This window comes from Coregonus clupeaformis, chromosome 24, assembly GCF_020615455.1.
Source record: "Coregonus clupeaformis isolate EN_2021a chromosome 24, ASM2061545v1, whole genome shotgun sequence".
NCBI lineage: Eukaryota > Metazoa > Chordata > Actinopteri > Salmoniformes > Salmonidae > Coregonus > Coregonus clupeaformis.
Genome location: NC_059215.1, coordinates 9579295 through 9650524, shown reverse-complemented (window position 1 = coordinate 9650524; position 71230 = coordinate 9579295). Strand labels below are relative to the sequence as shown.

The window sequence follows — 71230 nt, the reverse complement described above, 5'->3', positions numbered from 1 at the left end:
AGGATTTTGCCTGTGCTTAGCTCCATCCCGTTTATTTTTATCCTGAAAAAACTCCCCAGTCTTTGCTGATGTCAAACGGCCACCACCATGTTTGAAAATAAGGAGGCAGTTACTCAGTGATGTGTTGTGTTGGATTTGACCCAAACATAAGGTTTTGCATTTAGGCCAAAGAAAGTATTCCTTTGTCGTGTTTTTTTTGCAGTATTACTTTAGTGCCTTGTTCCATACAGGGTGCATGTTTTGGAATATTTTTATTCTGTATATTTATTATTCTTTTAACTCTAGGTCATTTTTGTGGAGTAACCACAATGTTGTTAATCCATCCTCAGTTTTCTCCCTTCACAGCCATTGAACTCTGTAGCTGTTTTAAAATAATATCACCAATGGCCTCATGGTGACATCCCTGAGCAATTTCCTTCCTGTCCTGCAGCTCAGTTCAGAAGGACGACTGTATATTTGTTGTGTCTGGGTGGTTTAATACATCATCCACAGCATAATTATTAACTTGACCATGCTTAAACTGATATTCAATATCTGATTTGTTATTGTTACCCATCTACCAATCACTGCCCTTCTTTGAGGCTTTCAAAAAGCTCCATGGTCTTTGTAGTTGAATCTGTGCTTGAAATTCAATACTTGACTGAGGGACCTTACAGATGTTGTATGTATGGGGGACAGAGGAAGGGGTAGTCATTCAAACATCATGTTAAGCCCAATTATTTCACACAGAGTGAGTCCATGTAACTTATTATGTGATTTGTTGAGCCAAATGTTATTCCTGATCTCATTTAGGCTTGCCTAAACAAAAGGGGTAAATACTTTTGCAACAATTACATTTTTATTAATTGGTTAAAATGTGTATAATTTTATTTTCACTTTGACATTATGGAGTATCTTGTGTCGATCAATGACAAAAAATTCACAATTGAATCTATTTCAATCCCACTTTGTCACGAAACAAGATGTGAAATAATCCAAGGGGGGGTAATACTTATGATACCCATTGCATGTTAGTCATAATGTCTTGTGTTTCTCTCTGATGTCCTGATCCTATCCCTGTCCTTGTATCTACCGCCCTGTCCCTGTATTCATATGTACTTATTCAGCCTTGTCCCCTCCCCCCTCAGCAGCAGCCACAGCGGTAGGGAGTGTTTACCTGGCACACAGAAGAACCCTGACAATGACCACGCCTCTCAGGACCCCAAGTCTGAGAACTCATCCAATCAGAGCTCACCAGAAGTGCTCACTACAAAGAACACGTGAGTAGATTACATTTCAACACAGACATATAAGCCAATATGATCATTCACATTAAAATGTAAGCATCATATCAACATGAATAATGCGCTAGCAAGTTCAACGTCACTAGGACAATGTGATTTAGGTACCCACCCAAGTACCCTAAAATATGTACGTCTTCTACTCCAGACAGTGTATGTGTAACACAGTTTGTAGTTCTATTGGTGGACTATTAATTCAGGCATGGTCCTGTCACATTGTGGATGGCTGACTGACTCAGGATGTAGTTTTGCTCTTTGTAACAACAGGGCTCAGTCTATCCCTGAGGGTCATGACCTTTCCCGCTCCTCCTCCAACGCCAGCAGCTTCGCCAGTGTGGTGGAGGAAAACGAGACAGAGGCCACGGAGGACTACGACACTGGCATGGTGAGTGTGTGTGTGTGCTTGTGTGCGTGCTTGCGTGTGTGTGTGTGTACGTGCATGCCTGCGTTGTGTGTGTGTGCTTGTGTGTGTGCGTGTTTTGTCCATGCTTTTAACTTCTTGCCCATGTGTGTTCCCCAGGAGAGCCTGTCATCAGCGGGGACGCCACAAAAGCAGGACTCGTTAACCTACAGCACATGGCTGGAGGACAGTATGAGCAGCACTAGCCGAGGCAGCTCGCCAGGTGAGAAGAAGGGCCTGGGAGGCTAGGAGGCTAGGAGGCTAGGAAGCTAGGAGGCTAGGAGGCTAGGAAGCTAGGAGGCTAGGAGGCTAGGAGGCTAGGAGGCTAGGAGGCTAGGAGGCTAGGAGGCTAGGAGGCTAGGAGGCTAGGAAGCTAGGAGGCTAGGAGGCTAGGAAGCTAGGAAGCTAGGAGGCTAGGAGGCTAGGAGGCTAGAAAGCTAGGAGGCTAGGAGTCTAGGAAGCTAGGAGGCTAGGAGGCTAGGAGGCTAGGGGGAGATTGTAGATGTACACAAAAGAGGGCATAAGGTACATATGAGTCTAGAAGTCAATAACTGTTGCTTGCCAGGTTGTTATTGTAAAAGAGGGTTTCTCAATGACCTACCTGGTTAAATAAAGGTCATACCAAAATAAATACAACATTTGGCAGTTTGATGATGTAGATACAGTGGGGAGAACAAGTATTTGATACACTGCCGATTTTGCAGGTTTTCCTACTTACAAAGCATGTAGAGGTCTGTAATTTTTATCATAGGTACACTTCAACTGTGAGAGACGGAATCTAAAACAAAAATCCAGAAAATCACATTGTATGATTTTTAAGTAATTAATTTGCATTTTATTGCATGACATAAGTATTTGATACATCAGAAAAGCAGAACTTAATATTTGGTACAGAAACCTTTGTTTGCAATTACAGAGATCATACGTTTCCTGTAGGTCTTGACCAGGTATGCACACACTGCAGCAGGGATTTTGGCCAACTCCTCCATACAGACCTTCTCCAGATCCTTCAGGTTTCAGGGCTGTCGCTGGGCAATACGGATTTTCAGCTCCCTCCAAAGATTTTATATTGGGTTCAGGTCTGGAGACTGGCTAGGCCACTCCAGGACCTTGAGATGCTTCTTACGGAGCCACTCCTTAATTGCCCTGGCTGTGTGTTTCGGATCATTGTCATGCTGGAAGACCCAGCCACGACCCATCTTCAATGCTCTTACTGAGGGAAGGAGGTTGTTGGCCAAGATCTCGCGATACATGGCCCCATCCATCCTCCCCTCAATACGGTGCAGTCGTCCTGTCCCCTTTGCAGAAAAGAATCCCCAAAGAATGATGTTTCCACCTCCATGCTTCACGGTTGGGATGGTGTTCTTGGGGTTGTACTCATCCTTCTTCTTCCTCCAAACACGGCGAGTGGAGTTTAGACCAAAAGCTCTATTTTTGTCTCATCAGACCACATGACCTTCTCCCATTCCTCCTCTGGATCATCCAGATGGTCATTGGCAAACTTCAGACGGGCCTGGACATGCGCTGGCTTGAGCAGGGGGACCTTGCGTGCGCTGCAGGATTTTAATCCATGACGGCGTAGTGTGTTACTAATGGTTTTCTTTGAGACTGTGGTCCCAGCTCTCTTCAGGTCATTGACCAGGTCCTGCCGTGTAGTTCTGGGCTGATCCCTCACCTTCCTCATGATCATTGATGCCCCACGAGGTGAGATCTTGCATGGAGCCCCAGACCGAGGGTGATTGACCGTCATCTTGAACTTCTTCCATTTTCTAATAATTGCGCCAACAGTTGTTGCCTTCTCACCAAGCTGCTTGCCTATTGTCCTGTAGCCCATCTCAGCCTTGTGCATGTCTACAATTTTATCCCTGATGTCCTTACACAGCTCTCTGGTCTTGGCCATTGTGGAGAGGTTGGAGTCTGTTTGATTGAGTGTGTGGACAGGTGTCTTTTATACAGGTAACGAGTTCAAACAGGTGCAGTTAATACAGGTAATGAGTAGAAAACAGGAGGGCTTCTTAAAGAAAAACTAACAGTTCTGTGAGAGCCGGAATTCTTACTGGTTGGTAGGTGATCAAATATTTATGTCATGCAATAAAATGCAAATTAATTACTTAAAAATCATACAACGTGATTTTCTGGATTTTTGTTTTAGATTTTGTCTCTCACAGTTGAAGTGTACCTATGATAAAAATTACAGACCTCTACATGCTTTGTAAGTAGGAAAACCTGCAAAATCGGCAGTGTATCAAATACTTGTTCTCCCCACTGTATGTCTGATTTGTAGCCGTATTGAGTCAGAGAAGGCTGTATACTGTATGTTTCTCCCAGTACAACTTGGTCCAGGATCATAACTGTTGAGGTCATGTGTTTTATTATCCAGGTCCTGGTAAACTTGATGGGGGTAAAGGGTCAGATATCCGCATTAAACTGGACCGGCCACAAGATAGTCAGTCCTCATCGGTGAGACATCATCCATACTGGGCCTCAAAGGGCTAGGGGTCTACAGCTGTTCCTCTGTCTAATTCCTTGCTCACTGTAAATAGATGTGTGCTCCCTGCCTTTGCATGAATTCTTCTTTTATTCTGTTAAGTGAACATTGGTATTGTAACTTCAGATGTTGTACTTCTGTTACTACTGCTGTTGTTGTATTCTCATTACTGTGGTCATGTGGTAACTGTTGTAGTTGTTGTGTAAATTCTTCTTGCTCACTATGCATCTCTGTCTGTGTATCCTTCCTGTCCAGAACTGTTAGCCTGGTTATTTCCTGGGTGTCCATCTGCAGGTTAGTCTGACTGTCTCTCTCCGAATGGGGTTCTATCATGGATGAATGATTTAGAAAGCGGTGGACTCCATTAAACAGTATATACTGTAACTACATGTATTTACTCATAAGTACACATGTCAAGTGTTTAAGAACTCCTCTAAAGGACACACAAATCCTGCACTGCCTCATTTGCATTTTATTTTGTCATGTCAACTTTAAGTAAGAGTCTTGTCTTATGCCTCCTGTCCCTAAAGCATTCCCATAAGACACAATCCTTCCGGGAGATGAGACGAGCACAGGCTTTCGCCATAACCAATGACGACGATGGGGATGAGGAAGTGGACCCTGGATAGTCTGCTGGTCAGTGAGGCCAGACCACCCCTTCCCAGAAGCCCCGGCGGTGGCGTGGGTGGTGGCGTGCCGTGCCATGAGAGGAAGTCATACACAGAGGGGCAAACTTTTGCACAGTGTCATTTCGTTCTGCTCACTCCCTCGCCTCTCTGTCTCTACACACATCTTCTGCCTGGTTTTGTGTAAATAGGTTTGTCCCAGTGAACAAATGGTACCTTTGGTTCAGTTTTGTTGAGGCCTACTGTATGTAGACACGTGGATCACACTGTAGCTACAGCGATATTGAACTCTGCCAGAGACTTTTGGAGGGGCATGTTGGTATAGTCATATGGATTGTACATTATAGTGACAGTAGCACTGCCTGAAAAAATCTATTAATTGAACCGATTTAATTTAAAATACCAATACCAAATATCCAACAACAAATATGTGTGCTTTTTAATTAAATGTCCATTGGTTATGTTGAATACAGTTGAATGTGTTAGTGATTTTACAGGTAAAGTGATTGTAATTCGTCTATTAGCCATAGCTTTAACTGTACAGCCAAAAACAGTTGCTCTGACAGAGTGAATATTTTATTCTCAATATACAATAGCTGGGATATTGTCATCACAATATACAATGTACGTCAAGCCTCACCTGCTCATACTGTAAATTAAAATCAAGATAGATATGTAACAAGAAAGAATGGACATAGCCTTATACCTTGCAAGTACAGTTTTTCTATACCTTCATTATTCATTTCTACCCTTATCAACATGGCCAGAAGCAGACAGTAATTGGACAATGCATGGTTTCAGATGACATGAATATGGGGAAGTTCTGTTTTATGTTCCACATTGTTTTTGAACACAGAATGCTCATTGCTAACTGGTACCTATTTATTCTTGTGTACCATAATTATAAGCTAACAGGCAATTTTAGCTTTGTTCTTTCTGTCCACAGAAACAGCTCTCTGTTCTGTTGTGTATCAAGCAGGTTACTGAGGTCAGGTATGTAGAGATGTGTTGATGACTACACGGGTAATTCATAACTGTATTGGATAATCTACTGTATTAGTCCATCCAATCAGCTTGTCTGCCGATCTACAGTATTGCCATCGGAACCAGCAAAGGAAAATATGTTTTTATTTATTTATTTGGTGTTATTTGGGGGTGAGATGGGGCACCACCTATTATTCTACAGTATATTTCACTGTTTTATTAAAATGATTAGGCTGTTGATAGATTGATAATGTACAGAGATGAATACTACAGTTTGTGCCTGTTATATAGAGTATAGTCCTATCCACTATGGAACCTCAGTTGACACTCCACGCCGGATCTACTGGAGCCCAACAATGACATTTCTTTAAGTGAAAATCATGATTGTGTCATACAGTTAGATATACATTATACATACAACCCTGTTTATTCTGTTGAGTACTGCCAAATTAACACATTGTGTGCCATGTTTTTATCACTGGTGACCTTAGCGTTCAAGTACAATTTGAAAGTAAGTTTGAAAATAAACAAAAACTAGCCCACAATGTCTGCTCAATAAAAGGTAAAAACTATAAAGTGACTTGTGGTTGCCTTATGTGTGAGGAAAGGCAACATAGAACAACAAAGGTTGAATGTAGAACAGACATTGATTGAACAGATACTGTATATGTCTATCTAACTAAAATTGCCCTGATAGCTTTTATATTAAATTGCCTTTTGGATATTATTTCATTCTTATATCTTTACTTTGTGAATAAAGCTACACGTTCACCTCTTGCCCTAGATCCCTGTTTAGAGATGACTTAAAGAAAGATGCCATTCATCCTTTGGTATTTCCTCCCAGGGTTTATCCCAGCTACAACATCATAACACTTGTGGCAGTTAAACAATAAAACGTGTGTAGCCTACTGTATACCTCTGTCATTTTCTCTGTACTGAATGAAACCATTGAAGGAATGTTCTATAAATAAGTTATTTGATGTGGCTAACCACCACCAGTCTCTAAAAGTGGAGCACTCTAGAAGTGGAGGCTACTCTACTCCTCTGCTCTTACATGCTGTAACTGTGCCACATGGACCAGAGCAGCATAATAATTAATGTTCGTTCAAATCGCCACAGGGTTTTTTATTTCAGCTGTTCAGAAAGATAGGATTCATCATCATGGTTCAGAAGAGGGTGAGTAGAGAGGAACGTAAATGGAGGTGGAGTGTGAACAAAATAACATGCGCAGAACGTGATTCGGATCCTTAGCTTTGAGAAAAAGGTTTCCATAGAGGCAGTGGGTGTACGGAAACTCCGTATTCGTAGCCATATTATTGAGTCAGTATCTCATCACTATCAAGTGGGCGAGAAATGGTATCAATGTGTGAAAATTACTTAGACAGATGCATTTGTTTATTTTATCAACGATATACTGGTACTACTCACAACATCTAACGTTCCCTATGTCTTTATGTTAGGCTATACTCTTTAGTCTTTACATTAGTCCAGTGTGGACGAAAAGCTACATTTCCAATATCACAAAAGAGAGCTGGTGCCCTCTAGTGGTGTACACTTACATGTGCATATTATTGTTTTATTTCAGTTGCTGTGCGTATGTGATAGTCACATTGGAGATTGGGATCTAGTAAAGCACTTTGCCGCACTGCCGAATCAGGAAACTGGAATTTAAATTATACATTATTTAGAAAATGTGTGAAAACTGCTTCAGTGTGATCTATTCAAATGATTGTATTTGTGTTATGTTTTAATAGTGCATTCTTGTAAGAAATTATCTTGTAAATATGTTTTCCCCCTCATTTGTAAATATAGCCAAAATATGAAATAAAGAGCCTGGATTCGTTCCGATGTCTTGCTGAGTTTTGAATTTTGTAGAGAAAGTTGTATTATTTTTAACTCGCTACAGTACTGTTTTGTTTGTTATAAAGGTTTCGTGGCTTAATGGGGAAGCATAGTTTGATGTAGTGAGTGAGTACATCATACTTACCATTGCCTGTACAGCATAGCCACGGACATTTACATAAATAAATAAAAACTGGGCACAAACTGGTTGAATCAACATTGTTTTAATGTAATTTGTCAACGTATTGTGAGGTGGAATCTATGAAATTTCAACCCCAGGATTATGACATGATGGTAACCAATTTTCAACATAGACAAACCTTGTATAAAATATGTTGAATTTGTACCTTTGAAACAACGTCACATCTTCAACGTTATAACCACTATCAGGTTGATCTATCAACAGTTACACTTCTGGTCTCTCAACCAGGGTTTTAACTGATCCCCAGCCCTGCTTGGCTTTGACATTTGCCACTGACTACTACCAATGTGCTATCGTGAGAATGATTATTGAGAATCCTCCACTTTAAAATGTTATAGATTGACTATTGCTACCGAAGTCATTTCAAAGAGTATGTTTAACAGAGCAAATCAAATGTTACCATACTTTATTAATCATACTGTATATCATCAATAATACTTTTTAGGTATATATACAGTGGGGAGAACAAGTATTTGATACACTGCCGATTTTGCAGGTTTTCCTACTTACAAAGCATGTAGAGGTCTGTAATTTTTATCATAGGTACACTTCAACTGTGAGAGATGGAATCTAAAACAAAAATCCAGAAAATCACATTGTATTATTTTTAAGGAATTAATTTGCATTTTATTGCATGACATAAGTATTTGATACATCAGAAAAGCAGAACTTAATATTTGGTACAGAAACCTTTGTTTGCAATTACAGAGATCATACGTTTCCTGTAGGTCTTGACCAGGTATGCACACACTGCAGCAGGGATTTTGGCCCACTCCTCCATACAGACCTTCTCCAGATCCTTCAGGTTTCGGGGCTGTTGCTGGGCAATACGGACTTTCAGCTCCCTCCAAAGATTGTCTATTGGGTTCAGGTCTGGAGACTGGCTAGGCCACTCCAGGACCTTGAGATGCTTCTTACGGAGCCACTCCTTAGTTGCCCTGGCTGTGTGTTTCGGGTCGTTGTCATGCTGGAAGACCCAGCTACGACCCATCTTCAATGCTCTTACTGAGGGAAGGAGGTTGTTGGCCAAGATCTCGCGATACATGGCCCCATCCATCCTCCCCTCAATACGGTGCAGTCGTCCTGTCCCCTTTGCAGAAAAGCATCCCCAAGAATGATGTTTCCACCTCCATGCTTCACGGTTGGGATGGTGTTCTTGGGGTTGTACTCATCCTTCTTCTTCCTCCAAACACGGCGAGTGGAGTTTAGACCAAAAAGCTCAATTTCTGTCTCATCAGACCACATGACCTTCTCCCATTCCTCCTCTGGATCATCCAGATGGTCATTGGCAAACTTCAGACGGGCCTGGACATGCGCTGGCTTGAGCAGGGGGACCTTGCGTGCGCTGCAGGATTTTAATCCATGACGGCGTAGTGTGTTACTAAGGGTTTTCTTTGAGACTGTGGTCCCAGCTCTCTTCAGGTCATTGACCAGGTCCTGCCGTGTAGTTCTGGGCTGATCCCTCACCTTCCTCATGATCATTGATGCCCCACGAGGTGAGATCTTGCATGGAGCCCCAGACCGAGGGGTGATTGACCGTCATCTTGAACTTCTTCCATTTTCTAATAATTGCGGCAACAGTTGTTGCCTTCTCACCAAGCTGCTTGCCTATTGTCCTGTAGCCCATCCCAGCCTTGTGCAGGTCTACAATTTTATCCCTGATGTCCTTACACAGCTCTCTGGTCTTGGCCATTGTGGAGAGGTTGGAGTCTGTTTGATTGAGTGTGTGGACAGGTGTCTTTTATACAGGTAACGAGTTCAAACAGGTGCAGTTAATACAGGTAATGAGTGGAGAACAGGAGGGCTTCTTAAAGAAAAACTAACAGGTCTGTGAGAGCCGGAATTCTTACTGGTTGGTAGGTGATCAAATACTTATGTCATGCAATAAAATGCAAATTAATTACTTAAAAATCATACAATGTGATTTTCTGGATTTTTGTTTTAGATTCCGTCTCTCACAGTTGAAGTGTACCTATGATAAACATTACAGACCTCTACATGCTTTGTAAGTAGGAAAACCTGCAAAATCGGCAGTGTATCAAATACTTGTTCTCCCCACTGTAGCTTATGAGATGTCATTAACAGCTATTGTTTCAATTCAACCCAGGATTCACCTAAAAATAGACAAAACATATAGGCCTAGGGTTTTAAGCTTTGGTTGATTTCAAATTGAGTCTACGTTAATAATGAATGCTGGATTCACATCTCAACCAAAAATACAAGTTAAAGAATAGGACTAAATCAAATAAAACTTCATTTAAAGTGCATTTAAAGTTTGATTTGATTCAGTCGTATTCTTGAACTAACATTTTTGGTTGAGATGGAGACTTGAATCCAACATATAAATTATTAATTTGTAGACAAACTGGAATTAAAGCCAGACTAAGTCAGTGGCACAGATGGAACTTTCCAACCAGAATATGCATCTCCTTCAAATGTTGATGTTTGATTTTCGAGATCACTGAATTGCTCTGTAGTTTTTTTCAATGTATAAACAAGTTTATTAGTCAACATATGTTTTCATATTTGTGCTTTTAATATATACACTGAGTGTACAAAACATTAGGAACTTTCCTAATATTGAGTTGCGCCCCCTTTCCCCCTTTAGAACAGCCTCAATTCGTCGGGGCATGGACTCTACAAGGTGTCGAAAGCGTTCTACAGGGATTCTGGCCCATGTTGACTCCAATGCTTTCCACAGTTGTGTCAAGTTGGCTGGATGTCCTTTGGGTGGTGGACCATTCTTTATACACATGGGAGCGTGTTGATACACAACTGTTGAGCGTGAAAAACCAAGCAGCGTTGGTTGCAGTTCTTGACACAAACTGGTGCGTCTGGCACCCACTACCATACCCCGTTCAAAGGCACTTACATCTTTTGTCTTGCCCATTCACCCTCTGAATGGCACACATACACAATCCATGACTCAATTGTCTCAAGGCTTAAAAATCCTTCTTTAACCTGTCTCCTACCCTTCATCTACACTGATTGAAGTGGATTTAACAAGTGACATCAATAAGGGATTATAGCTTTCACCTGGATTCATCTGGTCCGTCTATGTCCTGGAAAGAGCAGGTGTTCATAATGTTTTGTGCACTCAGTGTAAGTCCCCCAATGCAATTCTAAGTCTAAAACATTCACAGCGCGATTTCAACAGATTTTTACTTTTTTTGTGTCAAATTAACTAATTATTGTCTTTCGTTGAATTTATATAACAACATTCTGAACTTGTTTAGCATTATCTAGTCCAAATATGGCATGATTCCACTATTTGTATCCGGTTTAATGACTTTTAATGGGGGACTTTTATTTTGAAGGCAAACCCCAAATGCCACTACTGTGGCTAATCCTTATTGTGGCTAGTTTGCACCTATGTATATTTTTTCTATAGTTTCCTCCCATACAGTATGTGGCGGGATGCACCTCAGCCCCTTGTTTGCGGAACGCAATAATACCATATAAGAAGAAGAAGAAGAAGAAGAAGAAAGCAGCAGCAGCAGCAGCAGCAGAAGATGAAGATGATGACTTGGTTGTCACTAGTTACCACAGCCACAAAGTCATAAACCTATTTCTACAATTTCTCTTCCTAAAATGTGATTTTAAACCTGACCCTAACCTTAAATTAAGACCCAATTTGGACTTGGTGGTGGAGGTAGCTAGCGGAAATCATGTGGCTCGGGTTGACCGGAAGTCTTTTTCTGGAGTCACATAAAAAAACGAAAATCGATGCTAATGTTAGCCACCCTTGTAGCTACTGCCAAGTAAGTCATTGGGAAACTATTAGTTTAATTGTCGATTCAATCATGTGTGTTAGTAAACGTCATACCAGCAATACTACGAAACGTGTCCAAACTGTTAGGGGATTATTTCATCATAATCGGAGTGTTCAGAGTAGCGTTTGCTAGCTAGCTAGCAAAGCAGCTAGCAGTCAAAGAAATCAACAGGATCTCTATGGTAGCTGTCAGCTAAGATAGTGTTAGATAGCAGCTGGCTAGTTACCAGGCAACTGCCTGAAGTGTAAACTATGGGCCAGCAATACAGTTAGTTAAAGGGACAAGTATAATGTTCACTCAGCATTCAACAGATTATGAACAGACCTGTTTACTGTATTATTACAGCCATTATGAGATCTCTAATAGTGACTGTGTTTTGCCCTTGTATCCAGAAACGCTTTGAGAAGAATCTTCAGAGGATCTGGATGCGAGCTGGACTGAAGAAAGCCCCAGAGGAATGGAATACACCGAAGATCTTCAACAAACAATACAAGTCTTGGAGAGATTGAAGAGTACACAGTGAAAGTTTATGGCACACTGCTGACTGACAGCCTGCTCTTCTCTCTGCTCCTTGAAATAAGACATCAGTGATGTGGACATTTTCTAGTTGTGTTCTGCCCTCTCCTGTTAAGTGTGATGGTCGTTGCAAGTAGGTGAAAAAAAACAATAAAGATTTGTTTCACATCCTAATTATTGTCTCTACTTATCTTATTTAATATATCATGCCAGTATGTTCATACCTGCTTAGCATAGGCTGTTATTTTATACAATCTACTATGCAATTTCCTAAGTCAAACAGTTGGTGGCATTATTGTACAAATTCTGTTTAATTGAACATTGTGAACTTGGCAGTCTCAAAGATGTTCGGCTGATATAGTCTATTGTTGTAAAGTCAGTGACCAAGTTATAAAACTATATTCTGGTAAGGTATGATATTAGGTCAGAAGAAGTGGTCACTTTCAAAGATGTTCTCACTCAGTAGCAGTGCCAGGAAAGTGTAGGGTTTCACAGGCAAGCGGAGGAGGGACATACATAGCTGATCTAGACTCTGGAGACGTCTGCAGTTTTGTTGCTGGTTTATGAACTTTCTTCAGGTGTTGCTGTCCTCTATCCATTGATGCGCAAAACACTGTGTTGTAACCTACCTACTTTTATCAATTTTTTTGAGTAAGAGTTGTAGAAGAGAGACTGGAAGACATGTTGCTGTTGTTTCTAAGTAAGTTCCAACTATGTTTTTACTAAAGCAAGAACAGAAGCTTTGAGAAGAAGGCTATTGCACCAAATTGACAGTTCTTCCTGCATCAATGCATACCTTTTTAAAGAGTCAATGCAAGGGAAGATGGTAAAGCTTTTATAAATTCATTTCTAAGATTTTATACCCAGTTAAGGGGGTGTTTCTTGTATTGTGGTTAGTAGTACATTTGTTCTCCATTGGTATTTTGTTTATTCTGTTGACAATTAAAAGTTTGTTGTACAATGTGAAAGAAGTAGCTATGATAATCTCCATCTCTGTACTTTTATGGTGTAAGCAGACAACAATCATAATATAACAATCTTGACCCACTTGTTATTTATTTATTTTTTGACCTACTTATGAAGTGTATGTCTACCATTTTGAAAGATCAGTTATAGAGTAGTGTATAAAAATCTAATAGACTGAATTGAACAAATGTTAATTTACCCTTACAGGCATTGTGTAAATGAGGTTAAAAAACATGGGCATCATGTCTGCCTCAGTTATCTGGTGGTGTGTGGGTGCTTTTCTTATGGGTTCACTCCAATGTGTTTTGAGTTAACTGCGGTCAGAGTGGGAGAGTCAGCACAATCCCTGCAGCCTGTCATTATATGTGTCAGTAATGAGTGTCTCACCATAAAGGAGCAGAAGTTACTCAAAAGATACAGGGGATTACCACTCAAACTCACATTTTAGGGCCCTAGACTCCTATAGTGAATAACATTGTCTTACATGAACTGTGAGTATTTGTTTTTTAAATAGTCAATTCTTCATGAATTCTTGCAACAAATTTTTTTTTTGCATGAGAACATGTTCAATGATTTACCAATATTGTGGTCATTGCAGAAATTCGTAGGAGAGGAAACCATGTGCATCATTTTTGCCTGTGGCCTCGTGAATGAATAAATTAATTTTCAAACTGAACATTGAATATAAAACACAGTAGGGATTCGCCTTGATATTTAAGTTATTGAGAAAGTGGCAGTCATTAAACATGGCAATTCAGTAGCATGTAGTTAAATCTTTAAGTGTTCATTTGGCTGCCTGAGTCAGTCAGCTACTGTATACCTGCAGCAGAGACCAAGGAGAAAATTGCAGGGTTTGAGACTCTGTTTTCTCTCTGTCTACAGAATACTTTATACCCTTCAGTGCTGCTCACACCACACTTTTCCAGGAGGCTCTCACATGCCAGTATGGTGGTACACTCTAATATGAGCTCATTGTACAAAACCCTCCGACTGCAGTCACTCAAACTCTGATACACTTTTTCACTCATGGACATGCATAAAATGTTGATCATATAGATGAGACATCTTGCCTCTTCTAGATATCGTCTAGTTATAAAAACATCAGCATTAAAGTGTCGGAAGTGGACGATAGTAATTTTAATCCTGGGCGATCCTTTGAAATAAATAATGTTATTTCAATGCCCCTAGAGACAAGCAACTAATCACATAGGGAGTATGTTTACTGATAGTTTCCAGTATACCATAAGTAAAAACAGTAGTCAATGTGAAACCGTGACAAGGCTGTACTGGAATGTAAAAGAGGAGATGAGTCTCTTCCTGAGCCGTAGATATCACTTTTACTCATGTGAGGGGCTTCTGTCATGTCTCTACATGATGAACAAAACACCTGGTCTCTACTGTCTCTCATAAACCCCACAACTACCACTTCAAAACATCATACTGTAGGCCTACTCAAAACCATTAGGATCCATTTTGATGGTGTTAATTTAAACAAAACATAATCCTGCCTGCTGAACCTATGTGATTTGACAAGAATAGCTAACCTAACACTGGTATTAGAATAGGCATCTATGGCCTGTGTAATAGGAAGCCAACTGTAGTGCTGGGCAGTGGCGGTGGTCACTTTGTCTGGTGAGGGCTGGCCAGCTGTGTTTCCCCCCAGGACCTTGGCCTTGAGAGAGGTTATCAGGGGAATGAATTGCCTCTGTGTGCTGCCTGGGCTGTATACATCTCTCTGTAATGTAATAGCACTTGTTGAAAATCTGGGTTAGAAATAGAAGATTTGCAACAGGGAATCCTTCAGTCCCAAATGTAGACAAGTATATACACTACCATTCAAAAGTTTGGGGTCACTTAGAAATGTCCTTGTTTTCCATGAAAACATACATTAAATGAGTTTGAATAGGAAATATAGCAAAATGCATAGGAAATGTAGTCATTGACAAGGTTAGAAATAATGATTATTAATTGAAATAATAATTGTGTCCTTCAAACTTTGCTTTCGTTAAAGAATCCTCCATTTGCAGCAATTACAGCCTTGCAGACCTTTGGCATTCTAGTTGTCAATTTGTTGAGGTAATCTGAAGAGATTTCACCCCATGCTTCTTGAAGCACCTCCCACAAATTGGATTGGCTTGATGGGCACTTCATACGTACCATACGGTCAAGCTGCTCCCACAACAGCTCAATAGGGTTGAGATTCGGTGACTGTGCTGGCCACTCCATTATAGACAGAATACCAGCTGACTGCTTCTTCCCTAAATAGTTCTTGCATAGTTTGGAGCTGTGCTTTGGGTCATTGTCCTGTTGTAGGAGGAAATTGGCTCCAATCAAGCGGCGTCCACAGGGTTTGGCATGGCGTTGCAAAATGGAGTGATAGCCTTCCTTCTTCAAGATCCCTTTTACCCTGTACAGATCTCCCACTTTACCACCACCAAAGCACCCCCAGACCATCACATTGCCTCCACCATGCTTGACAGATGGCATCAAGTACTCCTCCAGCATATTTTCATTTGGTCTGCGTCTCACAAATGTTCTTCTTTGTGATCCGAACACCTCAAACTTCGATTCGTCTGTCCATAACACTTTTTTCCAATCTTCCTCTGTCCAGTGTCTGTGTTTTGCCCATCTTAATCTTTTCTTTTTATTGACCAGTCTGAGATATGGCTTTTTCTTTGCAACTGCCTAGAAGGTCAGCATCCCGGAGTCGCCTCTTCACTGTTGACGTTGAGACTGGTGTTTTACGGGTACTCTTTAATGAAGCTGCCAGTTGAGGACCTGTGAGCCGTCTGTTTCTCAAACTAGACATTCTAATGCATTTGTCCTCTTGCTCAGTTGTGCACTGGGGCCTCCCACTCCTTTTTCTATTCTGGTTAGAGCCAGTTTGCGCTGTTCTGTGAAGGGAGTACTACACAGCGTTGTACGAGATCTTCAGTTTCTTGGCAATTTCTTGCATGGAATATCCTTCATTTCTCAGAACAAGAATAGACTGACGAGTTTCAGAAGAAAGTTATTTGTTTCTGGCCATTTTGATCCTGTAATCGAACCCACAATTGCTGATGCTCCAGATACTCAACTAGTCTCAAGAAGGGCAGTTTTATTGCTTCTTTAATCAGCACAACAGTTTTCAGCTGTGCTAACATAATTGCAAAAGGGTTTTCTAATGATCAATTAGCCTTTTAAAATGATAAACCTGGATTAGCAAACACAACGTGCCATTGGAACACAGGACTGATGGTTGCTGATAATGGGCCTCTGTACGCCTATGTAGATATTCCATTAAAAATCAGCCGTTTCCAGCTACAATAGCCATTTACAACATTAACAATGTCTACACTGGAATTACAGCTGGGTCACTGAGACAACTGGGTGGAGAAAAATAGGCCAAAAGAAAAAAGAGAAAAACAAGAAGAATGTGTAAGAATGAAGCAGGGAGGAGGAATTTAAATTTAAATAACAGGGAGTGTCAGCACCAAATGAGTAATAAAGACCATCATTGTTTTCATCAAAATACTGATCAATTTGATGTTATTTTAATGGACAAAAAAATTGCTTTTCTTTCGAAAACAAGGAAATGTCTAAGTGACCCCAAACTTTTGAACGGTAGTGTACAGCTCACACATTTATTTCACTCACCTCAGGCATATAAAGTATTTTAATGAAAACAATAATGGTTTTATTACTTCTTTGGTGCTGACACTCCCTGCTTCATTCTTACACATTCTTCTTGTTTTTCTCTTTTTTCTTTTGGCCTATTTTTCTCTGTTCCTCCACCCAGTTGTCTCAGTGACCCAGCTGTAATAGCAGTCAGTCCTGGCTACTGTATGAGCTATCCGTTCACAACAGCATCATGACCAGAACTCAGGGGTCAGCTCAGGTCAAACCCTGCCAGACAGATAATTATGGTTCCTATGATGACTCTGTTGCATTTTCTATTATTTGTTTCAGTTTCTTCTGTCTTCTTCCTGCCCAGTGGTAAGTCCTCATAAAATAGAACTTAATTGTATTGCATTTACATTTACATTTTAGTCATTTAGCAGACGCTCTTATCCAGAGCGACTTACAGTTAGTGAGTGCATACATTTTTTTTGATTTTTATGGTTATTATTATTTACTCATTTTATTGCATCCAAAACATTTATGCATGTGTTTGCGGCTTTGATTTTAATTGTGTGATTTATGGGGTTTTAGGTGTTTGCCAAGTTTACTAATATGTCCCATGTGTGTGTATTGCATTAGCATGGGGCCAGAGCAGCAGCAGGTTAGGTGTGGTGGTGGAGGCCCGTAACATCACCCTCCCAGCCGGGACCCAGGCCGTGCTGCCCTGCCACAGCCCCCACATGATATGGACCCGGGACCGGCTGAAGGACCGCCAGAGGGTGGTCCACTGGGACCTGTTCCGGAGCACACCAGAGTACTCTGTGGAAAGGATACTGGACATGTCCACCGGCGTCAAAGAGAGAGTCTACAATGGGTTCAACAAGGGCCGAGTAACCATCCCCAAAACCGCCTTCACTGACGGGAACTTCTCCCTCGTCATCAACAGTGAGTTGGGCCTGTGGTCTATTGTATGCTAATGACTGTAAATGCTCCATAAAATAATATGGCATTTCATGCTGGACCAGATTAATAGTACACAAATTCTTGGAAATCTAGAAATGTACTTGTAATGTATGTTATTCTTCCAGATGTAGGAACAGCTGATCGAGGTGTTTATAGTTGTAATCTGCATCACCACTACTGCCAGCTGCACCAGTCCATCAAGATACAGCTCAACACCACCAAGTCAGGTGACTACCCTCAATACATTTCTGAATAGTAATAATCTAAGTAATCTTTTGCGTATTGACACTATTTGTTTTGCTTAATATAATAACACATTTCAACCTGTCCTGTCATGTCTCAGCCCGTAACGAGAAGCGCTACTGGGACGGGGACAAGACAGTGTTTGTGGTGTTGCTGGGGAGCTCTGTGGTGTTGCCTTGTGTGAACAGGCGGCCCCTGTGGATGGAGGGGCAGCAGGAGGACCAGCAGCAGGTAGCCCACTGGGACTGGCAGCCCCCTGGGGTGAGACCTGATGGAGCTGACCGCCTGGTGGACCTGTACGCCTCTGGAGAGCGCCGGCAGTACGGACCGCTTTTCCCCGTGGACAAGATGAGTGTCTCTGAGGATGCCTTCTCTGTAGGGGATTTCTCTCTGACCATCTCTAATCTCCAGCCTGTCGACAAGGGCCTGTACTCCTGTCACCTGCACCACCACTACTGCGGCCTGCACGAGAGACGCATCTTCAGGCTCATGGTGAAGCCTTCACTGCCCCCACCTCCTCCGGTCCTCACCGCTGCCCCTGTTGCCCCTGCTGTCCCGACTGTCCCTGCTATCCCCCACGCACTCCCCAATGATGACCCAAGTAAGAGACTCAGCATTACCCTTTCTCTTAGGAATTGCTTCTCTGATGGGAAATTAGAACCTATTGAAATCTTCATTAGAACATGCCATTCCTTCATTCCCCTTCCTGTCGTGTGAACAGGGAAAAGGTTTGAGGAGAGATCTGCCACAAAGATGCACTGACTTAACCAACCAAAAATGTCTATATGTAAATATGACCCATAAATACATCCCAGGAACAGTGTTCTCAGACTACAAAAGCTGCTGAAAAGACAGACAGACACACACCAATCAGATTAGGGAAAACGAAACTCAAAGTAAGAATGAAGCTGCTGTTCTGTTCTTTGAAAGCACTTTCTCTTTTCTCTTTCTCTTTCCAACTATAAATCAATCATTCTATCTTCTCTCTATTATCTATTTTTCACATCTTCCCTGAGTTTCGTTTTCCCTAATCTGATTGGTGTGTGTCTGTCTGTCTTTTCAGCAGCTTTTGTAGTCTGAGAACACTGTTCCTGGGATGTATTTATGGGTCATATTTACGTATAGGCATTTTTGGTTGGTTAAGTCAGTGCATCTTTGTGGCAGATCTCTCCTCAAACCTTTTCCCTGTCCGCTCGAGAGGAAGGGGGAGAGAAAGAGGGAATGAAGGAATGGGTGAAAGAGGCAACAAAATAAACAGACTGAGAGAGAACTGAGAGTTTTGGAGTGTGGAGAAAGGGAAATCTGACTGTGATGTTGGACTGCAGGCAGCCTGTCTGAAAGAGTCTGTCTGAAACACCACTAATTGGCCATAACGGAAGTGCTCTCATTTTCATTGGAGACCTTTTTCATTTTTCCGCAGTTGAGCAATGGCTTAGTTTACAGGAGGAGTCATTTTAGCTCCACAGAGTCAGACAGGAGCAGTAAAGCCAGACTCCAGGGGAAAGAGAGAGCGTGGTTAGGTTAGTATGAAAAATGTATGTACTCACTAACTGTAAGTCGCTCTGGATAAGAGCGTCTGCTAAATTAGTAAAATGTAAAATGTTAGGCTTTGCATCTGGTGTATTGGGATTTCTCTGTTAGTCTCTTTTAGTTTCATTAGGGAGTGAACGTTATTTATAATAATGGTTACATGGAGAAAATCGGACCTATCTGAAATGAAAATGGATGGCCCTCCCTTCAGCAAAATATATTTTACCTAAACCCTCCCTGAGCGCATTACATTTTTTTAAACATAAAGTGGATAGCAGAAAACATGGCTACCGTTTACCCTCACTTTTTGGACAGACCAGAGCCTTAGATATGCCGTTTTAGAAACTGTTCTTCGTTCTGTAAGCATTACATGGCAACGTAGGAATTTTGATAGCACACAGGGCTGCGGGGCAGAAGGTTGTTCTTTCATCATATTTAAGAAAAAAATGGCCTTTTATAAACATTTCATGCAATTCTATGTAATTTTACATATTAGCAGAATCTTTTTTAATACCACACAAATTACCGAAATTACAGGCTAAGAATGTACAGAGAGATAGGCCTGTGTGTTCATCTTATCATATTTATCCAATGCCAAATTAGTGTGTCTTGTTTGCAACGAAACTGTCCCTGTTTGCAAATAATTATAAATCTGAGCATGGTACTTTCAAAAGTTAGGCCTACCTTTCCACCCCAGACAGAGGAGGCCTACCGATGCAGAAAAATGTAAGCTTTAACTGCTAGCTACTTTTCTTCTGTGGCTTAACCCAATGAGAGAAGGTCACTAGTGTTTCCCTAAAAGGTGTCTGGGTTTAAACATCTTCTATTGTACAGAAAGTGAATAGCTTAATCAATTGATAGTGACAGAATTAGACTACTTCCCAGGCAAAGTACAAATGTTGTCTCCTCGGCTGTAGAAGGTTGTAGATCAGCCTCTGAATGTCAAATAAACAAAACAATGATATCAAATCAAATCAAATTTTATATGCCACATGCGCCAAATACAACAGGTGTAGAAATTACAGTGAAATGCTTACTTACAAGCCCTTAACCAACAATGCATTTTTATTTTTTATTTTTATTTTTTTGTGTTAAGTAAAAAAAAATAAAAGCAAATAACTAAAGAGCAGCAGTAGAATAAAAGAACAGTAGGGAGGCTATATACAGGGGGGTACCGGTGCAGAGTCAATGTGCGGGGGCACCGGCTAGTCGAGGTAATTGAGGTCATATGTACATGTGGGTAGAGTTAAAGTGACTATGAATAAATAATAGAGAGAGTAGCAGCAGCGTAAAAGAGGGGGGTGGGGGTGGGGGGGCAGTGCAAATAGTCTGGGTAGCAATGATTAGCTGTTCAGGAGTCTTATGGCTTGGGGGTAGAAGCTGTTGAGAAGCCTTTTGGACCTAGACTTGGCGCTCCGGTACCGCTTGCCATGCGGTAGCAGAGAGAACAGTCTATGACTAGGGTGGCTGGAGTCTTTGACAATTTTGAGGGCCTTCCTCTGACACCGCCTGGTATAGAGTTCCTGGATGGCAGGAAGCTTGGCCACAGTGATGTACTGGGCCGTACGCACTACTATCTGTAGTGCCTTGCGGTCGGAGGCCGAGCAGTTGTCATACTAGGTGGTGATGCAACCAGTCAGGATGCTCTCGATGGTGCAGCTGTATAACTTTTTGAGGATCTGAGGACCCATGCCAAATCTTTTCAGTCTCCTGGGGGGGAATAGGCTTTGTCATGCCCTCTTCACGACTGTCTTGGTGTGTTTGGACCATGATAGTTTGTTGGTGATGTGGACACCAAGGAACTTGAAGCTCTCAACCTGTTCCACTACAGCCCCGTCGATGAGAATGGGGGCATGCTGCTCAGTCCTCTTTTTTTCCTGTCGTCCACAATCATCTCCTTTGTCTTAATCACGTTGAGGGAGAGGTTGTTATCCTGGCACCACACGGCCAGATCTCGGACCTCCTCCCTATAGGCTGTCTCATCGTTGTCGGTGATCAGGCCTACCATTGTTGTGTCGTCAGCAAACATAATGATGGTGTTGGAGTCGTGCCTGGCCATGCAGTCATGGGTGAACAGGGAGTACAGGAGGGGACTGAGCACACACCCCTGAGGGGCCCCCGTCTTGAGGATCGGCGTGGCAGATGTGTTGTTACCTACCCTTACCACCTGGGGTGGCCCGTCAGGAAGTCCAGGATCCAGTTGCAGAGTGAGCTGTTTAGTCCCAGGATCCTTAGCTTAGTGATGAGCTTTGAGGGCACTATGGTGTTGAACGCTGAGCTGTAGTCAATGAACAGCATTCTCACGTAGGTGTTCCTCTTGTCCAGATGGGAAAGGGCAGTGTGGAGTGCAATAGAGATTGCATCATCTGTGGATCTGTTGGGGCGGTATGCAAATTGGAGTGGGTCTAGGGTTTCTGGGATAATGGGATAATGGTATTGATGTGAGCCATGACCAGCCATTCAAAGCACTTCATGGCTACAGACGTGAGTGCTACAGGTCAGTAGTCATTTAGGCAGGTTATCTTAGTGTCCTTGGGCACAGGGACTATGGTGGTCTGCTTGAAACATGTTGGTATTACAGACTCAGTCAGGGACATGTTGAAAATGTCAGTGAAGACACTTGCCAGTTGGTCAGCACATGCTCGGAGTACACGTCCTGGTAATCCGTCTGGCCCTGCGGCCTTGTGAATGTTGACCTGCTTAAAAGTCTTATTCACATCGGCTACGGAGAGTGTGATCACATAGTCATCTGGAACAGCTGGTGCTCTCATGCATGCTTCAGTTTTGCTTGCCTCGAAGCGAGCATTGAAGTGATTTAGCTCGTCTGGTAGGCTTGTGTCACTGGGCAGCTCGCGGCTGTGCTTCCTTTTGTAGTCTGTAATAGTTTTCGAGCCCTGCCACATCCGACGAGTGTCAGAGCCGGTGTAGTACGATTCAATCTTAGTCTGGTATTGAGTCTTTGCCTGTTTGATGGTTCGTCGGAGGGCATAGCAGGATTTCTTATAAGCGTCCGGGTTAGAGTCCCGCTCCTTGAAAGCGGCAGCTCTACCCTTTAGCTCAGTGCGGATGTTGCCTGTAATCCATGGCTTCTGGTTAGGGTATGTACGTACGGTCACTGTGGGGACGACGTCATCGATGCACTTATTAATGAAGCCAGTGACTGATGTGGTGTACTCCTTAATGCTATCTGAAGAATCCTGGAACATATTCCAGTCTGTGCTAGCAAAACAGTCCTGTAGCTTAGCATCTGCATCATCTGACCACATTTTTAGTAATCGAGTCACTGGTGCTTCCTGCTTTAGTTTTTGCTTATAAGCAGGAATCAGGAGGATAGAGTTATGGTCAGATTTGCCAAATGGAGGGCGAGGGAGAGCTTTGTATGTGTCTCTGTGTGTGGAGTAAAGGTGGTCTAGAGTTTTTTTTTCCTCTGGTTGCACATTTAACATGCTGGTAGTAATTAGGTAGAATGGATTTAAGTTTCCCTGCATTAAAGTCCCCGGCACTAGGAGCGCTGCCTCTGGATGAACGTTTTCCTGTTTACTTATGGCCTTATACAGCTCATTGAGTGCAATCTTAATGCCAGCATCGGTTTGTGGTGGTAGATAGACAGCTATGAAAAATATAGATGAAAAGTCTCTTGGTAAATAGTGTGGTCTACAGCTTATCTGTCACGATCGTGATGAGAAGCGGACCAAGGCGCAGCGTGATAGGCGTACATACTTTATTGAAGTGTACACACGAACCAAAACAACAAAACGATACGTGAAGTCCTAGGTCATAACACAAACCAAACGGAACAAGATCCCACAATAAACTGGTGCCACCAGGCTGCCTAAGTATTGTCCCCAATCAGAGACAACGAGCTACAGCTGTCTCTGATTGGGAACCACCCAATGTTGAGCCAACATAGAAACTAAACGATCTAGAACACAACATAGAAAACTATAACATAGAAAAATCCACACCCTGGCTCAACATATAAGAGTCCCCAGAGCCAGGGCGTGACATTATCATGAGATACTCTACCTCAGGCGAGCAAAACCTCGAGACTTCCTTAGTATTAGATTTTATGCACCAACTGTTGTTTACAAATATACACAGACCGCCACCCCTTGTCTTACCATATGCATCCGGGTATTTTACAGTTTGTTTCTAGCATAAAGCAAGCGCTGTTATAGATGACTTTATATTATCGGATTCGTTTTATTTTCTTCCAAATCTTAAGCTAAAGCTTATGCTTTTTGCCATTTTCTTTAATAAAAGGTAGGCCTATGGCATACCCTCTCATACCCCTCAATTTGAGTCCTGGTTTTAACTTAACAGCCCTTCGGTGACATGGAGGATGGTTATTTAAAGAGTGCATGGTGGGTGGAGGAATTGGCCGACTAATCTATGGATATAGCAGCCTATAGCTTAATTGAGTCTGTCAAACAGTAGGCCTACCTCTTATTTCTGAAATAGGAAGAAATAGGCTTCAACACAAAGCTCTCTTGTTGTTAGTCAAGTCTAATTAAAACTTGAATTTGCATACTTACAGCACCATAAGCTGTCCATTTCCTATTGATTGTGACGCGGTTGCTGCTTCAAGTTTCAGCACCACAATACAAGTTACTAGAATCTGGCTTATTGTGAGGTCAATAACTCTGATAAATACATAATGGGCAAGAAACATTGTTTTTATTCAATTATATAGTCAATTATAGTAGTAGCAAGCTATGAAAGTTGACCTCCAGTCCTCCTTCTCATCTTCGCTCTCTCCTTCTCAAACTGAACAGAACATAGGCTATAGACTAGTCCGTGTGCAAGATATTGCATTTTTTGGACTAGGCCTAATCCATTTTTTGTCTCTCCTCCTGTACTACCACTGTAGGCCTACACAGCAAAGCCATTGGTTAGGCAGCACACACAAAAAGGTTTGATCAACAAGAGCAGAGCAGACTGGGGCTCAGGGTTGTGATATCCATTGCAGTGTGTAATGCAGCCTAATTTTATTTACACCGTCCCAGAAGCTATCTTAGAAATATAACTTCGCTCTGTGCTTCTCCGAGCATGCACTTCGTAGCCTATAGCCTTTAGGTGATGGATCATTTGATTGAGACCACACTAAATAGGCTATAGGCGCTAATTCTAAAACACAGATTTTTTTTTTAATGTCATCAATTACAAACTACTTGAACCTCCCCTGGACTAGATTTAAAAAATACTAAACCCTCCCCTTGACTGAAATTGAAAAAGCATGACCCTCCCCCATTTTCCTCCAGGTACCCATTCTGTAAATGTCGATCCATCCCTTATCTCTCCCAGACTCTCTACAGTAGCCTATCTTTACAAAACAGTAGTATATCCCTACCCACTTCATCTCTCTCTCCTTCTCTCTGGCCCTTTGGTTGTGGCGTGTTTATCAGCAGCAGAAGGAAAAGGGTGCTACATCTGTTCAGCCTCTGGGCCAGCTGGAACATAAAAGGGAACAGTGGGGGTGGGGTTGGCAGGGGTTGGTTCTGTGTTAGATTTGGATCCTCCTTAGCCCTTTTAAGATAGGTTGACCCATTTAACAGCATTGTAAAGTATCCAGGGAAGACATTCAGGTGGATCAATGCAGACATGGCTTGAGGTCTATCTTTACGTTTCTCCTACTTAGTTGTGCTTCCTTTGTTAAATCCAGCCAACTCTTATCTGTGCTTATAGACCTCTACAATCCTCTATAATTGCAGCAGTCATTACCATACATTTTTGTTACACTGTAATCATTTATGGCAAGCTGAAGTAGAGCTCAGTTTTGTTGTGACCACCAGAACGTGCATAAGTCAGTAACAGCGTGTAGCTAGCTTAGAATAGAATATGCTGTCAGTGTCTTCTTGTTTAAATGAAGACGTCTTCCCTCAGCTCTTTGGCTGCAAATTAACCACATTGTTTCAACAAGACTAAAGCAGTTTGCATGGCACGTCACACTGTGTTTCTGTGTTTACGTTCTAGTCTGATCTGTCAGTGGAAATTAAACAGGCAACAGCTGAGACACGGAGAGAGAACTGAGGCTTGACTAATTGTTCTCCAGAGATAGTTGACCTTGATGGTGACACTGCGGTTTTGTGCATATGAACATAATTCAAAACAGACAAGAGATAATTAGCAACTCTGATGCCACTTGGGAGTTTTAAATTAGATTAATTGACTACAATTTGTTCTGTAAGACTGGTGCGGTTTGCAAGATCCACCCAGGAGTGGTATCTGTCCTCAGATCATTTCTTATTTGAAGCCTCCCTCAACCTCGTACCTATCCTCAGGCTAGTCATGACAAACCTGCGCTTTGGCCAAGGACAATAGATTTAAACTACAGAAATGCCTCAAGGTGATGGAAATCACAACCATTTTGGTTGGGCTGAGTTATCTAACAGGTCTCAGCAGGGTATGGAGTAGTGTTAGTCATCAGCCTTCCCAGGCTTGGGCTCCACCATCATCATCCCCAATGACTATCATTTCTGTTCTCACCCCAGCAGGTGAGAGCGAGACACGTTTGATAACAGTGGCATGCTGATTTTAGGGTTATGATGCAGTAACTGTTATTGTCTAGTGGAAAGGTATGGATGGATGACATGTTATTGTGTGCAAAGAGTTTGAGCAGATTCTAGCCAGTGGAAGAAACACCTCAGTGAGGGAAGTAACAATTGTATATGCCAATCTGAAATAGCTATTTTGGCTGTGTTTATGAGAAGAAGTAAATCAGTGGAAAAGTCATTCAGACAGACTTGTCTGCACATAACAGAATTCCTCCCCTCCCACCTTCATTTTCTCCCTCCTTTTTATTGGTTAATCTCCATTTCTATTTGAAGGAGAAAAATAGCAGCTGCATTGCATCAGGTCTGGAACTCATTACAGCTGAAAAGTGTTTTGACATAAAACTCCTGCTCTTCCTTACCTCACGCTCTCTGCCTTACGCTCCCTGAGAGAAATGAAAATCAGCCTAAAATAAGCACAATTGTTTTTAAATTAAGCAGAAAAAAACTGACAATTTTAATTGTCCTTCAAAACGCAATATAAATGACATATAACCATTACATATAATCATTTTAACTATCGCTAAGATAAATTGTTTGATTAAAATTGTAATTTCACTGAGAATGGATAAAACAAAACGTGAATAAGACAATGTACGTTGAATCACCAGACTGTGTTTATAAAGCAATGGGTGTTATTAATGGACCAGTGAATCCACTGTGTTGTCCTTCCACCTTCAGGCCCTAACGTGGTTGAACTTGAGAGACCACGGGTAGTCAACGTCATCCTCCCTGAGCACCGAGGTCACTTCTTCCAGCAGATGGGCTATTTCCTGGCTACCTTCCTCCTCCTAGCCTTCATCATAACAATCGTCATTGTGCTTACCCAACAACGCAGAAAGAGAGGTAGTGTGTGTGTGTGTCTTCCACTGTATGTATCTCTTCATGTCTCTTCTCTATCACACACAACCTAACTTTATATTTGTATGGATGTCCTCAATTTCTTCACTTTCTATTTATATGAATGTCCTCAATTTCATATTTAAATCAGTTAAACGGCTCTGTGTGTGATTGGTGATCTGTAAATGGTGTGATTAAAGTGTGTTAAATCTTGTTTTAGGGCTGGAGTACGACCTGCGAAGATCTGAACGGTCAGAACTGATTTAGTATGGTGGATTGTCACACTTGATAATGAGAACATGACTCATTTTAAGGAGAACCTAAACTCTCACTGAACTGTTACCACTAACCACCTCCCTCTCTTACTGGTAAACAGGAGTCATGTGACTGGCCACGATGACATCACATTGGATGCCATAGAGCTGAAGGTCTGCAACCAGGAATACCTGAATTCAGGTAAGGTTCCCATGCTGCTGTAGGCCCTACCTCATATAGACTAGAGAGTTTGAACAGGGTGACTCATATCAATAATGGCTGTCGCTGCACAGAGCTCATACGGTACAGTACATCATGACATGTCGAATTTAATGACCAACCTTTTTGCACTTTCTATCCTTAGACTGCAAAAACAACCTACAGAAAGAGAGAGATGTGTCCAAAGGCTGCAATAAAGGTAAGTGTATGTGACATCAGGGGTTCAAAACAACAATTGCATGTCTAATTTAATGTTACTTTTTTTGCTAATGTCACTTCTCATTTCTTTCCTACCATTCTCTTCCCTCCTCCATATCTCTCTCTCTAGAAATGGATGGAAAGTTGTGGATGTGAGCCAGAGAGAGCTGATGTGCCGCTGGCGGCTCCAGAGCAGACATACATGACTAGGAAGAGGAAATAAGGGATTAGAATGGTGGAATCCAAAGAGGAGGACAGGAGGGACTCTGTCTCTTTTTATAGACACCCCTTACCAAACTCTCTTACCAAAACGTTTCTGTTGCTGCGCCAGTTTTTAATATTTTATTTTATATTTTCATACTCGTGTATTCTCTATTCTGATCTGCTGTTATTTCAACATGGCTATACATGTCCTCAATTTTGTATTGTACTACACAGATATTTAATGTCAAGTATTCTATATCACAAAGAACAACCAGTGTGTACTGTACAACATTCCTTGTCTTTTTGTACATAACGAAACACTTTCTATCACTGTATGACTTCATTTTCAGAATGCATGTTGTCTTTAAATGTATGTGGGAAAACTGTCATGTTCCGTTTATGATTTCAGAGCTCAGCAAGCACAGAATTAGTTGAGTATTTTTATTAAAATATTTGCACAAACCTTTAATTTACTAGTAACATGTTACATTAAGTCATGGTATTCTGTCTGTAAAGGGTTTGTAAAGGGTTATAAGTATTTTATAGCTATGCTGTTAATTATTAGTTTGTAGATTGCTTAGAAATCAGTAATACGCCATTGTAACTGTTATAATGGTACTCTTACCAAGTTCATATGTGATTCATGATCATGGACCACAAAGAAAGGCTATACATGTAATAAAACTCAGGAAATCAAGCCTTAAACAGAATCAATGCGTCCAGATGTGGTTGTTGAGAATGTATGTTGTTAGAATGTGTTTGTCTGTATGTGACTGATTTGTCTATTTGTGTAATTTGTTTGTTTAGTTGTTTATTTGGATCCCCATTAGCTTTTGCAAAAGCAGCAGCTACTCTTCCTGGGGTACACAAAAAACAAAAACATGACAAGTAACAAAACACTGATACGCTGATAGACAAGAACAGTCACACAAATGTAAAATACAACGATATACAAACAATGCAACAAAAACATAATACAAACAATACAACAACAAAAATAATGTGTGTGTTAGAGTGTGTCTGTGTGTAATGTACACAGGCTTGCAATACACTGTCTGTAAAGTTTGGAACTGCCAAGTTGACAAGCCAAAGAATCTTGCAAAGCCACTGTCTTGTTGCAGTGATCAGGATCCTCATCTAAAAGATGATGAATTCAACTATTGCAATTGGATGAAGGGGTCCTGACAATATTTCAGTTTGGATGTTTTACATACAAGCAACTTATCTATGCAGTTGCATGTTGTTGGTCCATTCTAACCTCTCTAATAAAGGTTAAAAACAAACCATAGTGTTTTGATCAATATTTGATCATTTCATTACAAAGTGTACAAAGTGGTATACTGGTACACTGAATTTATTCATATGAAGAAAGATATTGGTTAAATGACATTTTATTCAAGAAAGAGCCTCGCAATAAATAATTATTAGGAATTCATCTTGGTTTCTTGAAAATAATTCTAAGTAACAACAAATAAATTGGCCACAGGTATTTGTTAGCATAGGTTAGAAACATGCCACATTCATTCTATAGTTTTCTTCACTCACTGGCTGTGGCTAGACTTTCTGCCTACACTGTACAGCAGCGCAACACTACCACCTACTGTCACAAGTTGGACGCAGAGGTGATCAAGAAAGTCTGCACATTTTGATGATAATATTGATTATGATGATGATCACTTGTTAATATTATAATAATCATTGTAGTTAATTTGTGATTTTAAAATGGATTTAGAATGATTATATTATCAGCTATTATTAGATAGATAGTTACTAAGTTGTGATAATTAGATTACCGTAATGTAGTCTAATAATAACAAAGATAATGACAGTAATAATATAATAATAAGTAAATAGTAATATTATGTAATTTTGTTTTCAATATAATTATCAATATGATCAACAGTTAATACAAACTATTATTACTGATAAAAACAATTGTAAATAACTGTGTTACTATTGATATACAGTAGCCTATGGTAAATTAGAAAGGTCTTACAGCCTTGTGTAAAATCCCCACCAAAGGTTTACTGAATAGAATGTGTCCTCCAATCCCCGCTTTATGGATGGTGCACTGCAGACTGCAGAACACTGTCTGTGACTAGTACTGCATGATGGGGAACAGTGGGTCTAGCCTAAACACACCACTAGATGACAGCACTGTCTAACGAATTACTGGAAAAAATATAAATATTCCCAACTCAATATCGCAAGGATGTGGACCGTCCCTTCCTGTTTTAGTACCGAGAGAGCCACCGTACCGAGACACATTGGAGCTGGAATACAGTCACTTATGACTCGATTATGGTTAGATTTCTGCTTATTTGATCAAATACAAGGTTATTTATTTTCCAGCGTGAGGTCTACAGTTATATTTATTAATGATGTCACGGCAGCGTTTCGTCTTATTAGGTAGCTAGATAGTCTCATATTTATTATTGCGCTGCCAACCCTTGTTCCTTTCCTGTGTCAATGATTGTCCTATCCTCACTCTTATGGCGGAGACTAAAATAATATATCACATTGACGAGGAGGAGACTCCTTATCTAGTGAAATTATCAGTTTCTCCTGAGAAAGTCACTTTAGCGGATTTTAAAAATGTCCTCAACAATCGTCCAGTCAATAGCTACAAATTCTTCTTCAAATCCATGGACCAGGATTTTGGGTAAGAAGCCACCCATGAATAGCCTATATTTTATTCCTGTGTATGTTGCAGTCTTGTTATTGTTATCATAGAAGTATAAACGTAGCTCAGCCCTAATTGGTTATTACACAGACACAACCATGTGTCCAATTTCACAACAAAGGTTGCAACATTCTAACATTTGCGCAAGACTGGTTGTGTCATGTCTGATCCGCAGTTGGCACCTGTTCATTGTATCCAATGCGCAATAGAATAGGTCCTTTGAAGTTCGGACCCGTAACACCAATATCCCATAGGACATTAAACGCGATTACGCTTTTATTGTTGTCGATGTTGGTTATAGGCTACTGTAGTCCACACAAAAGTTATTATATCTCATTTCGAAGGTTGTGCTGTGTTGTCATCGTCATGTAGTAATAAGCCCATCTAACTTGATGATATAGATGTTACGTTGACAAATCCTCCACATGTTTACTGTGTGGCGCGAGTTCGGGATCGATTCCAAATGAATTATTGCCAGACATGTTTCTCTTGTGTGTTCATGACTTTGTAGCACTTATGGCAATAGGGAATAAACAGAAAGAAGCGAAGGAAAAGCAGAATAGAGATTGATGCCGATAGAAAATGGTCACATATTAACTGTAGCCAATCATGATTTTCAGGAGACAATCATCAAATGTGACTGCATGACTATATGATGAGAACTTTGACATATATATGTCATGTTAATCTTATTTGATTTAATGGGATAGGCTAAAACGTAATCCGATGCGTCAAATAGGCATCCAATGGACTGAAATTGTCACAGTAGGGATCCTGTAGCCCTCTCGTGTCCCTCTGTTTTACACGCACAGACGAGCACGCGCACGAATACACACGCATACACACGCACAAAGGTAATTTCCTCCGATTCTAGGCAGAAGGTTAATCAAGCGAACATACATTTTCATGGAAATCATAACGCGCCGTATGCTCGACATACATGTTATATAACGAATGGGTTGAACAGCCAAAAGCTCACTCTTCGTTGTTGGGATTTTGCACATTTTCTGCCATTTTGCCATGCGACCGTAGGCCGCAAATCAGCTGAAAATGCCTGAGTAGAAACATGGCTGCCCGGTAGAAGAGCACTCCCAGAAAGAGGCGAGTGCCGTGGACTGACGGCCTGCAATAATTGTCAAATAGCACTAAAAATCGCGCAAACCTTTTTTATTGACAAACATCATGTAGGCTAAATCAGTCGAACAAGCTCAGCTGGTCAACACCAATACTCTATTGAACATTAAATGTAATTAATAACGCGTATTTTAATTACCATTGTCACTTAATAGTTCTGCCTATTGTCCTGTGAATGTACACTACAGTTCTATTGGCCAGTAGATGGTCTGTGGTTAGTGGTAGCAATTATTGAATTGCATTGTTGCCTGTCAGACATTTAATTTATATTCACTGATATCAAATAAATGATAGTCTGATTGGTTAGATGTTAAACATGATTTTTCACACGTTAGCCTACAGCCTATTTTCACTGATATTTTATTTTACTGTACAAGGGATTTATCCTCTGTTCTTTCAAACGGTCTAGTATTTAGAAGTAATGCAGGATACATTCATGAATAATTCACCATAGGCCTACATGCAATATATAAGTATGTTTTTATTCTTAGATGTAGTATTTCCTCTCACCCTTTTCATTGCACTCAGTATTATGTTGTCATCGCTCAGTCTTTCTGCACAGACAGATCTCCCCAGACAGGCAGCTAGGTCTATAGAGATGGTAATATTTTCTTGTTATGGTCCTGTTAATAGAATGTTTGACCTCTCCTTTCCCCCTCTCCCTGACCCCATACATTCAGACAACATGGACACCTTTAATAGCTGTAGGTCAGAGGTTCACTTATTATAGAGTCATGCTTGGAGGATGACATATTTGTGTTAATGTCTGTTTCTCCTCTGACAAGCTGTCACGCACAGTCACACACACAGCACACATGGCACCACATGCACTCAAACACACGCGCACAGGCGCAGACACACAGGGGCACACACACACACACACACACACACACACACACACAGGCATAACTCTGTAGAAGACCTGACTCCATCTGGTGTGAATATGATTGTATTTCCCTTATTTGGTTTGAGTCATCACATTAACATTGACTCATTCTGAAACCTATTATCTTAGTCAGTGACTAATTAATTTAGCTTTATTCCATTTACCAAAAGGTGCTATTGTTTCCAGTTATTCTACTTTTGAAGATGTTTTGAGGCGATTTCACAGCCAAACTGTATTTAGTACAACACTATCATAAACATCAGAGGAAGAAACCCACACACAGAGAGACAGGCAGTCCTCTGTCTCTAGCACAGGGACGTCATATCGTCATGTCAGACATTCCCACAGCAGGCAGCACGACCTTGTGAGGGAACTGTTTTTCCCTGGTAGCAGGTTAGTTAGTTGGGTCTATACTGTGGCCTCAGCAGGGCCTTCCTGTCCTGTCCCTGTCCCTCAAGTCACAGCCAGGGCAGATTGACCCATGGGACCCCAAGTGAGGGGATCCACCATCTGATTATGGAAACAAATACAACATGTTTGTTCTAAAGAGTTACAGTTAGGGTTAGACCTCCACGTTACGGATTTCTGTTCTTGATTGCAGTGCAGTGTTAGGCCTAGTGCCATGGTCCACCTTCCACAAGGGCCAGTGCAGTGGTGGTATTGGTCTTGTCATTTCAATCAACAAATTCCATGATAATTGTAGCATTGTTAAAGTAGATAAGTAGGCTACACTGAAAATCGCATGTGCAAGTGAAATCATTGAGCAGCGTTGTACTCAGTGTACTGGCTGTATACAGTATGGGAACAACACAGCCGGTCAGGGACACATAGAGGATAATATGGCTGGTGTACTGCATAGACACAGACAGTATAGCTGTTAGAGAAATTAACTAGGGAATAACAAGACTCCAGTAGAGAGGGAAAACATGGAATCCCTTGCAGTTATAGACAGTGTTTGATATGTAAATGTTCAGTCAGTGCAAGGTCTTACATAGAAGACACCCTGTTGTGAAGGGGAAGCAAGCAATTTTTTATTTCATTGTAATAAAATTATAGATTTGTGCTGATAATACCAGTATTAGTGAATGTGGACTACATGGAATTTATGCTTTTTTTGTCCAGAAAATGTATTTAGTCCATCTGTGTATGATTATGCAAATATATTTTTTGCTTATATCTCGTGAAATATTGTGTGTCTGTAATTTCCAGTTGAAGCATAGATTTGTGTAGGATAGAATGTAAATCTGGGTTGCTGTTGAGTTTTTATCCCACACTGTCCTGACAAAAGACTGCATTATAATGTTGTTCAACCACATACAAATGCCGGCCAATACCGTAAATGCACAATTCGAGAGCTTTGAGGTTGATATCATAGAGATCCTATTAAATTACTGTTCGTATTCTAATTCCTAATTCTATGGTTGATATGCTGTTTTGTCATGGCAACGGTTGAGCTGTTTGTTTGAGACCTCAGTAAAACCTTTGTCATAAAGGATCACTGAAGGTAATGATATAAGGAAAGGAAGTAAGTGCTCTTGGCATGAATGAGGATACTCAGCTGCATATGGAGGGTCAAATCTGCTGTTTTTCCACATGTGGTACCTCTACCTCACTTGAAATGTTAATGTTGTTATTATTACAGTACAATAACTTGATATGTTTAAGATCCTGAGGTTTCAGGAATAGCACTGAGCTAAGGTTGAAGAACTGATCCTCTTGAATAATTAAATACATTTTCATTCTAATTTTAATCACAAATATTTTGTGCACTGTTGTGGCGAGTGAAAGCTTTGGACTATGGGCCTGCTGTGTACAGCCGGCTGGTCGGTCGCCCCTCCTGACCCTGTGCTGTTGGGCAAGACTATAACTAGCTTTCCTCCTGCCCTGGGCATAGTTAAACTCCTCTAATTCCTACAACACACACACACACACAACACACACACACACACACACACAACACACACACACACACACACACACACACAACACACACACACACACACACACACACACACAGCCAGCCAGCCCTGCCTTACCGTGGCCCACCACTACATTATGCAGCAATCTCCCTGTAAATCTTGTGTCATTATCCTGTGAAATCTGTTAAGACTTGTTTAAGCTGCCGGCTTTGAGAAGTGAGAGTTGTGATGACGGAAACCCAGTGTCTGACACGTGTCCCATTTTAAACTGAGCTCTCCTGTGTGTGTGTCACCTACCCACTTGGGCACAGACGTCAATTCCATGTCTATTCCACGTTGGTTCAACGTAATTTCATTGAAATGACTTGGAAACAACGTTGGTTCATCCAGTGTATGCCCAGTGGGTAGCTACTGGAAGTATTTCTGGGGATCTCGGTGTAGAAAATTCAGTTTGAATATGAAAGTATGCATGCAGAAAAGTCATGGTTTACAGAGTGCACATCATTTTGTTTCCTTTGGACGTGTGTCTGGATTCCTTTGGTTTTAATGCTTTTAACAGAGAGAGAGGCAGAGAGAGCGAGTGAGAGGCAGAGAGAGAGAGACTGAGAGGCAGAGAGAAAGAGAGTGAGAGAGAGATTGTTACAATTCATGTTGTATCTAGCTTATTTTATCAACTTATTACACTAAAACAGGATCCTTGACCACTAATTTACCAATATGATGTTAAATTTGGAACAGGATTAAATTAGCACTGCTAATAATATATCAGAGGCCCATCCCAAGACCTTAGGAGTTAAAAAGCGCTGACTTTGACTATAGGCTATTTGTTTGTATTGACCGCTCCCACATCCTCCTAAGTTACCTTCAGTTGGTCATGTGGCTATAGACAGAGGATGTATACACTTCCTACCAAATGATGAGAATCACACCCCCTCTTCCTCTCTGTGGTGGAACAGAACAGGCCACACACACAGCAGCATTCTGTCTCTGTGTTAGTCAGTTCCAGCCACAACTGTACGTTATCTCTCTCTACCACTCCCACAGTACAGTACAGTATAATACAGCCGCAACAGGACACAGTCACTCGCTGTCGTCATGTGAGTAGGAACTCACAAATCAATGGAGCAGCAGTTTCATAGAAATGCTGTATAAAGACTTCATCAGACGCTCTGTTGCTTTTCTTTCAAGTAGTCTCTTTGTCCTGTTCATGTTCCAGGACTCCCTGGAAAACAGTGAGTTGTTGCTGGTGGACTATCCTGGTTAGATAAAAGATCACCTGAACTGATCTTTTCAGAACTTTTCAGAATTCACACCTATATTATATTTTATTCTCCCACCTCTGAGATAGGCATAACTACAGCCCAGGACTGTAGCCCAGGACTGTAACCCAGGACTGTAGCCCAGGACTGTAACCCAGGACTGTAGCCCAGGACTGTAACCCAGGACTGTAGCCCAGGACTGTAGCCCAGGACTTTAACCCAGGACTGTAACCCAGGACTGTAGCCCAGGACTGTAACCCAGGACTGTAGCCCAGGACTGTAACCCATGACTGTAGCCCATGACTGTAGCCCAGGACTGTAGCCCAGGACTGTAACCCAGGACTGTAGCCCAGGACTGTAGCCCAGGACTGTAGCCCAGGACTGTAACCCAGGACTGTAACCCAGGACTGTAACCCAGGACTGTAACCCAGGACTGTAGCCCAGGACTGTAACCCAGGACTGTAACCCAGGACTGTAACCCAGGACTGTAGCCCAGGACTGTAACCCAGGACTGTAACCCAGGACTGTAACCCAGGACTGTAACCCAGGACTGTAGCCCAGGACTGTAACCCATGACTGTAGCCCAGGACTGTAGCCCAGGACTGTAACCCAGGACTGTAACCCAGGACTGTAGCCCAGGACTGTAACCCAGGACTGTAACCCAGGACTGTAACCCAGGACTGTAACCCAGGACTGTGTGTCTGTGTGTTTGTGTATACCCTCGGCCTCCAGACCAGGCCTGCTCTAGTCTGTACTGTGTGACAGGAGCCCAGCAGGTGTGGCTGGTTACTGGCAGTGGTTGCTGCTGAACCCTGTCCCAGGGGTCAGAGGGTAACTGGGAAGTATTTTTGTAGGGAATTTACAGTCTAAGATGTAAATGCTGAAGTAGCCTCACACTCAATCACTCTATTAATACCGCACTGACTCCTGACACCCTGGCGGGTACTACCCTGTCCCTTTTTCAGGGCAACACAACCACTCTCACTATTCTAGGGCTGGGCTGGGTGGATAGGCACACTCTTAGAAAGAAGGGTTCCAAAAGGGTTCTGCGGCTGTCCACATAGGAGAACCCTTTTTGGTTCCAGTTAGAACTCTTTTGGGTTCCATGTAGAACCCTCTGTGGAAAGGGTTCCACATGGAACCCAAAAGGTTTCTACCTGGAACCAAAAGGGGTTCTTCAAAGGGTTCTCCTATAGGGACAGCCAATGAACCCTTTTTGGTTCTAGATAGCACCTTTTTTTCTAAGAGTGTAGGGGATAGCCTATATATTTGGAATTTGATATGATGACGATATGTACAGTTAATTGTGTGCACACGATAAATACAAATTCTATGTATTTCCCCAATGCCCAGACCTGTCACACATACACACATACACAGTGCACACACAGGTTTGCATCGTCTTCACTTTGCTGTTGATCTATGTGCTTGTCCATGTAATGTTTCTGCACTAATATCATGTTGTTGTACTTAGTCAGGGCCATTAATCACTTATGGAGGATGAGGCTCAACATCTATCTGCTTTCAATGGACATAGTCAACAGTAACATGGGGTGCCGAGCCCGTTACGGTCGAAAAGTGGAACATTCTACTGATTAAGCATGAATCACTTGCAGTATGCTCATCTGTGCAGAGCAGGGCAGGGTAGTAGAAATGATTCCTGGGTGTTAGGCTAACAACTGTGTGCTGAGGACTGACTCACTCTCTCTCTCTCTCTCTCTCTCTCTCTCTCTCTCTCTCTCTCTTTCTCTCTGTCTGCGCGTGTGTGTGTTTGCGTGTGTGTTTGCCTGTCCATTCCACAGGGTTGTCAAAGAGGAGATTTCCGACGACAACGCCAAGTTGCCCTGCTTCAACGGGAGAGTGGTGTCCTGGGTGAGTGAGATGAATGGCGCCCCCGCGGCGTCGCCCCCTGTCCCATAGCTCACCTCCCCGTCCCATTGCTCTTCTCTCCACCTCGCTGCGGCTCGTTGGCTCAGCGGTAGCAGAAGATACGTGTAGCGTTACGCTCCATATAGTGTATCTACCTAGAGAGATCACAATAGCACGCCTCCACAGTGCAACACTCGAAGACTCTACAGCATGGAAAGATTCACTTATTGTTGAGCTTCTATGCATAGTGCCTTATACAGGTATGAGCTAAGCCAATGGGAGATGAACCAAGGCATGGTTACACAACGACATCACAACACTGTCCAGGCTGGACAGTTTTACTAGCAATATCATACAGTATCCTACCAACAAATTAGGTCAGTTAACAATGATTTACATTGGGCCTTGTCACAAGTCTAACATAGGCCTACATAATGATACGAGACACAGGTTAGTTTGGTATAGTTGTACATAGTGCTAGTAGCAGTGATGCATACATTATCATGACAGGCTGTACGACATGCCATTCCTGTGAATGATGTCTCGATGACATGCTGTGACGAGGTGATTTACTGTATCACCATCAGGAAACAAAGTCAACTATAACATAGCAGAGTGATTGAACAAGAAAAGTATGGTAAGAGTGGTCCAAAAAATTTTATTAAAATAATTTGTAGTCAGTGTGCCTAACAATCCTCAAAACACAAAAGCTAGATGAAAAGTAAAGTATTGCTAACTCTAAATAGATATTTCTATAAAATGCTGAATTTTATATGAGGTTTTCCCAGTGTCTTAATCATGTTCCAGTGTTATTAGATTCTCCCTCTGGCATGTTCCTTTAACACTCATTATTATGGTTCAAATGAAAGCAGAGCAGCTGTATCTATGGGCCATTTTACATAAGCCTTTGTGCTCACACGCACACACAGTCACCAGTGTGAAAGCAATGTGAGCTGCGACGTTCCCTCTGTTTCCCAATGTATTTATGCATAGCCACCAGCTTTCCTCAGGCCCCTTCGATGCATCTCATTTAATACAGTATCTCTCTTTTATGTCTCTCAGATAGTTATCTTATGTCTGTTTTTGTGTATCTGTGTCTGAATATCTGTTGTGTGTCTCTGAGTCTCTCTCTATGTCTGTTTTTGTGACTGAATATGTTTGTCTGTCTCTTTGTCTGTAGCTCTTTTCCAGTCTGATTCTATGACTGTCTCTGTGTGTATGGCTATGTGTTTGTTTATCTCTATTTTCAAATGTGTCTCTGGTATTTTGTCTCTGACTCACCCCTCTCTCTCTCTCTCTCTCTCTCTCTCTCTCTCTCTCTCTCTCTGTGTGTCTGCAGCTGGTCCTGGCAGAGAGCTCTCACTCTGATGGGGGGTCCCAGTGTACAGAGAGCCACCCAGAGCTGCTACCCCCCCTGGAGAGAACAGGGGGCATCGGTGACTCCCGCCCACCCTCCTTCCAGTGAGTACATGGCACTGGCTCCATATGTGTCCCATTGCACATAAACACCATGCACACATCATTACACAAATTACACACACAAGTACACACGCACACACACACACACACACACATGCACCATGTCACCTTTCTAATTCTCTGCAAGCCATATGCTAATCAGAATCTGGAGAGCTCATCACAGAGATTCAACCCACACGGGGGCCAAGCCGAGTGCACACAGGAGTTGGAGTTGCGTGTGTGTAGGTGGGTGTGTAAGTGTGTAGGTGTGTGTGTAAGTGTGTAGGTGTGTGTGTGCCAGGGTTCACGCTAGCAAACTCTCGCTTACCATGCTCACCAATGAAGTGGCTGCCCTCCCATCCGTGGGGAAGCGCGTTAGTCGGTCTGCTCATCTATGTAGCTAGCTAAGCTTCCTCAAAGCGGCTCCAGAAATAGCCATGATAGGGTAAACATCTTCAGGGAGAGACTGCTGCCATTGAATGCTTCCTATTAGTGTTGAGACACTAAAAGCACCAATCCAGCCTAAATTAATAGTGATGCTAGGTAGCCTTAGCTAGCGCTACACTGCTATCTAGAACCTAAAATGGTTCTTCGGCTGTCCCCATAGGAGAACCCTTTGAAGAACCCTTTTTGGTTCCAGGTATAACCCTTTTGGTTCCAGGTAGAACCCTATTGGGTTCCATGTAGAAACGTTTCCCCAGAGGCTTCTACATGGAACCCAAAAAGGGTTCTCCTATGGGGACAGCCAAAGAACCCTTTTGGAACCCTTCTTTTCTAAGCGTGTAGTCGGCTGTACCTGCGCCAAAACCCCAGTATGTTTCATCCTATAGCTTGTTCTCCATCTTCTTTTTAAATAGCAAGCCAACCTGTTTTCAGCACTGTTATTTCCATGACTGATCAAAACTCATGTTCTCATGCTTTCTCTTCTTTCTGCAGCAGACATATGCAGAGCAATATGTTGGAACATTAAATCACAATATCGAATCGCAATACATACAGTGGGGGAAAAAAGTATTTAGTCAGCCATCAATTGTGCAAGTTCTCCCACTTAAAAAGATGAGAGAGGCCTGTAATTTTCATCATAGGTACACGTCAACTATGACAGACAAAATGAGAAAAAATATTCCAGAAAATCACATTGTAGGATTTTTTATTAATTTATTTGCAAATTATGGTGGAAAATAAGTATTTGGTCAATATCAAAAGTTTCTCAATACTTTGTTATATACCCTTTGTTGGCAATGACACAGGTCAAACGTTTTCTGTAAGTCTTCACAAGGTTTTCACACACTGTTGCTGGTATTTTGGCCCATTCCTCCATGCAGATCTCCTCTAGAGCAGTGATGTTTTGGGGCTGTCGCTGGGCAACACGGACTTTCAACTCCCTCCAAAGATTTTCTATGGGGTTGAGATCTGGAGACTCCAGGACCTTGAAATGCTTCTTACGAAGCCACTCCTTCGTTGCCCGGGTGGTGTGTTTGGGATCATTGTCATGCTGAAAGACCCAGCCACGTTTCATCTTCAATGCCCTTGCTGATGGAAGGAGGTTTTCACTCAAAATCTCACGATACATGGCCCCATTCATTTTTCCTTTACACGGATCAGTCGTCCTGGTCCCTTTGCAGAAAAAACAGCCCCAAAGTATGATGTTTTCACTCCCATGCTTCACAGTAGGTATGGTGTTCTTTGGATGCAACTCAGCATTCTTTGTCCTCCAAACACGACAAGTTGAGTTTTTACCAAAAAGTTCTATTTTGGTTTCATCTGACCATATGACTTTCTCCCAATCCTCTTCTGGATGCACTCTAGCAAACTTCAGACGGGCCTGGACATGTACTGGCTTAAGCAGGGGGACACGTCTAGCACTGCAGGATTTGAGTCCCTGGCGGCGTAGTGTGTTACTGATGGTAGGCTTTGTTACTTTGGTCCCAGCTCTCTGCAGGTCATTCACTAGGTCCCCCCGTGTGGTTCTGGGATTTTTGCTCACCGTTCTTGTGATCATTTTGACCCCACGGGGTGAGATCTTGCGTGGAGCCCCAGATCGAGGGAGATTATCAGTGGTCTTGTATGTCTTCCATTTCCTAATAATTGCTCCCACAGTTGATTTCTTCAAACCAAGCTGCTTACCTATTGCAGATTCAGTCTTCCCAGCCTGGTGCAGGTCTACAATTTTGTTTCTGGTGTCCTTTGACAGCTCTTTGGTCTTGGCCATAGTGGAGTTTGGAGTGTGACTGTTTGAGGTTGTGGACAGGTGTCTTTTATACTGATAACAAGTTCAAACAGGTGCCATTAATACAGGTAATGAGTGGAGGACAGAGGAGCCTCTTAATGAATAAGTTACTGGTCTGTGAGAGCCAGAAATCTTGCTTGTTTGTAGGTGACCAAATACTTATTTTCCACCATAATTTGCAAATAAATTCATTAAAAATCCTACAATGTGATTTTCTGGATTTTCTTTTCTCAATTTGTCTGTCATAGTTGACGTGTACCTATGATGAAAATTACAGGCCTCTCTCATCTTTTTAAGTGGGAGAACTTGCACAATTGGTGGCTGACTAAATACTTTTTTTCCCCACTGTATAGAATCATGAGAATCGCAATACATATTGTATCGGCACCTACGTATCGTGATAATATCGTATCGGAAGGTCCCTGGCAATTCCCAGCCCTACCAGTTAAGAGTTAATAAATATATATTATGAGGTCAGACAATGTGTGGTGTTATTACTACATCGATGGGTTAAAAGCTTAGGCGCAAACTCCGCTTCTCAAATCTTGTTTGACCCTTATGCAAGCACTAGACTTTGACTTCAAACAGACTGATTAAAGATTCTCACTGCACTTGTTAAGAGAGAAACCCCCAAAGCCAAATTTAACAGGAAATGCTGTGGTCCCTGGGCTGTGCTGGAGTTGTTGTTGCCATTATAGCAGTGTGTTAGCTTCTGCAGGGGTCTGTATTGAGAGCATGCAATCTGTCATGTTCCAGTATCTCTTTATCTACTGTTTGACATCCTGGCTTTTTTTGCCCTCTGCGGGCTGCTGCTCCCTGCTGCTTGGCTGTCAGCCTGCCTGATGATTTTATTGTTCGGGCCTCCTCTCTTCCTGCTGTGTCTACTGCCACCTTGTGGTCCAATATGAGCATGTCAGCTCGGCTCCCACACTACAAGGATTTAGCTTTCCTCTTTCTCCCCCCTTCACTTTCTCTCCCCTTGCTCTCTCTCGCTCCCTCTCCCTCTCTTTCAGACAGGCAGTCTTTTTTCTCTGGTCATGAATAGGCCTATGGTGAATTCCCCATAGTGAGCTTCTGTCATTCTCAAAACCTCAGCCTCATTCTGAAAATAGCCAGAATATTATTACCAGTTCATTTTGTTATTGTGCTTTATTCATGTATTTCATGGATCCATTCCTGTATGAATGGCTGTGTTTGATGGAGGATAGAATAGATAGAATAGGTGTTTGGGCTGAGTGTGGTGCAGAGCAGGCAGAATTAATGTGCTTCTGCCTGGTAATCCGGATTAGCGGACACCCATCTCTGTTTCCCGGGGGGGTGGGGGGAGATGATGATAGGAGGTTAGCGGGGTGGGGGGAATCACAGCTGCAGCACCCCATCCCCCTCTCCCAACCCAGCCTCCCTCCCTTGGTAATCTCACACAGGATCAACCGACACAGGCGATCAGCCTACCCCCTACCAGGCTGGACTGCTGCCATAGACACACAATATCCACACCACACTGGCCAATCCCTGCCATAGACAAATAATATTAACATACTGCCCCATCCATGCTTTATCCCTGCCTGAGACAGATAATAACCACTAGCTACAGACACAAAATGCCTCACCTGATCTATACCAGTGACTAATACAGTGTGTGTTTTTGCACAATGTAAGCATTAGCATACATATTTTGACCTGTTCTGGAGAGGCACAGATGCATCATTACATTCAGATGTAGAAACATGTTTACCCTTCATCCCTCTGAGTGAGCATGGCACAGCCGACCACAGCTTGTCTACGCCTGTGTTGCTACTAGTGGTCCTCTGTAGCTCAGCTGGTAGAGCACGGCGCTTGTAACGCCAGGGTAGTGGGTTCGATCCCCGGGACCACCCATACACAAAAAAAAATTATGCACGCATGACTGTAAGTCGCTTTGGATAAAAGCGTCTGCTAAATGGCATATTATTATTATTATTATTACTATGTATATATTTGTTGTTAATGTGCATGCGTCAGCCCATGGCTCCTAAGGCTGATGAGATGGCAGCTTTTATACCCTGAGGACCATACTGCATGAGTTACTTACTGTGTAGTCGTGTACTTGTGTACCTACGTATATGAACACTAGTGTGCGCATGCGTTCGTGTTGCCCGTGTGCGTTCATGCATGATGCATGCATGTATAGGTCCAGTACATCCCTGAGTGTGTATGTGCAGAGAGAGAGCAGTGTTCAGCAGGCTGGGTTGGTTGAGTTGTGTTTCTCACCAGCTTCAGGTTTCCTCGGTGTCTAGTGGTGGGTGGGTTTTACCCTGCTACCCTGAGGCTAAAGCCTCTCACCCCCTCTGATAGGATAACCTTCCCTCCAGCCCTGTACAGTATGAGATGTGTCCCAGCTCAGCCCACACCTGCTCTACCGGTCCCACACACACACACAAACACGCACACCCCTCCACCCTCCATCCTCCGCCCTGCCACAGGCATCATCTGGGCTTTCAATGGCCCTCCTCATTAGTACCAGGCAGCATTGAACAGAATGCATCCCTCTCAGGGTATCTGGTCATTAATGACACTTAGTGAAACACACATCACATACCACACCACAACAACACATCGCTCATGGCCAGAGGGACTGAATTTGAAACAGAGTCATAATTTGTAATAGAATAAATGTGGCAAAAACTAATGAAGACATTAATAAGTGCGTTTCTATAGCTTCCAAAATATTTTGTACAATGGTGGGGGAGTGCCAAGATGGAGGCACAGTGGCTTCAACACAGCACCCCCTATTAGTCATCTAGTGTATATATAAATCATTGGTTTCATTGTGGATCTACAGTAATTAAACATTTTGAATGTGTGTATTTCAGTGCCAATGCGGTGAGCAGTCGGGACGGCCTGGACACAGAGACGGGCACAGAGTCCCTCCTGAGCCACCGTAGGGAGAGGGAGAGAGAACGTGCACGGAGGAGAGCACGAGAGACTGAAAGTGAGTAACAATACACACATGATTGGGATAACTACCTAAGTACAGTATGTATATCATATCAGTATATCAGTATATCATTACACATCATTTTAGCAATATACCTCACACTGCTGACATTGTTCAGTAACACCCCGAAAGGGTAGACTGTAAATTATGTCTAAAACAAATCAGAGGGTTCACATCTTCTGGTGACAGGTAAGTGGAACAGTTTGACCAAGATTGCTTTCAGCACTCTCTCTCTTTCCCAAGACACCAATCTTTTTTTTTCTTAAGTGGGGTTCAGGTTCATGGGCAGAGGCTATTTTCATTTTAGTCATTTAGCAGACACTCTTATCCAGAGCAACTTACAGTTAGTGAGTGCATACATTTTCATACTGGCCCCCCGTGGGAATCAAACCCACAACCCTGTTGTTGCAAACGCCATGCTCTACCAACTGAGCTACACGGGACTAGTTTCCACCTGATAGTTTAACCTCAGGATCTGTGGGAGGACTGTTCTTCCTATTATGACCATGTATGGAGTATAGCAGATGAATGGGTGGTGGATGGATGGGCCCCCCCCCAAAGAGTTGTAAGAAGGTCACTTGGAGAGGAGAGGGGCTTCCTCAATCCTCCTTCAGGGACATTCCTCTCATCCCAGCATTCTATTGTACAGAGAGTAACTAAGCACATTGCATGTCATGTCTCTTTCTACACTCAGAATGAATGTTTGCAGTGTAGTGCTTTGAGAAATACCAGATTTTAAGATGGCACTTCGGACAATATCATTATTAGCAAGCCTGATTCTTCCAATGATAATAGTCACTCCTCCTCATATCCACCCTTATTCCTGTTTATACACTACTCCTGGATCTGGTTCAACAGTGTGATGATGTTGGTGTCTATATTTTCCATTCAACAACTACTGTAATGTGTCAGCCTACAGTCTCTGCTGTCTGTCACCCCTGTCTGTTTCTCCTCCATCCACCCACAGCAGATAGAGTCAGAGCCAGTCCTTTATCTCTTTATCTTATCACTCCATCTCTTCCTCCCCTGATCTGCTGTTCACAGCGAGCCTGGCTGTGTGGATCCTGCAGCTCCAGGCTCATTAACCAAATACTCATTCATTTATGTGGCTTAATTAGGATGAGCAGGATAAAGCATCAGGCTGGTTGGTACTGTAGAGACGAGAGAGCTGTAATGTCTATGTGTAATACATGAGCATGTGTGTAGCTGTTGTCCTACTGGGAAACAAACTACTATCTCTTCTCCTCTCAATACAGCCTTTGTTTTTATAGTCGCTCTGTTAAGTTCTGATTTGAGAAACTGAAAATATGGCTGTGTGTCATGTCCCTGTAGCCCTCTCTAGAAATAGCAGCCAGTAGCAGACCCTCTGTTGAAGGAGTAATAATCTCTCTCTCTCTCTCTCTCTCTCTCTCTCTCTCTCTCTCTCTCTCTCTCTCTCTCTCTCTCTCTCTCTCTCTCTCTCTCTCTCTCTCTCTCTCTCTCTCTCTCTCTCTCTCTCTCTCTCTCTCTCTCTCTCTCTCCCTCCATCTGGTTTCATTGCCTGGCGGCCTGCTAGTTAGTTAGTGCTAATTAAATGAGAGTGTCAGAGAAGAGGGCATGTCCCTCACGGTGAACACAGTGCTTCATGGCTCATAAAACGCTGCCCTACACTGCTCAATATAATCCAATTCAATTAGGCATTATTTGTTTAGGGCTCTTTATACAATGCCATGGTAGTCACTCAATCTGTGTCCTTGACTTAAAGGCCCAGGACTATCCAGCAACATGTAAAGTTATCCTGCCTGGCCCTGCAGCAGTAGTATAGCAGGAATTCCCCTCTTTCTTTAAGTGCCACTGTGTCTGTGTGAATGCAGCCTGCTTTACAATGAACAGAGCAGGGTGAATCAGTGTTTTAACAGAGGTAAACGTATCCCTTGTTCTCTCATTTCTGGTTGTAGGTATGTGAGAATGAATGGATGAATAATGCAGTGTTTGACAAGGTGAGGAGAGTGGACAGGTGTAGATTGGGCCCACAGGACACTGTGGAGGTATGGGAGAGGATCTGTTTCAGGGCCACAGGCGTTTTAGCTCTGCTACCTGCACTGGGAGATGAGGGGGATAGGAGATGAACTGACACCCCTGTCTGTCTGCCTGGCTATATCACGCTATGGGTTTGGCAGGACTATTTTGACACCTACAATAGGTGTATTGACTTCAGAGTGGTCTTACTCTTCACTGTATAATAACCTAATCAAAATGTAGGCAGCAGTAATGCAGAATATTTCTATTCAATTAAAATGTATAGAGGTCAAATGAGCATTGCTAAATGTTTAAGATGCTTGGAACCTAGTGTTTACCAACATTTTAAATTTAAACATTTGCTATTATGTGAAATGTATTGTGACGAAGGGAGAGCTCGAGCTTCGTACTGCTGAGGCTTTGGCGCCGTTAATCACCTGATGTCACCATCACCTGTGGCGGTTAGAGATATGCTCGTGCACCATATCAAATCCCATCAAATGCTGGGCTTTCGCTCCGTGCTTTGGAATGCAGTTCTCAGAGAGGGATTATCAGACACTCAGTCGCGTGCCATGGGATGGGAGTGCGGGGTAATATTTTTGCGCTACCAGTTCGTTCAGTTTCTCAGTGCGTCACACGACAGCACTGTCTCGCTGATCTGACTCTCGCAGTTGAGGTAAAATAATCACATTTGCTAATGGAATCGCTGTATAGGGTAGTTTGTAGTCCACTGGCTGTTAAATGGTAGATACATGTGATGGAATTAAATGATATAGGTGGTTTTATTTTAGGTTTATGCAGGTTATTGTCTAACCTCTTCAGTAGTAAATTAAAAGGCTATCTGTAGCCTACCTGTTATTATGTGTTAAATTATTTTGGCAATTTTATATTTTGCAATGCTAGTAAAGAAATCCATTCTAGATATGGCTGAACGAGGAAGCAACTATTATTATCATCGTCCAGCTGCTGAAAACAATCTATAGATGGGCTACCTTTTATGCAAGTATTTATTGTCCTATTGTGTAGGCTACATTCTATTGAAGAGTTTGACTGTTTTGTTAATGGAATAGCCTTAAGTGAATGTATTTAAGACAGTCTAATAGATAGCGATCATAATGACTTATTATATCCTACTTGAGCACCCACCTTATCATAAAACCTTAATTTTAGCAGATAACATATGATATTCCCATCCCTCATGATAATTACTTTATGGCTCTAAAATAATTAAATGAAAAAAATAAAAATCTGATTTTAAGAATGGGGGATAGAAAAATGCCTGCTTTGACACTAAAGGCTTATAGTTCACAGCACAATGTCCCAAAATAGAATAGGTTTGATTTAATGTTTTTTGTATTGTTTGGTCAGTGAGTATAGTAGCAGATGACATGTCAATTAATCAGGTGTAAGCATACCACAATGCCCAGGACTGTAAGAGTCAGACATTTGCAGAATTTGAATACGTCAAGATACCTTGCTGTCACTGACTGTGATGAGCAAAAAGGAGAAAAGATTATGTTGAGTGATTGTGTTATCTCTCCTCGATTCACAGTATCTTTCTCCAAATTCACTATTTTCTTTTGGTCTTTTTCCACTGCCTTCGTTGTAGATAAGGATTGGAGTCTGCCTGCCGGCAGCCTGTCATTGGGCAGAGAACCTGGTCCCTCTCACAGGGGTTGAGAGACAGACAGGTGCTGGGAGAGAGGGGACAGAGCATTACACAGACACCAGACAGTCTCAGTTTTGCTGCTGTTTAGTTGTGTGTGTGCGTGTGTGTGTGTGTGTGTGTGTGTGTGTGTGTGTGTGTGTGTGTGTTATATATCCCGGGATGAGGATTGTACTGCTCTTCTGAAGAGAGTGGTTGTATGTGTGTGCACCCTTTGGGCTCAGTCAATAATGGGCTCAGTCAGTAATGGGCTCAGTCAGTAATGGGCTCAGTCAATAATGGGCTCAGTCAGTAATGGGCTCAGTCAGTAATGGGCTCAGTCAGTAATGGGCTCAGTCAGTAATGGACACCACCACATTATTGGAATGTTTTAGTTGCTCGCGGAGAACGCAGGGTCAGCCACGCCCTCGCCGCTTTGCCAGAGCCTTCCAGCCAATCCGCTGTCACCCTGCTGAGACAGGACCCCTCCCCTGCCACTGTACGTATTGGGGGTAGATGTGGGAGAGAGGTGTTGGGAATTTGGGACACTGATGTTATTGTTTTGGTAGATCACTGTCTTATTAAGAGGTAGCTCTTATCTGCCACTGCCCACTGATAACACATGAGCTGAAGTCTATGGTATCATATTTGATGATAAACTGCATAATTACAACTGCATAAAGATGTTCTTCACAAGTCCACTGAAACCTTTGTTTGCCATACCATCACATACAGTATAGGTACAATGCCATGTTTGCCACAGGACTGCCTTCTGTAATAGTGAATCACTAGTAAATGCCTCCTTGGCCGAGTTGGTCTCTGATATCCTCCTGTATTGAGGATATTTTGAGCTTTTTCATCAGCCGAGTGCTCCGGTTGGTAATCCCTTCTCTCTTTCTCTGGTGCTTTCTAGACTGGCCTTTTAACCTCTTCTAAATCTTTGTCTTGGTTTCCGATTAGATGTCCTCATAGTGTCCTTAATACTAATCTTCTCTGGATGGTTTCCTATAACATTTGGAAAATATTTCTCGCATCATTTCTATATCGCTGTCTGTTGACATCTCCCACTCTCAGCTCAGAGTTGTCTTTCACTGTGTCACTTTTATGCCATTTAGCAGATGCTTTTATCCAAAGCGTCTAATAGTCATGCGTGCATACATTGTCACGTATGGGTGGTCCTGGGATTAGAACCCACTATCATGGCGTTGCAAGAGCCATGCTCTACTAACTGAGCTACAGAGGACTACCGTGGAGTGCCACATGGGTCAAAGATGTACATGTGATCTTCTATCCAAGTATTAACATCTGTTTTGTTGATATCTGACTGTGTTGATATCTGACTGTGTTGATATCTGACTGTGTTGATATCTGACTGTTGATATCTGACTGTGTTGATATCTGACTGTGTTGATATCTGACTGTGTTGATATCTGACCTGTTGTTTTGTGGTTGTCTTCTCTCCAGTCCCTCGTATCAACGGCCACTCTAAGTCGGAGCGCACAGCGAGGGACTCTGCCATGGGCTACGACAGTGCCTCAGTAATGAGCAGTGAACTAGAGTCCAGCTCCTTCGTCGACAGTGAGGAAGATGAGGACGCTAGCAGGTAGATGCTTCCTCTCACTCTCGCTCTCTCTATGTCATCTTCCTCTCTTTTCATCAGTGGTTCTTTACAAAAAAAAATACCATATCCCCTCTGACCTCTTCCCTTTTCCTGCTCCAGGGGTGCTGCCCTGCGGCTGACCCTGTGCTGCTCCCAACCTGCAGTGTATGTTGTGTGGTGGGGCTGGGCACTGTTATGTAAAAGAAGAAAGATAGTCGCACACTCTATATATGCTCCCAATTATTTAATGTTTAAACACCAATGTTTTAGCACACAGTGCCTTCTTCAAGGTTTCCCTTGTTTCTGTATCATGGACCAATGTATATTGTATTGTGTTGTGTCTTAGACTCAGCAGCTCCACAGAGCAGAGCTCGTCCTCTCAGCTGATGCGCAGACACAAACGCCGCAGACGGAGGCACAAAGTAGCCAAAATAGACCGGGTGAGTTCCCCTCAAAGGTTTTACTACGTCCCATGTGCATGTGAAAAAGAAAGAACCAGAATGGTTATGTGAATATGTCTGTGACTGTTTTATTTGCTCATTTACTTTCTTCCTCCTTCCTTTCCAGTCTTCGTCTTTCAGCAGCATCACCGATTCCACTATGAGTCTCAACATCATCACTGTCACACTCAACATGGGTAAGGCTTTCCCCTTTTTAATGTATCTCTTTTCTCTCTGACTCTTTCTTTTGTTCTACTAAGTATCATCAGAGTTCATATGTGTTTGATAAAGATATCATCAAGGTCCATTGACTGTAAACTGATTTATTTCTCTCTCTCTTCTCTCCTCCAGAGAAGTATAACTTCCTGGGTATCAGTATCGTAGGGCAGAGCAACGACCGGGGAGACGGGGGGATCTACATTGGCTCCATCATGAAGGGAGGAGCTGTAGCTGCAGACGGCAGGATAGAACCTGGAGACATGCTCCTACAGGTACACCCGCTATTAATGGGCCTAACATTTATTCTCTGTGTAATGTTGTAAAGTTATTCTATATGTTGCGTTCTGTGTGAGATATTATTTTGACCATATTTGTATGGTTTGTTGAGGGAATGAGCAAGTGCTTGCAAATTGGTTATAGATGTCCAGTGAAAAAGTTGCTTTGTGATTTCCATAGCATTACCAATGATGTTTGGATACAGTGTGTTTGACACAATGAATTGTAACAATAAGGGAAAGGGGAAACAGGTCCTGTGTTTCTGCCTGGCTTTGTTGTGACCTATTGACAACCATCTGAAATGGTCCTCATCACCTCCTTCCCCATAACCCTCTTTTCTACATGTTGTTTTTCTGCCTTTCCTTTTGCTTCCTGTTGTTAGTTCTCTTTGATGTCTGTATGGCTGGACTCAGACTAACCTCTCTGGCCACGCCTCCTCTTGTACACAATATACATGGTGGCTTATCAGTAGTTATTGTAGATCCAGCATATATTAACCCGATTTAATGTAGATCCAGCATGTATTAACCCGATTTATTGTAGATCCAGCATGTATTAACCTCATTTATTGTAGATCCAGCATGTATTAACCTCATTTATTGTAGATCCAGCATGTATTAACCCGATTTATTGTAGATCCAGCATGTATTAACCCAATTTATTGTAGATCCAGCATGTATTAACCTAATTTATTGTAGATCCAGCATGTATTAACCTAATTTATTGTAGATCCAGCATGTATTAACCTCATTTATTGTAGATCCAGCATGTATTAACCTCATTTATTGTATATCCAGCATGTATTAACCTCATTTATTGTAGATCCAGCATGTATTAACCTCATTTATTGTAGATCCAGCATGTATTAACCTCATTTATTGTAGATCCAGCATGTATTAGCCCCATTTATTGTAGATCCAGCATGTATTAACCTCATTTATTGTAGATCCAGCATGTATTAACCTCATTTATTGTAGATCCAGCATGTATTAACCTCATTTATTGTAGATCCAGCATGTATTAACCTCATTTATTGTAGATCCAGCATGTATTAACCTCATTTATTGTAGATCCAGCATGTATTAACCTCATTTATTGTAGATCCAGCATGTATTAACCTCATTTATTGTAGATCCAGCATGTATTAGCCCCATTTATTGTAGATCCAGCATGTATTAGCCCCATTTATTGTAGATCCAGCATGTATTAGCCCCATTTATTGTGGCTCCAGCGTGTTTTTCCACCCACTCATACATAAAGTATAAAGCTGCTTAGGATTTACTAGCTTTTATATGCGTCTGAAAGCACACTTGTGTGTATGTGTGTATGTCTTACAATAGTGCCCTAGAGAATTAACTTGTAGACTGCAGAGTCCTAAAGCACTTGTTTATTTTGTTTCTTTATTCACTTGTTAATTTTGCCCAACCACTTGTTCAATTAAAGACATGATCTGTGAACATGGACGTTAACTGTTTTGTTGTGTTCCCCAGGTGAACGATGTGAACTTTGAGAACATGAGCAACGATGACGCTGTGAGGATCCTGAGAGAGATCGTCTCCAAAACAGGGTAAGAACAGTACTGTGTTACAGTGCAGGATTGTTGGCGATAACCCAGAAAACATTTCAAGATATGTTAAAATGTTGCGTGTGAACACGGTCACAGGTCAGGTCAGACAGTCAAAGGACATGGCTATTGGGTATTTACAGGATTTAAAGCTGAGCAATGGTAAGACTCTGGAGTACATTAGCGTTATATTAGAAATATCAGTGATGCTGACCTCTGACTGGTTAGATTGGATAACAGTGGGTTTGTATTTTAAACAACTTCTGCATTATTGACTATTGTATAATACAGACTCATATTTATCTCCATAATCCTTGTAGTTCAACCAAACATTTCCTTTTCCCCCCTATCATTTCCTCTTGTTCCTTTAACTACACAGGAGCTATAGAAGTGAGTAGAATGTATTTGTATTGTAACTGACGGTCTCCCCATGTGTCCTCCAGTCCTATTAGTCTTACTGTGGCCAAGTGTTGGGACCCGTCTCCACGAAGCTACTTCACCATCCCCCGGGGTAAGAAACTCACCGGTGTTCCACCAACAACAGGTTATTACCACTTACAAACAGGGTTCTCAAACTCAGCTGGAAACTCACTTTAGAAACTTTTGAAAAAACGTTTTGAAAATCTAAGTGTTTGTGCTTGTAAATTCATTTAGAGTAGAAGTTTGAGCACAAGTACTGGCTAACACAGTAGATGATGTGTGTGTGTGTGTGTGTTATGTTTGTGCAGCTGAACCAGTGAGGCCCATCGACCCTGCTGCCTGGATCTCCCACACAACCGCCCTGACCGGACCCTACCCACACTACGGTATGACCACAGTCACTCACACAAACTAATGCAATCACTAGACATAGCTGCACTCTCACTGTCCTAGAAAGGCCACATACTGAATGTATTGTCACTCACTGTCTGTGAATGTGCTGTCTCAACCTCCTCTCCCCTTCAGAATTTGACGACTTGCCGTTATCTGCGAGTAAGACGGACATGTCAACCATCGTCAAGGTGATGCAGCTGCCTGACTCTGGTCTGGAGATCCGGGACAGGATGTGGTTGAAGATCACCATCGGCAACGCTGTCATCGGTGAGAGGGACTGGGGGACACGGACTACTACTAATAATGTGCCATTTAAATTGAGTAAATTAAGGGTTTAAAGTTGGACTTGAAACAGCAATCACTTCCCTTACTGTTAAACTGTGATGTCTGTTGCAAGACACTTCCTTGATATTGTCAACATAACATCTACTTGCTTGATGTGGTGTAGTTAGTTGATGCTATCAATATTATAGTGCAATAGAATCCTATATGAGTGTGTGCTGTTGTAGTGCAGACTACAGTGTGTGCTGCTATGTCACGTGGTGGACTGGCTCTACTCGACATTGTGAGGTTGTGATTCAGATTACAGTCTTAAACAGTGTGTTGCTGTGTGTGTCGCTGTGCCAGGTGCTGACGTGGTGGACTGGCTCTACTCGAGGGTGGAGGGCTTCAAGGACAGGAGAGATGCCAGGAAGTATGCCAGCAGTCTGCTGAAACATGGCTACCTGAGACACACCGTCAACAAGATCACCTTCTCAGAGCAGTGCTACTACACCTTCGGAGACCTCTGCCAAAGTACTGTCACTGAGCCACTTTGACATTAATATATTATGTACTGTATTTTATAATTAGAGGTGAATTTTTACTTGTGTTAAGTGTAGTGTAGAGTCCAATGGCAGTGTGTTTTTTACCTGTCATGAGAGGGGCTACCTCATAGATGTCACTAACTCTCTCTCTCTGTCTGTCTGTCTCTCTCTCTTTGTCTGTCTCTCTTTCTCTATCTTTCGCTTCTCTCTCAGACATGGCGTCTCTCAACCTGAACGAGGGTTCCAGTGGTGGGGGCTCTGAGCAAGACACCCTGGCCCCCCTCTCTCCCCCTGTCACCAACCCGTGGCCCCTGGGGGGTCAGCCATTCCCCTACCCCCCCTTCCCCTCCGCACCTCCAGGCTTCCCTCCAGGCTACTCAGACCCCTGCCACAGTTTCCACAGTGGGAGTGCTGGCAGCCACAACAGTGAGGGTGAGTCTGCAGGTCAGGGCTGCTAACTCTAACACCCTCATCAATATGAATGGGTCAGAGTGGATGACTAATTTGACCATATATGTCACCACGTTACTTTTCATGACAGCTAATGTCAACTGTTGACAAAGTATTGTATTTAAATTCCATAAGGCATATGCCTGTTCAGGTTAGCCTGTTTGGCCTGCTAGGAAATTAAGTTGACATAAGATGTCACACGCACACAGATACATATTTATGTAATAGAGGGTGTTCTAAAATGGTCTTATATTGTCAAGGTCGATCATGATTCAACATGGTTCATGCAGAGGACAGCTCTTCAGTACTGGGTGTGTACACTAAGGACCTTATCCACTTATGGCTGATTATTACTTGCACGAAATGATCAAATGAGGTCCCACCCTCCCATCAAATCTTGAACTATATTTTGTTTGATTTCAACATGACACTACACATTACATTGCCCTGTTACACATTACATTGCCCCATTGCCCACGGTTTGTAATTGTTCCGACATGGTACTGCACTGAGGGAGAGTGGCTGCACTGGCTGCACTGAGGGAGAGTGGCTGCACTGAGGGAGAGTGGCTGCACTGGCTGCACTGAGGGAGAGTGGCTGCACTGAGGGAGAGTGGCTGCACTGGCTGCACTGAGGGAGAGTGGCTGCACTGGCTGCACTGAGGGAGAGTGGCTGCACTGGCTGCACTGAGGGAGAGTGGCTGCACTGGCTGCACTGAGGGAGAGTGGCTGCACTGGCTGCACTGAGGGAGAGTGGCTGCACTGGCTGCACTGAGGGAGAGTGGCTGCACTGGCTGCACTGAGGGAGAGTGGCTGCACTGAGGGAGAGTGGCTGCACTGGCTGCACTGAGGGAGAGTGGCTGGCCCCGTGTAGCTCAGTTGGTAGAGCATGGCGCTTGCAACGCCAAGGTTGTGGGTTCGTTTCCCAGGGGGGCCAGTATGAAAATGTATGCACTCACTAACTGTAAGTCGCTCTGGATAAGAGCGTCTGCTAAATGACTAAAATGTAAAAGTGTTATCAGGGTGGTGTGGTAATAACTAGTCTGTATGGAGAATTGTTTAGTCTTTTGTTTTACATTTGTCATCGCATGCTGTGCTCTTCTGTCTTATTTCCAGCTTCTGTTCAAATCACTATGAAGTCAATCATCCAGACGTTGTCATTACATGCTTTTAGTCATCTCCCATTATTTCAAATTGCATTCAATCCTCATTGTCATGGAGAGTTCTGAATGGCAGAGAGGTGTGATACAGTAATGATACAGTTTCTTAGGGCAGAGGAGTGGTTAGGATGAATTATCAGTAGGACTGAGTGTATGCTTACATCTCTTATTTATCTTTTGCATAAGTTGTTTTATTCCGTTTGATATTTTGCTGTGTGTCTTGATTGACATTTGCAGTTTATTTTCATTTGGAATTTCCAGGCGAGCATTTGTGGATATTCATCGTGTGTGTGTGTGTGTGTGTGTGTGTGTGTGTGTGAGAGAGAGAGAAACAGGACATTTGTTGGCGAGTATCTGAGTACATTTCATTGCTCTAACTCATTGTTCAGTGAGAGATCTGTAAAGTAAGTTAGGCTGCAGTTGGCTGGGTTGGGAGGTGACAGCAGTAGACAGGTTAGGCTGGGTTGGGAGGTGACAGCATTAGACAGGTTAGGCTGGGTTGGGAGGTGACAGCAGTAGACTGGGTTAGGCTGGGTTGGGAGGTGACAGCAGTAGACAGGTTAGGCTGGGTTGGGAGGTGACAGCATTAGACAGGTTAGGCTGGGTTGGGAGGTGACAGCAGTAGACTGGGTTAGGCTGGGTTGGGAGGTGACAGCATTAGACAGGTTAGGCTGGGTTGGGAGGTGACAGCAGTAGACTGGGTTAGGCTGGGTTGGGAGGTGACAGCAGTAGACTGGGTTAGGCTGGGTTGGGAGGTGACAGCATTAGACAGGTTAGGCTGGGTTGGGACGTGACAGCAGTAGACTGGGTTAGGCTGGGTTGGGAGGTGACAGCAGTAGACAGGTTAGGCTGGGTTGGGAGGTGACAGCATTAGACAGGTTAGGCTGGGTTGGGAGGTGACAGCAGTAGACTGGGTTAGGCTGGGTTGGGAGGTGACAGCATTAGACAGGTTAGGCTGGGTTGGGAGGTGACAGCAGTAGACTGGGTTAGGCTGGGTTGGGAGGTGACAGCAGTAGACTGGGTTAGACAGGTTAGGCTGGGCTGGGAGGTGACAGCAGTAGACTGGGTTAGACAGGTTAGGCTGGGATGGGAGGTGACAGCAGTAGACTGGGTTAGATAGGTTAGGCTGGGTTGGGAGGTGACAGCAGTAGACTGGGCTAGACAGGTTAGGCTGGGTCGGGAGGTGACAGCAGTAGACTGGGTTAGACAGGTTAGGCTGGGTTGGGAGGTGACAGCAGTAGACTGGGTTAGACAGGTTAGGCTGGGCTGGGAGGTGACAGCAGTAGGCTGGGTTAGACAGGTTAGGCTGGGTTGGGAGGTGACAGCAGTAGACTGGGTTAGACAGGTTAGGCTGGGTTGGGAAGTGACAGTATTAGACAGGTTAGGCTGGGCTGGGAGGTGACAGCAGTAGACTGGGTTAGACAGGTTAGGCTGGGTTGGTAGGTGACAGCAGTAGACTGGGTTGGACAGGTTAGGCTGGGTTGGGAGGTGACAGCAGTAGACTGGGCTAGACAGGTTAGGCTGGGTTGGGAGGTGACAGCAGTAGACTGGGTTAGACAGGTTAGGCTGGGTTGGGAGGTGACAGCAGTAGACTGGGTTAGACAGGTTAGGCTGGGTTGGGAGGTGACAGCAGTAGACTGGACTAGACAGGTTAGGCTGGGTTGGGAGGTGACAGCAGTAGACTGGGCTAGACAGGTTAGGCTGGGCTGGGAGGTGACAGCAGTAGACTGGGTTAGACAGGTTAGGCTGGGTTGGGAGGTGACAGCAGTAGACTGGGTTAGACAGGTTAGGCTGGGTTGGGAGGTGACAGCAGTAGACTGGGTTAGACAGGTTAGGCTGGGTTGGGAGGTGACAGCAGTAGACTGGGTTAGACAGGTTAGGCTGGGTTGGGAGGTGACAGCAGTAGACTGGGCTAGACAGGTTAGGCTGGGCTGGGAGGTGACAGCAGTAGACTGGGTTAGACAGGTTAGGCTGCGCTGGGAGGTGACAGCAGTAGACTGGTTAGGCTGGGTTGGGAGGTGACAGCAGTAGACTGGGTTAGGCTGGGTTGGGAGGTGACAGCAGTAGACTGGGTTAGGCTGGGTTGGGAGGTGACAGCATTAGACAGGTTAGGCTGGGTTGGGAGGTGACAGCAGTAGACTGGGTTAGGCTGGGTTGGGAGGTGACAGCAGTAGACAGGTTAGGCTGGGTTGGGAGGTGACAGCAGTAGACAGGTTAGGCTGGGTTGGGAGGTGACAGCAGTAGACTGGGCTAGACAGGTTAGGCTGGGTTGGGAGGTGACAGCAGTAGACTGGGTTAGACAGGTTAGGCTGGGTTGGGAGGTGACAGCAGTAGACTGGGTTAGACAGGTTAGGCTGGGCTGGAGGTGACAGCAGTAGACTGGGTTAGACAGGTTAGGCTGGGTTGGGAGGTGACAGCAGTAGACTGGGTTAGACAGGTTAGGCTGGGTTGGGAAGTGACAGTATTAGACAGGTTAGGCTGGGCTGGGAGGTGACAGCAGTAGACTGGGTTAGACAGGTTAGGCTGGGTTGGTAGGTGACAGCAGTAGACTGGGTTAGACAGGTTAGGCTGGGTTGGGAGGTGACAGCAGTAGACTGGGCTAGACAGGTTAGGCTGGGTTGGGAGGTGACAGCAGTAGACTGGGTTAGACAGGTTAGGCTGGGTTGGGAGGTGACAGCAGTAGACTGGGTTAGACAGGTTAGGCTGGGTTGGGAGGTGACAGTAGTAGACTGGACTAGACAGGTTAGGCTGGGTTGGGAGGTGACAGCAGTAGACTGGGTTAGACAGGTTAGGCTGGGTTGGGAGGTGACAGCAGTAGACTGGGCTAGACAGGTTAGGCTGGGCTGGGAGGTGACAGCAGTAGACTGGGTTAGACAGGTTAGGCTGGGTTGGGAGGTGACAGCAGTAGACTGGGTTAGACAGGTTAGGCTGGGTTGGGAGGTGACAGCAGTAGACTGGGTTAGACAGGTTAGGCTGGGTTGGGAGGTGACAGCAGTAGACTGGGTTAGACAGGTTAGGCTGGGTTGGGAGGTGACAGCAGTAGACTGGGTTAGACAGGTTAGGCTGCGCTGGGAGGTGACAGCAGTAGACTGGGTTAGACAGGTTAGGCAGGGTTGGAAGATGACAGCAGTAGACAGGTTAGGCTGGGTTGGGAGGTGACAGCAGTAGACAGGTTAGGCTGGGTTGGGAGGTGACAGCAGTAGACTGGGTTAGACAGGTTAGGCTGGGTTGGGAGGTGACAGCAGTAGACTGGGTTAGACAGGTTAGGCTGGGTTGGGAGGTGACAGCAGTAGACTGGGCTAGACAGGTTAGGCTGGGTTGGGAGGTGACAGCAGTAGACTGGGTTAGACAGGTTAGGCTGGGTTGGGAGGTGACAGCAGTAGACTGGGTTAGACAGGGTAGGCTGGGTTGGGAGGTGACAGCAGTAGACTGGGCTAGACAGGTTAGGCTGGGTTGGGAGGTGACAGCAGTAGACTGGGTTAGACAGGTGAGGCTGGGTTGGGAGGTGACAGCAGTAGACTGGGCTAGACAGGTTAGGCTGGGTTGGGAGGTGACAGTATTAGACAGGTTAGGCTGGGTTGGGAGGTGACAGCAGTAAACTGGGTTAGACAGGTTAGGCTGGGTTGGGAGGTGACAGCAGTAGACTGGGTTAGACAGGTTAGGCAGGGTTGGAAGGTGACAGCAGTAGACAGGTTAGGCTGGGTTGGGAGGTGACAGCAGTAGACAGGTTAGGCTGGGTTGGGAGGTGACAGCAGTAGACTGGGTTAGACAGGTTAGGCTGGGTTGGGAGGTGACAGCAGTAGACTGGGTTAGGCTGGGTTGGGAGGTGACAGTAGTAGACTGGGTTAGACGGGTTAAGCTGGGTTGGGAGGTGACAGCAGTAGACTGGGTTAGACAGGTTAGGCTGGGTTGGGAGGTGACAGCAGTAGACTGGGTTAGACAGGTTAGGCTGGGTTGGGAGGTGACAGCAGTAGACTGGGCTAGACAGGTTAGGCTGGGTTGGGAGGTGACAGCAGTAGACTGGGTTAGACAGGTTAGGCTGGGTTGGGAGGTGACAGCAGTAGACTGGGTTAGACAGGTTAGGCTGGGTTGGGAGGTGACAGCAGTAGACTGGGCTAGACAGGTTAGGCTGGGTTGGGAGGTGACAGCAGTAGACTGGGTAAGACAGGTTAGGCTAGGTTGGGAGGTGACAGCAGTAGACTGGGTTAGACAGGTTAGGCTGGGTTGGGAGGTGACAGTATTAGACAGGTTAGGCTGGGTTGGGAGGTGACAGCAGTAAACTGGGTTAGACAGGTTAGGCTGGGTTGGGAGGTGACAGCAGTAGACTGGGCTAGACAGGTTAGGCTGGGTTGGGAGGTGACAGCAGTAGACTGGGTTAGACAGGTTAGGCTGGGTTGGGAGGTGACAGTATTAGACAGGTTAGGCTGGGTTGGGAGGTGACAGCAGTAAACTGGGTTAGACAGGTTAGGCTGGGCTGGGAGGTGACAGCAGTAGACTGGGCTAGACAGGTTAGGCTGGGTTGGGAGGTGACAGCAGTAGACTGGGCTAGACAGGTTAGGCTGCGCTGGGAGGTGACAGCAGTAGACTGGGTTAGACAGGTTAGGCAGGGTTGGAAGGTGACAGCAGTAGACAGGTTAGGCTGGGTTGGGAGGTGACAGCAGTAGACAGGTTAGGCTGGGTTGGGAGGTGACAGCAGTAGACTAGGTTAGACAGGTTAGGCTGGGCTGGGAGGTGACAGCAGTAGACTGGGTTAGACAGGTTAGGCTGGGTTGGGAGGTGACAGTAGTAGACTGGGTTAGACGGGTTAAGCTGGGTTGGGAGGTGACAGCAGTAGACTGGGTTAGACAGGTTAGGCTGGGTTGGGAGGTGACAGCAGTAGACTGGGTTAGACAGGTTAGGCTGGGTTGGGAGGTGACAGCAGTAGACTGGGCTAGACAGGTTAGGCTGGGTTTGGAGGTGACAGCAGTAGACTGGGTTAGACAGGTTAGGCTGGGTTGGGAGGTGACAGCAGTAGACTGCGTTAGACAGGTTAGGCTGGGTTGGGAGGTGACAGCAGTAGACTGGGCTAGACAGGTTAGGCTGGGTTGGGAGGTGACAGCAGTAGACTGGGTTAGACAGGTTAGGCTGGGTTGGGAGGTGACAGCAGTAGACTGGGCTAGACAGGTTAGGCTGGGTTGGGAGGTGACAGCAGTAGACTGGGTTAGACAGGTTAGGCTGGGTTGGGAGGTGACAGCAGTAGACTGGGTTAGACAGGTTAGGCTGGGTTGGGAGGTGACAGTATTAGACAGGTTAGGCTGGGTTGGGAGGTGACAGCAGTAAACTGGGTTAGACAGGTTAGGCTGGGTTGGGAGGTGACAGCAGTAGACTGGGCTAGACAGGTTAGGCTGGGTTGGGAGGTGACATCAGTAGACTGGGTTAGACAGGTTAGGCTGGGTTGGGAGGTGACAGCAGTAGACTGGGTTAGACAGGTTAGGCTGGGTTGGGAGGTGACAGTATTAGACAGGTTAGGCTGGGTTGGGAGGTGACAGCAGTAAACTGGGTTAGACAGGTTAGGCTGGGCTGGGAGGTGACAGCAGTAGACTGGGCTAGACAGGTTAGGCTGGGTTGGGAGGTGACAGCAGTAGACTGGGCTAGACAGGTTAGGCTGCGCTGGGAGGTGACAGCAGTAGACTGGGTTAGACAGGTTAGGCAGGGTTGGAAGGTGACAGCAGTAGACAGGTTAGGCTGGGTTGGTAGGTGACAGCAGTAGACAGGTTAGGCTGGGTTGTGAGGTGACAGCAGTAGACTGGGTTAGACAGGTTAGGCTGGGCTGGGAGGTGACAGCAGTAGACTGGGTTAGACAGGTTAGGCTGGGTTGGGAGGTGACAGTAGTAGACTGGGTTAGACGGGTTAAGCTGGGTTGGGAGGTGACAGCAGTAGACTGGGTTAGACAGGTTAGGCTGGGTTGGGAGGTGACAACAGTAGACAGGTTAGGCTGGGCTGGGAGGTGACAGCAGTAGACTGGGTTAGACAGGTTAGGCTGGGTTGGGAGGTGACAGTAGTAGACTGGGTTAGACAGGTTAGGCCGGGTTGGGAGTTGACAGCAGTAGACAGGTTAGGCTGGGTTGGGAAGTGACAGCAGTAGACAGGTTAGGCTGGGCTGGGAGGTGACAGCAGTAGACTGGGTTAGACAGGTTAGGCTGGGCTGGGAGGTGACAGCAGTAGACTGGGTTAGACAGGTTAGGCCGGGTTGGGAGGTGACAGCAGTAGACAGGTTAGGCTGGGCTGGGAGGTGACAGCAGTAGACTGGATTAGACAGGTTAGGCTGGGCTGGGAGGTGACAGCAGTAGACTGGGTTAGACAGGTTAGGCTGGGCTGGGAGGGGACAGCAGTAGACTGGGTTAGACAGGTTAGGCTGGGTTGGGAGGTGACAGCAGTAGACTGGGTTAGACAGGTTAGGCTGGGTTGGGAGATGACAGCAGTAGACTGGGTTAGACAGGTTAGGCTGGGCTGGGAGGTGACAGCAGTAGACTGGGTTAGACAGGTTAGGCTGGGCTGGGAGGTGACAGCAGTAGACTGGGTTAGACAGGTTAGGCTGGGTTGGGAGGTGACAACAGTAGACTGGGTTAGACAGGTTAGGCTGGGCTGGGAGGTGACAGCAGTAGACTGGGTTAGGCTGGGCTGGGAGGTGACAGCAGTAGACTGGGTTAGACAGGTTAGGCTGGGTTGGTAGGTGACAGCAGTAGACTGGGTTAGACAGGTTAGGCTGGGTTGGGAGGTGACAGCAGTAGACTGGGTTAGACAGGTTAGGCTGGGTTGGGAGGTGACAGCAGTAGACTGGGTTAGACAGGTTAGGCTGGGTTGGGAGGTGACAGCAGTAGACTGGGTTAGACAGGTTAGGCTGGGTTGGGAGGTGACAGCAGTAGACTGGGTTAGACAGGTTAGGCTGGGTTGGGAGGTGACAGCAGTAGACTGGGTTAGACATGTTAGGCTGGGTTGGGAGGTGACAGCAGTAGACTGGGTTAGACAGGTTAGGCTGGGTTGGGAGGTGACAGCAGGAGACTGGGTTAGACAGGTTAGGCTGGGTTGGGAGGTGACAGCAGTAGACTGTGTTAGACAGGTTAGGCTGGACTGGGAGGTGACAGCAGTAGACTGGGTTAGACAGGTTAGGCTGGGTTGGGAGGTGACAGCAGTAGACTTGGTTAGACAGGTTAGGCTGGGTTGGGAGGTGACAGCAGTAGACTGGGTTAGACAGGTTAGGCTGGGTTGGGAGGTGACAGCAGTAGACTGGGTTAGACAGGTTAGGCTGGGTTGGGAGGTGACAGCAGTAGACTGGGTTAGACAGGTTAGGCTGGGTTGGGAGGTGACAGCAGTAGACTGGGTTAGACAGGTTAGGCTGGGTTGGGAGGTGACAGCAGTAGACTGGGTTAGACAGGTTAGGCTGGGTTGGGAGGTGACAGCAGTAGACTGGGTTAGACAGGTTAGGCTGGGTTGGGAGGTGACAGCAGTAGACAGGTTAGGCTGGGTTGGGAGGTGACAGCAGTAGACTGGGTTAGACAGGTTAGGCTGGGTTGGGAGGTGTGTGTAACTCTGTTGTTCCCTCTGTTTCTGCTGGGCAACGGTAGACTGATGGACCAGGTAGTCCCAGGACTCTGGGGAACCGGTAAGCTAACAGCTAACCCACTCTCTACTACCGCTACTTCTCTGCTACCTGTACCTTTCTCCTCTCTCTCTCTCTCTCTCTCTCTCTCTCTCTCTCTCTCTCTCTCTCTCTCTCTCTCTCTCTCTCTCTCTCTCTCTCTCTCTCTCTCTCTCTCTCTCTCTCTCTCAAGCCATCGCAATTTTTTATCTTACCTCCACTCTTGCTTTTTGCCCTCTCCCCTCTCTACATCTCTATTTATTTCTGTCTCTCTTTATATACAGTATACACACATATATATATACATCACACATATATATATATATATATATATATATACCTCGTTCTCCTCATACCATAGCTTTTAAGGTTATTGTTTCCCATGCCTCTCCCTCTGAGTGTCTGAGTGTCTGAGTGTCTGAGTGTGTGAGTGTGTGTTGGTGTGTGAGTGTCTGAGTGTGTGAGTGTCTGAGTGTCTGAGTGTCTGAGTGTGTGAGTGTGTGAGTGTGTGAGTGTCTGAATGTCTGAGTGTCTGAGTGTGTGAGTGTCTGAGTGTGTGAGTGTGTGTTGGTGTGTGAGTGTGTGAGTGTCTGAGTGTCTGAGTGTGTGAGTGTCTGAGTGTCTGAGTGTCTGAGTGTCTGAGTGTGTGAGTGTGTGAGTGTGTGAGTGTCTGAATGTCTGAGTGTCTGAGTGTGTGAGTGTCTGAGTGTGTGAGTGTGTGTTGGTGTGTGAGTGTGTGAGTGTCTGAGTGTGTGAGTGTCTGAGTGTGTGAGTGTGTGAGTGTCTGAGTGTCTGAGTGTGTGAGTGTCTGAGTTTGTGAGTGTCTGAGTGTGTGCGTGTGAGTGTGTGAGTGTGTGTTGGTGTGTGTCCATGCCGTTTCTGCTCCTGCAGCTGTCTGTTTAACTCTCCTCTCCTGACCGTCCATTCTCCCTCTCTGCACCTGTGGGCATGTGTTGGTTGGTACTGTGCTGCTGTAGTCTCAGTCAGAGATGTGCATGATTCAGGATGATCAGTTCAGGCCAAGGCTTGCACTATCATTCTCACTGCTAGGGGGCAGTAATGCACCACTTTACCCAGTACTGTTGGGCTCATTGCTTATTGAAAGGTGGGAGAAATGTTTGATAATGATGATAATGTTGTACACCTGTATCAGTAAGATCGTTTTCATCTTTCTCTGTACAATTAAACACTGAAATGATGAATGGATCTCTTTCTCCGAGAACAGATCATAAAAGCACCACTTGTGGTGCTATTACCAATGCAGTGCTCCAATGTTAAAATGTGTCTTTGATGCAGGGGTATCGTTACATTTGTATCATTAAATCCAGAGTGGAGTCCAGAGTAAGCATTGAAAGGTGACAGAGTGGCGTCTCAACCTACTGGGCAAAAACTGGTTGAATCGACGTTGTTTCCACCTAATTTCAACAACAAAAAGTTCGATGTGATGACGTTGAATCAACATGGAAAACAGATTGGATTTGAAAAAATGCATCAATGTAAGGGAAATTCCTAATTTTTTCACCCAACTTTTAACCTAAATCCAATTACATGCATTTTTTTGTTGATTTCACGTTGAATTCAGGTTACTTGACAACAAACCAAATGTAAATCAAAACTAGACGTTGAACCGACATCTGTGCCCAGTGGGAAGTCGGTCTGAGATTTGAGGGAGAAAAAGCCATGGAATTATCATGTTTGCAATTAGGTCTGTATAGTGGATGGGAATTATAATGAATGTTCAACCACCATGATTATCACAGCAATGGTAGCCAATTCAGCCAACTGTTCAAAATCAGTAATAAGTAGCTGCTGAGTTGGAGCTGCTGATGTGTGTCTGGTGTTGTTTAACCAGGTGTTTGACTACCCAGCTGACGTGTGTGTGTCTCTGTCCTCTCCCAGGAAGCAGAAGCAGTGGATCCAACCCCAGTGCGGGGACAGGGAAGGGCCCTAGCCGACGCTCCTCCCCACAAGAGAAGGGTCACAGGTCCCCATGCAGTGAATCCGAGCCACCGGGCATCCTAGGGGCGAGGCGCCCTGGCGATAGGTCCGCCAGCCAGCTCAGTCATCACAGCAGCCACGCCCCCTCCAGCCACAGCCACACCCGCTCGGGTGTCAGCCACGCCCAGTCTCACAGGAGCCACGGTCACTCACAGAACAGCCACGCCCACAGCCACGCCTCCTTCACCTACAAACATGTCCCTTTCACCCAACCTGGGCTCGGCTCGTGTGGCCACAGTGAGCGAAGCCACGCCTCCTCCTACGGCCCCCCAGGCCTGCCCCCCCCATACTGCCTGGCCCGGCTGGCCCCAAAGACCTCCGTCAGCAGCAGCACCCCTCCCGGGGCCCCCCCGGTACGGGAGCTAGGAGCCGTCCCCCCTGAGCTCACGGCCAGCCGCCAGTCCTTTCAGCACGCTATGGGCAATCCCTGTGAGTTCTTTGTTGACATCATGTGACAGACAGGACAGTGCCTTTTAAAAACTTGCCGAGCACAAACAATTATCCCGTCCAACTGCCTGTCTGTCCGTCACGCCTCTCCTTTTCTTCTTTACCCCTCTGCTACTGACTATCCCTTGAGAATGTAGACACTGATCCTCTCCCCTCCCTCCCTCTGATGTCGGAGCAGAGGAGGACAGGAGACAAGAGCACAACAGAACAGAAGAGAGTCCTGCTATCACACTAACACACAGAGCTCCTTTGTATTGACGTGACATGTACAGTTTGTAAAATCGATGTGAGTGGTGTTCAATATGGTGATCCTTGTGAGCTGCCACACAGACAGTCCAGTCCTGAGAGCGTGTACTTACTCTATGTGGAGTACGACTACCTGCTGTTTGTAGAACCAGACGTCCAGGCCAACTGACTGGGTCTGGATCTCAATCCCCCAGACCCAGAGCTCTGGAAGAGGGAAGCCCCACAGGCTCTAGACTCCGGGCAAGCCTCCTGGCATGTCACCCTTTACACAAACGTCCACTATTTAGCCAATAATACCAAAACTCCTGCTCTAACTGACTGACATGCTTTCTTATCCGGTATGCAGGGGGACCATGACATATTCTAACTAGTCAAAGCTAGCCTCAGCCCATTTGACAGCCTTGTATTTGTCCAACTTTATAAGGGAGGCACTGTAGCCAGTTGTTAGTTTAAATTTGGGGGGTAGTGCCTCTTGCCAACGGTTTAAAGGGAGAATCCATACACTGGATAATCTTTTTGACATTTATGTGACCATGATGTTGCATTGACGGTCAGTGTCATACCTCTCTCTATGACTGACTGACACATAGACAATCAGTCATTGTCTCCCTCTCTGTGACTCAGTGGCCAGGTTATGGCCACTGTCCTAGCTGTGCTTTGTCGAATGTATCATTATTAATGCAGTCAATTGACCCGTGACCTCCACAACAGACTTATGTTTGAGGTCTACTACCTGAAACAGAACTAAGCTGATCATCACCAGTTAAAGACAACAGGGTCGCTTAAAGTGGATGGATGTCCCCCTCCAGTCATCAGTGTTGACTGAAACAGAGATAACCAAAGCTTCACACAGTGAGGTGTGTAGTTCTGTACAGTGTAGGTATTGTTCTGTGATATCACCAGATGATTTCTGATTAAATTTCAGCCCTTAATTCTAAAATTATTATTGTGAAACAAATTGATAAAGCTGTGTTTGAGTCTACCGACAACACAGAAACGGTGTGGTGCATAAGACCTTTCTGTCGCAGCACTCTCCTAATTATTTGAGCACTTTTTCATTGTCTCGCTCTCTCTCTCTGGCCCTTTAGTATGAAACACTGTTTGCAATCAAAGCTTTGTCCGTCGTGTTGTTTCTTTACAAAAAGAGGAATAAATTGTACATAGAAATGTATTATATATAAGAATAAAAATATATGTACAAAGATTGTCTGTTTTTCTCTTTAAAAAAAACAACATTGTGAACCGTGCATTTGATGCGCTGTTTGGTTGTATAATTTTTTATTTATTACAGAAACCAGAAAAAGTTTGGTTAGACAACTTTTAACTGTATTACATGACAGTAAGTGTTGTACATATCTCAATGGCAGCCAATAGCCATATTAGTTGCATTTACTACATTTAACCAGCAGAAGGAGACATCCAGCCATGTGAGGGATTTATTGTAAAAATGTTCCTATTCCATATTCACCCATTCAAGTTATCAATTTGTGAAATGTTGGATTTCTAGTATACATTTAGAAATAGCAGAAGTGATACAAATGAGTGTTTTCAGATCAAAATGAAATCTGTTAAAAAAGACTAGGCCACATATATAGCTTATCCTTCTGAGACCCAGCAAAAAATAGGTTTTGGAATTATTATTATTATTATTTTTACATCACAAGTGTCAGGGGTGAAACAACACGTAAAGTATTTATTTGTGCACGTAAATATTTGTATACATTTTTTATTGTATGTAAACTGTAGTGGCCATTAGGACTCGGTTGATAGTAAAATTAAACATTTTACATTACAGTAAATGGGGACAGAAGATAAAGAACATAGTTGGCGCATCCTGATGTCCACTACAGAGGACATTTATTAACAAGCTCTTATTTAACCCTTCCTTTATGTTCGATTCGGCCTACAGCGTTTATGTTCCGGGTCAATTTGACCCATACAGTAAGTATAGTAAGTACATCAAGATCATAAATATATTATTTCAACCTCCCAAAATGTATTTTCCAGTAGTTGAGAATGTCCTCGTTCATATGCTTTTCCCTCTGAGTTGATAGATCCAACTGGTCAAAATGTAGAGCGAAATGTCTACTAAACCAAAGACATAAATCAGTTTTTTTTGGCCAAACTTCAGATCACTGTCCCTCGGCCTCTGAACATTACATGGAAAACATACTTATAATTAACAAAAATGTAAACGTAACATGCAACAATTTTATTGATTTTACTGAGTTACAGTTCATATGAGGAAATCAGTCAATTGAAATAAATGCATTAGGCCCTAATCTATCAATTTCACATGACTGGGAATACAGATATGCATCTGTTGGTCACAGATACCTTAAATTGACCTCACAATGGGCCTCAGGATCTGTTAGGGTATTTTTGCGCATTCAAATTGCCATCGATAAAATGCCATTGTGTTAGTTGTCCATAGCTTATGCCTGCCCATACCATTACATTTTAGTCATTTAGCAGATGCTCTTATCCAGAGCAATTTACAGTTAGTGAGTGCATAATTATAAATGTTTTCATACCATAACCCCACCGCCACCATGGGGCACTCTATTCACCAAATTTTCTAAAACAGCATTGGTTGACATTCCTGCAGTCAGCATGCCAATTGCACGCTCCCTCAAAACTTAAGACATCTGTGGCATTGTGTTGTGTGACAAAACTGCACATTTTAGAGCGGCCTTTTATTGTCCCCAACACAAGGTGCACCTGTGTAATAATCATACTGTTTAATCAGATTTTTGATATGCCACACCTGTCAGGTGGATGGATTATCTTGGCAAAGGAGAAATGCTCACGAACAGGGATGTAAACAAATTTGTGCACATTTCTTTTTAGAAATAAGCTTCTTGTGTGTATGGAACATTTCTGGGATCTTTTATTTCAGCTCATGAAACATGGGACCAACACTTTACATGTTGCGTTTATATTTTTGTTTAGTGTATATCCTTGTGATCATCATGGGTCTTTACAGCACAGAAGACCATTTGTACAAAGGTCAAGATCAATTAGACAATTACACACACTTACCATAGAATGTGCTAATTGTGATGGTAATTGTGATTGTAGCCAGAACCCGAAAGAAAATATTATCAAGGTAACACCCCCACACATGTGATATCATTGAAAAGCCCAGAATGTTCTCTCAAAGGTACAATAAGACGTAACACAGTGGCATGTAGAGATACGGACCAAATACTAATGTTTATTAGAGAGGACAAAAATGAATTGCTAGATCTCAGGAGTTTATCACTGGTGGATACTGTATGAATTGATGTGTGCCAGTGCACAATGAATATTTACATTGAAAAGCCTATGAACCCATAGACATAGGCCTACACTACACACAGTGGTTTGCAAATGTGGTGTTATTTCTGGCAAGGCAATATATTCTGTAGTGTCTTACCTTTTTTTGTATTTCTCCTGATGAAGCGATCTGCTTTGATGGTAAATCTACCCGCCTCTGAGTGGAACTTACTGGTACAAACACTGATGTACTTTCCCTGTGGGCTGACAGTCTGAGGCTGAGTGAGGATCGCACCAGGCCAGAGCAGACCCCGCTAGGACGTCATGATGCGACCCTACTGAAGTGTTACCTTCCAGTCACACGAGTGGGAGGATGTGGTGCTTCTAACAGGAAGTGATGCTTCTGCTGTGGCCCAGGAGGTGCAGAGGAGGTGACCCCAGCTGCGGAGGAGGAGATTTTACTGTAGACACTAGAGCAAGCCTCTTCAGAGCTACAGCCTAGAACATGTGGTGACTACTATGGCTGTGTCGCACAGCTGGTGGAACGTTTTGTGAGTGTAGATGTGGAGTGACGTAGTTTCAGTATGGCCCTGTTTGATGCAAATATCTAAGCCCACTATATATAAAAGTTCTGTTATGTGTCAACTTGACTAAAAACCACCTCAGCCCTCACTTTGACAAACTGACTGTGAGCAGCTTTTTCTTTTGTCTGCTATTCCATTTCTGTGTTACTATGACAGGCTGTAATGGTAGGGGTCTACACTTCAACTTGCTGTGTATGGTTTAGAGTGGGAGAAGTGGGGGTGTGCTATTGATGTAAACTGTGTAGGCAGATTAGGTTTTTGACATTTCATGTCATGATGACCTTACATCCTACGCCCTTGTGTGGGGTGTGTGAAAGGGAGAAACAAGATCAATAACAGAGACAGCAACACACAAAGGTGCAAATCGTTTACCCCAACAGTTTAACCAGGTTACCCAATTCTAAATATTATTTAGTGGAGATTCCCAAACTTCTAGAGTACGTACTCCCAAGGGATGGGTCTAACAAAGTAGGCCTAATTATTTGTAGATCCCGTCCTTCAACAGTACCTACTCCCGAGGGATGGGATCTAATAGCAGTTTTGTTTAAACCTTACAAAAAAATAAGTTGACATAACAAAAAACCCTAGCCTCAACCACAACCCTAACCCTAGGTTAAATACCACGGATTAACAGTGTTGGAAATCATGGGCCTGGAACACCGTTATTGGTCGGATCAACAAAGCAAGAGCAGTGAAACTGCTTGGATTAAGATACGCATACAAAATACCCCAATGGCCTCAATGAAAAGTACTTAGGTACACCCTAACCTGACCCTAATCTTAGCCCTAACCCGATCCGCAACTGCCCCCTACCACGTCTAACCCAAGCAATGCTGGAGTCTCTAACCACAGGATGGACAATGCATCACCTTCTTTTCCCTGGACGTCCCTCAAGGAATAACTTATTGGTGGAAGCAACTTAACCCTAAACCTCAACCCTCAGCAACTCCTGGAAGCTGAGCTGGAGTGGTGTAAAGCTCGACTCTGGAGCAGTGGAAACGCATTCTCTGGAGTGATGAATCACGCTTCACCATCTGGCAGTCCGACGGACGAATCTGAGTTTGGCGGATGCCAGGAGAATGCTACCTGCCTGAATGCATAGTGCCAACTGTAAAGTTTGGTGGAGGAGGAATAATGGTCTGGGGCTGTTTTTAATGGTTCGGGCTAGGTCCCTTAGTTCCAGTGAAGGGAAATCTTAACGCAACAGCAAACAATGACATTCTAGACGATTCTGTGCTTCCGACTTTGTGGCAACAGTTTGGGGAAGGCCCTTTCCTGTTTCAGCATGAAAATGCCCCATTGCACAAAGCGAGGTCCATACAGAAATGGTTTGTCGAGATCGGTGTGGAAGAACTTGACTGGCCTGCACAGAGCCCTGACCTCAACCACATCGAACACCTTTGGGATGAATTGGAACGCTGACTGCGAGCCAGGCCTAATCGCCCAACATCAGTGCCTGACCTCACTAACGCTTTGAACACACCGACTGCGTCATTGCGCATAATAGAACGCAGCATCATCTAGATATGTGTGCTACAAAAGTTCAACATTCACCTTCTGCTACCATTTCTGTCAACCCGTTAACGCATACAGTTTGACGCATACGCTCGATAAATCCAACGTATGCACCACACAGAACGCACTGCAACTGCCTCTGCAACGCAATGCTGCAAGGCAAACGCAGCGTTCCATTGGAAATGAATGTACTTCTGGTGTACCAAAACGCCATGACGCAGTCGGTGTGTTCGAAGTGTGGCTGAATGGAAGCAAGTCCCCACAGCGATGTTCCAACATCTAGTGGAAAGCCTTCCCAGAAGAGTGGAGGCTGTTATAGCAGCAAAGGGAGGACCAACTCCATATTAATGCCCATTAATTTGGAATGAGATGTTTGACGAGCACATGTCCACATACTTTTGGCCATGTAGTGTATGTTCCCCTGGATGGATTTCCCATCTGGCTAACACCTAACTCTCGAAGTCCTCCTGGCATCAAACTGAAATGGCTCTTTGATGTT

General features: G+C 44.0%; 3 protein-coding genes across 23 annotated transcripts in view; all 3 read left to right on the top strand.

Annotated features, from left to right (window-relative positions):
* LOC121538506 (rap1 GTPase-activating protein 1) overlaps nt 1-7621 on the top strand; it is a 150410-nt gene extending 142789 nt beyond the window's left edge. For 11 of the 14 annotated variants that reach the window (XM_041846612.2, XM_041846603.2, XM_041846604.2 and 8 more), the window contains 6 exons: nt 1128-1259; nt 1527-1665; nt 1801-1903; nt 4061-4140; nt 4424-4462; nt 4699-7621. In XM_041846612.2, the coding sequence (XP_041702546.1) occupies nt 1128-1259; nt 1527-1665; nt 1801-1903; nt 4061-4140; nt 4424-4432 (463 nt within the window). In that variant the 3' untranslated portion in view covers nt 4433-4462; nt 4699-7621. The remainder of the gene's footprint in view (nt 1-1127; nt 1260-1526; nt 1666-1800; nt 1904-4060; nt 4141-4423; nt 4463-4698) is intronic. The other 3 variants (XM_041846613.2, XM_041846601.2, XM_041846600.2) reach the window with 2 other exon arrangements.
* Nucleotides 7622-11377: 3756 nt separating this feature from the next.
* Nucleotides 11378-28390, top strand: LOC121538505 (matrix remodeling-associated protein 8). The gene is made up of 11 exons (XM_041846598.1): nt 11378-11583; nt 11988-12811; nt 17026-17052; nt 17317-17622; nt 17766-17867; nt 17984-18484; nt 26646-26810; nt 27025-27055; nt 27181-27260; nt 27424-27477; nt 27607-28390. Exons 2-11 carry the CDS (start codon nt 12793-12795, stop codon nt 27630-27632), a joined length of 1311 nt encoding a protein of 436 aa, XP_041702532.1. The 5' UTR covers nt 11378-11583; nt 11988-12792; the 3' UTR covers nt 27633-28390.
* A 1536-nt stretch (nt 28391-29926) lies between these two features.
* On the top strand, nt 29927-66579 carry LOC121538503 (segment polarity protein dishevelled homolog DVL-1). 8 transcript variants are annotated; one of them, XM_041846596.1, is made up of 17 exons: nt 29927-30342; nt 37364-37433; nt 38770-38891; nt 43971-44089; nt 49203-49341; nt 49459-49503; nt 49685-49778; nt 49906-49975; nt 50130-50269; nt 51764-51840; nt 52281-52381; nt 52566-52643; nt 52783-52917; nt 53278-53445; nt 53670-53888; nt 62670-62707; nt 64583-64631. In XM_041846596.1, exons 1-16 carry the CDS (start codon nt 30173-30175, stop codon nt 62672-62674), a joined length of 1752 nt encoding a protein of 583 aa, XP_041702530.1. In that variant the 5' UTR covers nt 29927-30172; the 3' UTR covers nt 62675-62707; nt 64583-64631. The 8 variants fall into 8 exon arrangements, with proteins under 8 accessions (XP_041702530.1, XP_041702531.1, XP_041702524.1 ...); XM_041846597.1 differs by lacking the exon at nt 64583-64631 and adding an exon at nt 64012-64265; XM_041846590.1 differs by lacking the exon at nt 62670-62707 and having other exon boundaries at nt 52281-52348; nt 64583-66579.
* Nucleotides 66580-71230: the final 4651 nt, after the last annotated feature.

What these genes read in the sequence shown, in the direction of transcription:
- LOC121538505 (XM_041846598.1), top strand. An exon ending in CCAACAACGCAGAAAGAGAG is followed by an intron (nt 26,811 to 27,024) that starts GTAGTGTGTGTG and finishes ATCTTGTTTTAG; the next exon opens with GGCTGGAGTACGACCTGCGA. An exon ending in CCAGGAATACCTGAATTCAG is followed by an intron (nt 27,261 to 27,423) that starts GTAAGGTTCCCA and finishes TTCTATCCTTAG; the next exon opens with ACTGCAAAAACAACCTACAG.
- LOC121538503 (XM_041846589.1), top strand. Translation starts at nt 30,173, where the DNA reads ATGGCGGAGACTAAAATAATATATCACATTGACGAGGAGGAGACTCCT. An exon ending in GAGATCGTCTCCAAAACAGG is followed by an intron (nt 51,841 to 52,280) that starts GTAAGAACAGTA and finishes TGTGTCCTCCAG; the next exon opens with TCCTATTAGTCTTACTGTGG. An exon ending in CTTCGGAGACCTCTGCCAAA is followed by an intron (nt 53,446 to 53,669) that starts GTACTGTCACTG and finishes CTTCTCTCTCAG; the next exon opens with ACATGGCGTCTCTCAACCTG.